Here is a 72,089-nt window from a genome sequence, read left to right as displayed (position 1 = left end):
CCTCAAAGTCCATTCAAAGTAATGTTTTGTCCAAAATATGCACATGTGCTCTTCAACTTAGGCAAAATGTATCAAGTCTGTTCAAATACTTGATTCACTTGTCATCTTTGCTAAATGACATATTTGTGTCGAGGACTATATTGACCAAAAAAAAAAGGCCTTCAGGTCAACAATCGTTGCTCTTTTGTGGTTGAGACAAAAGCTTTGCCATTTCAAGCCCAAAGCTGATATTGCTTACGTGATTGCATTCTGTAATTATTTTCACATGCCGGTTATTCATAGGACAAATCTTTCATAATAAGGAAATCCCCAATCCCTATAACCCCTGACCTTAACCTTAACCCTAAAACATGTATGTAATTCTAACTTCTTACCTACAGACATGACCCTAATAACCTACAATAACCCTAACATCATTTTTTTTGTAGTTAATTTGGATTTGATCTTATATTGAACAATAAAAAAAAAATCAAAAAGGAAGCAAAGAAGGGACAGAAGAAGCAAAATCTTAATCTTGTCCTGCCACGTCTTTCCTTACAATCCGAATCAATACCTATAAACGGTGTTTGTGTATGCAAATCCTTTTTTACCAGTTTTTCACATCACATCTTCTCAGACCAAATTCTCTCAGGAACCTATAAATAATAAATTGCAATTTATAACAACATAAATATAAAATAATTACAAACAAATAAATCACCAAATCTGAACAGAATTAGCTTTCCAGCCCCGCATACATATCCATGGATGATCATTTATAGCTGCGTTTTTATTTAACCTTTACTTAGAGGTAAGACAACTGAGAAAAAATGCTGAGTAATCAAATAAAAAATAGTTAAAAAAAATAAAAAGCACACACACAAATACACAGACAAGAAACAGTATAGTTTGATATAGTTAAATGTTTACATAATAGATTGTGGATATGGTGAGTTTTATCATATGTTGCTGTGTGTGTTCCAGTCTTCCAGTCGTTTGGGGAAAAAAATTTGAAAGAAGATCAAACAAAAATAATTGATCTATAATCTAGGATTGCTAGCACAGAATTAATTTGGCAGAATCAGTTCATGAAGATTTATTGGTCTAGAATGAGCCTAATCTGCTCTTAACCTTAACTTTACTGTAACTCCTACCCACTAACCTTAACCATAACTGTAATGGTAACTCCTCATCCATATCCATAATAGTAACCTTGATCCGAACCCTTCAACATGGCCTCATGACCATTAACTCCTTTACAAACAGTTCCTATCACAAAAAAAATGTGCGTACTGGATATGAAGAGGACTGATCATTACATGGAAATATTTCAAACACTCCTGTGTGGAGCTATAATCATACTATGTCGCACTAAACTCTTTAAAATTTTTGATTTAACAATGTATCCACCTTGGATGTATTTGTGAAACTGGATAGGATCCGATCCAATCCTTCACCAATATCTAGGCATCAGACTGCTAAGACCTCAGACTTCACAATCGGAATAGGCGAAAGCGAAGAGCAGTCTATGGGGTTTTAAAAGGGGGCCTGATTATTTTTCCAACCGGGCATATGGACTCTAGCTTGTGTTTGAGGCACACTTGAGAGCTCCTTAAAAGGTCTGGCTGTGTTTTGACTTCGGAGGTGAATGGGGAGCATCAAGAGGCGTCTGCAGACCCTTCAGAAATCCACAAGCCCTCCTTCTACTTTCTTTCTTCCTCCCTCTGTCTCGACAAAGAATAAAGGAAAAACAGGAAAATTCAATAATGCCTTCGAGAGGAAGGATTACCTGAGGAGACACAAGCCCCTCCTCCTCCTCCTCTTCCTCTTTCTCCCAGCATCCCTCTTCTCAGCTCTTTGCGCTCCCCCAGCTTGGCTAAAGACACACATCAAAACTCCTCTTTGAAGCCACGACAGGCAATTAACCTCCCCGGAGTCCGTCGGTACAGATTGCTTGGGACGTGTGACACATTTCAGTAGGGTGGGGTCGGGACGGGCTTGTTTGTTTGTTAGTTTTTATTTATTGTTGATTTCTTTAATGAAGTGGCAGATCGGAGACAACCCATTTCTGTCAGTGCAGGAGAAGTAAAGTAGGCTAAACCTCAGGAGGAAGGTCCTCGCTTCACCGTAGGAAGCCTTTGCATGGCGTTTGTTGTATTCCGGAGCGTTTGCGATGAACAACGCGGGGAACGAAAGCAGCCCGACGCCTCACCAATGCCAATGAAGTTGTGGGCGCAGCCATGCAATGATAAGGTTCATTTTAAAATATATATACACTTTTGGGGAAAGTGACCAAACTCAACTAGAGTTAAGTCCCAAATTAGACATTCTAACCTAATGGGATTTTTTTTTCACTAGAAATTAAAACGAGTTGTGGAAGAGATTTTGATGTTTGTTTTATTTTACATTTTGCCATAACATAAATGCTTAGAGGGGGCCACAAATTTTACTTGTTACTTGAGCCACATTGGATTATAAAATGTATAACCAAATTTCTATTTTAAATATAGACAAAATATGTACAAAATACGTAATAATTTATAATAAAAAAAAAAATTATAATTTAAAATAATAATTTAATAAATACGTATAATTTCATTTTTGATAATACATTTTTTAATGCATGTATACGAGATTCACTATCCTAACGCAAGAATAAAAGGTTGGAAGCAAGCAACAAAATAACCGTATACAGTAGTTTTATTTGACAGGGTCTTGCATTAAAAAAAAAAAAATCCATTCAAGAATGGTACAAAACTGGTGAACAAGAAACCATTTTAAATATAGACAAAATATGTACAAAATACGTAATAATTTATAAGGATTTTTTTTTTTTTTTTATAATTTAAAATAATAATTTAATAAATACGTATAATTTCATTTTTGATAATACATTTTTTAATGCATGTATACGAGATTCACTATCCAAACGCAAGAACAAAAGGTTGGAAGCAAGCAACAAAATAACCGTATACAGTAGTTTTATTTGACAGGGTCTTGCATTAAAAAAAAAAAAATCCATTCAAGAATGGTACAAAACTGGTGAACAAGAAACCATTTTAAATATAGACAAAATATGTACAAAATACATAATAATTTATAAGGAATTTTTTTTTTTTTTTATCATTTAAAATAATAATTTAATAAATACGTATAATTTAATTTTTGATAATACATTTTTCAATGCATGTATACGAGATTCACTATCCAAACGCAAGAATAAAAGGTTGGAAGCAAGCAACAAAATAACCGTATACAGTAGTTTTATTTGACAGGGTCTTGCATTAAAAAAAAAAAAATCCATTCAAGAATGGTACAAAACTGGTGAACAAGAAACCATTTTAAATATAGACAAAATATGTACAAAATACGTAATAATTTATAAGGAAATTGTATTTTTTTTTTTATAATTTAAAATAATAATTTAATAAATACGTATAATTTCATTTTTGATAATACATTTTTCAATGCATGTATACGAGATTCACTATCCAAACGCAAGAATAAAAGGTTGGAAGCAAGCAACAAAATAACCGTATACAGTAGTTTTATTTGACAGGGTCTTGCATTAAAAAAAAAAAAATCCATTCAAGAATGGTACAAAACTGGTGAACAAGAAACCAACATTAAGTGCAAGAACTCATTATGTACATTTTTTTTTCACAAAAATTTTAATATGATTGAGGCACTTTGTTTGTACTGCATATTATTCCAAATCCGCATAAAATGATTAAGTCTATTCACATTGTAGTATGGGGCCCAGTGTAATTGCAATGAAGCCATATCTGCTTCAAACTACAGTTAACCATTTCGTATTTGCAGTTTGGCAGTTTGGCAGATTCGCAGATTTTATTTTTTATTTTTTTAAATATTTCTTCATATTTTGTATTTTTCACGTTTTTTTGTGTTAATTCCCCCCCCCCCCCATTTCCCTTAGTTTTCGAGGAAAACATATGTGGATTTTTTATCATGTTTTTATCAGTGGCTGTAAAAAAAAAATATAAATATATTTCAACAAAAAAGCTTTTATCTCCCCTAAAAAAGTAAAGAAAGAAAAAAAAAGGGTCCACTCAGGGTGTGATCCAGTTGCCAGCCCATGTGCTAGATGCACAAATTTGAACACGCTAAGTAGTAGCTGAACTGCATTTTGGAGTATTGTTATATTTTCCCCAAATTACATTTAGGCCTGTATTCTTTCTTCAAAATTCAAACAGTTCTCAGATAGCTTTCGTCACAACACCCCAAGAATCAAGAATTTCAACACCCTTTTTTGGGCGATCTTGTCGCACACCAAAAAAGCCACTGCTCGCCCCACACATACTTTGAACTCCGGTTGTCGTGGGTTACCAGGATGAGACTGGTCTGTATTAACAACATGAAAAACAATGGAACATTTTCTTGTGTTTGAGACAAACGCATTTTGTTGGGCAGCGACGATAATAGAAATACAACACAAATCCCTAAGAGCCTGACTTGTGACAGATTTGTACAGAATTATCTTCTTTAGCGCCCCCTCTTGGCTTTCAAGATGACAGCAACGTCACGTCTTACAATGAAAAGAAATCACCCGGCGTGGTCCAATTGCATGAAAGCTTTGAGCTCATTTTCAATTTTAATGACTTTGCCATTACTTCTCTTGTCTTCTCCCCTCCGACAAAATGCATGTGTGTTTTCCAAAAACGTCTCACGCACTTTAGTCAAGCTCGGGGAAGACTGCGCCAGATTGCCTCGGGCCACAACCGACGCACCCGCAACCCACCCTGCCTTGTTACCCTTCCGTGTGCACTCCTCTAAATATGAGGACAAGTGCTTCCTGCCATGGTGCGGCCCTCCCCAGGTAGTGAGGCGATGAGGAGACAGCTGTTCTCTGCTTCAAAGAGGGGAGGCTATAAAAGAAAAGAAAAAAACTACTAGATAAATCATTCAGCTTTTGATCCACTATGCCACAGAGCTGCGATCACAAATCCTTTTTTTTTTTTTTTCCTGGCTCCTTTTGTTTCCCAAAAGTGAAAGTGAGTCTCGATATGACAGTAAATCCGACTTCCTCTGCAGGTTGTGTTTATGCGGCTCCATCACTTGAAGTCGTCAAATAGGAAATGACATCGCTGTCATGCTCCCTTTTAGGCAAGTTTATCTGTGAGAGTGCCCATTGAAGTCAACTGTATGCGGCTTAAGTATACATATATTAAAGATTCTTGACCAAACTGTGGTGTGAGTGGCCTTCATTGGGTGTGCGAGATTAAATGTGCAATGGCGGTTCTGTGACGGATAATCAGGGGTAGGGAACGCCAGTCCTCGAGAGCCGTTTGATATTTTGTCTTGATTGTGTCATTTTTGCATGCCCAAGGTTGATAAGTCCTATTTTTTGCACCGTTGTGGGAGGGAATGCAGCCGACTCCCGGCCAATTGAAGCGGCTCCCCTCATTAATGCATTTAATTTTAGCAAAGGGAGGCGTCCACTCTCAAAGTCCATTTACAGAAAAAGAAACGACAGGATGATCTCCACTTACGGGTGATGTCAAAGTCCATTTACAGAAAAAGAAACGACAGGATGATTTCCACTTACGAGTGATGAGCCGTGCACGTGATGTGGGCAATTGGAGACCGCCTTGCACCCCGGATCGTGTGTCTACTTTAATAATGTGTACACTATTCTATTCATTAAATTTATTTTCATTTCATGAAGTTTTTATAGTGTTGTTCCAAGACCCACAATGCTGCAGGTGTCTGGTTGTTATGCCAACGCTCAGCTTTTAAGAAAGATGTTTGGACTCAAATGACCTTTTTGGCCTATTTTGAAAAAAAAGAAAAATGTGCGCATTGTGTATGCAAATAAAATGGATTTGTGGATATTAGCTTTTCATCAGGCTTTTCTTTTTTGATGGTAGAATTATTGCTATGTTTAATATGCAAGATAACTGTTATGCTGCCTCCTGTTAAGGAAACCATGAATTCAGTGTGATTAATGATAAAAAGCGACAAACTGACAGCTTTCTTTGTTAACGTGTAATGAATTTATTCATTCCACGCTTCTTGTCTCACCCCCTTATACGTCTTTTGGTGCTTAACGCTTTTAAAAGGCACACAATGCACACAGAACAACAACAATGAATTTGAACCTTACTTATTAAATTTGATATTTCGCTAACACATAACTTGGAGATTCTTTGTTTGAGAGGAAGCTTGGCGATAATTGAAAAGCCAATAATTCAATGATTTCGGGTGCAGGCTGGCATTAATAATCTTTTTATTATTTAGTTCTTCATTTCCAGCATAACAATAGCGCGGCGTATAATAAGATCAAAGCGAGCGGGCTAATGATGGGCGAGCCAAGGAGGAGCAGAGAAGGAGGCTTTTACAGTATGTCAGTCAAACGCTTTGAAATATCGTCTAATTCCGTCTCACTCTGCAACACCCCCCCCCCCTTCCCCCACCCCGCATCAATGGCGCCCGGTGCCCCTCCAGCACCCGCCGACAGCACAAAACTGTCTTTAATCTATTCTTCACTCTTAATGTTGAAGTGTTTCATGATTACATCCTCTACCACTTTTAACACTCGCCTTACATTCTCGCTACACGGCTTGATTTGTAAAGACAATTCGCTTTAAACACCTTTGTGTGCCAATACAAACCTTGTCTTTTCTATTTTCTTTTTTTTTTTTTATATAATGAGTCTCAAGACAGATGTGCAATTTGGCATTGGAAGGGCAAACTTTGTGAAGGACAAGTATGTCTTTGGTGTTACTTTGGTCCAATTCTAATAGTAGCCTACGTTCTAGTACCTGGTACCTAATATCTCATACTTAAAGGTACTTACTAGCAGCTGGTACCTACTAATACGTACTAGTTGCTAGTTCTAGAGTACCTACTACTACTGAAGAGGGTCTTCTGCCCAGATTTAGCCATAACTGTTTTAATTTACTTATTTCCTCAGTAGAACTTTTATCTGTGGTTGTATCGCAAGTCAATGTGTACTGAATGATGTCTGTAGGGCCTCCTCTATTTTCACAACAATAGACCATTTGTCTCTGTTTGAAGTCAATGTGTATTGAATGATGTCTGTAAAAGTCTTATCTCATGTCTAGTGAACTCTGGGGGTTGTTTCCTGGGGGCTTGGGGGTTTTGTGGTACCGCCCTTCAAGATAGTATAAGAATGTTGTGATGTGTGTGTCCGCTGTAACTTCGCACTAGTGAGAGGCTGCCGCCATTGTCTGGGACCTCACTTGTGCCCGGAATATTCTGTAGAAATAAAAGCTTCGAAGTGACTGTTCATCGATCTCCAGCCTGCATTCAGATAACCAACATTCTCACTACTCGAAAGAAAACAAACACGCGGAAGAAAAAGATCCTTTTCTTCAACACTACCTAGTTCTTTTACCTACTAGTCCTAATTTTTAGTACCTTTCCCTTTTATTAATACTTTAATTTAAAAAGTTAGATACTGTTCCCATTTGAAAATCAAAGTGTTCCGCTCATTCAATTCCCCTTGGGAACGATTTTCAACATGCCAGACATTTTCACATACCAAAATTTCCCAATGTTTTGCTCTAAAAATTCACATACTAACATTTTCGACATTTTCCCCTTCTTGCTCAACATTTCGTGTGTGATTCCAAACATTCCAGCTTCACAAAATACAAGCCTTCTCATCTATCATTACCATTCGCAATTTCCCCCAAAATTTCCAATTTCCCCCAAAAATGTAAAAGCAAAACGTTTAAAATTTCTTCATATTCGCCACCTTTCAAAAATTTTTGACCCGTTCAAACCATTTCTACTTCAACATGTTAAGCTCATTCTCACTCATTGTAAACCATTCCATGTCATTCAATATGATTCGACATTATTCAATATCATTTCAAGTCATTTCACAATTTTTCATTCAGCCTCTCAGCCTTCACTCGCAATTTCTGTAGTTTATTCATATTATTCACCCTGACGATAAAGAACACCAGCAAATCAGGGTGACGTATTATATACGTTCAAAGAGGTGGGGGTGGGGGGGGATGATTTTTTTTTTCTCCGTATTATACATAGGTGTGTGCTATTCACATGATTTTATGCTAACTGTGCTAAACAGCTAATGTGGCACAAACTGACATTTTGATGGCCATTTGAACCCAATGAACTGATTTCAAAATGTGTTGAAATTCTGTGGATTTGTTGACAGTTTTAACTTCTTAGGTGGCGCTACGCTTGTTTTCCTATGAAATACCAAATGGCATATGTCATGTTTGTCTACCACCGTGCATTTTTTAATTGACTCCTTTTCGTAACAAGGATGGAAGGGAGAAAGTGGAGTCCTGATTTCAGGTCCCGGGAGGCAAGCTGAGACCAGAAGCTCTGGCCACTCGCCAGCACTAACTGTACGGTCGCTCCACTTCCCGCTGAGACGACATCCATCTCCCTCGTCAAGGCCGACACTCCGTTTATTCCCACATTCATTTGTCATGTCCCCAATCAGCCGGATGAATGAAAACGCCTCAGCCATGATGGATGAAGGTTCTAATTAAGATGAAAACAAAAGCTCCAGTCGTCTGTTTATCCAAACTAGGAGGTGTCGCCGTTACTGTCAGTCAGCTGCAGGTCATCTGACAGGAGACGGTAGGATGGGAATGATTTTTTTTTTGTTTTTTCATATTTTTTTGGGGAGGTGGTGATGATGCTTTTGTTTGTTTAAAAACAAAGAGTGCATGGCACTGAGAATCGTATCTGAAGGAAGTCCCCTCGGATATGAGTTATTCAAAGGCATGCAAATGACACGACCATGTGCTGCTTTACAAGGGGGTTGTGTTCATTTTGGATCTGCTTAATTGCTTCATTTCTAAAATAACTCGATGCTTGTTTACTGCCGCCAGCGAACGGAAACACGGAAGCTGCACCGCATTTGATGCATCAAATTTATATATATATATATATTTTCTCCATTATTCTACCGGCTGTCACTCATAAAGCTGCATGGAATGCTATTTAACATTTAAAATCTAGGGACATTTTTTTTAAGCATTCACAGATTGTAACTAGAAGTATTTGGGCCACACTGGAAAAAAAAATTATAATAATAACACATTTCATGATAAACCATTGTAATGAGAATATTTTATTTCTAACAAATAAATATAGCACGATTTTAATAGAATAAAGGTGTATTTTTATGACCAATATAGAAATGTAAATTTTTCGTTAGTGGGGAAGGGGGGAGCTAAACTCACAATAATACCAAAATAATGACAGTATAAAGTAATATCTTAAATACAAATACAGAATTTTATGACAATAAACTTGCAATTTTACTAGGAAATATGTCAGACGAATAAACGTGTGAATAAACTATCAAAACAAAATCACAGTATTTCCAGAATTAAGTCGTAATCCAAAATGAAAAAAAATGCTAGTAATACTGTAATTTATTGCCGTAAAATTGAAAAATTATAAAATTGTCTCTCTTCACTTGATGAGATCTGTATTCTTGTACAACAAAGACCTGTATATGTATCCTGGTAAAATTACTGCTTTGTTCTAATATTGACTTTTTTTTCCCTCGCAAAAATTACAGTAATTTTAACGTGCAACTCAATTATTGTAATATTATATCAGTTATATTTTCTCCTGTTCTATCAGGACTTTATTGAATAAAGTCATACCATTAGAAAAATAAGAATCATTTATTCTCATAATGTAGCATTTTATTCTTATTTATTCTTATTATTATTATTATTTTTCAGTGTAGCTCTAATACTCTTATGTGAATATTACACTGGCTACCCAATGCAAAAATAATACCTAGTTTTTCAAGTCTACTATTAATGTAAGGCAAGCATCTAAACATATACCCAAAAGCTAAGTCTGCATGTGTGTGTACAGAATGTGAGAAGGTGTTGACAAGAATGTTGGAAAAAAAGCAAACGCAGTGAAGGGAGGAGACGCCGGTGGAAGTTAATCAGCTCGGTCAGATGCAGAAAAGCCATATTGAATTACAAAAAAAAAAAAAAAGCATATCAGTGGAGGTGAGCCATGCGTGACATGCCTGTAGTCCCTTTTAAACATGCAGCAATGCCAGCAAGACCTTCAGTGCTTTTTTGAAATCATTGAAAAGAATCAATTATTGTCGATGCAACAGAGGCAGCCAAGCGTGTAACTCACGACATATCAGCGCGTTGCACTTTGCAGACTCGAAAGCCAAATCTTTTGTCACACCGCGTAGCCACAGCGAACATTATTCAAAGTTAATACACGGCGCATGCATCCCTTCATCCACACCGGATACATTAGCAAAAGCTTCTTTGTTAAATAAGTGTATCATATTTACTGGCACGAGGTAGGAAATGAGAAATGGCGGCAGTATTTTCAGCTTTGCTCTAATCACGACCGGAGGAAAGGTTCAATTGAAAGTAATAAATGAATAATTTCAATATTTAAACAGACAAGTAACAGAAAGAAAAAGTAGCGCTGTAGGCAGTTGGATGAATACACAGGGTCTTTACATGTTTGTGACATGTTTTTGGCCTACTTTTTTAACTTTGCTTTTTATGGTACTTTACTTTAAAAAATTGTCAAGTTGACTCGACTTTTATCACAATAACATTGACTTAAAAATTTAAGGTTCACTGTCATGCAACCCATAGTTCGCCCATACCGATAATCGGGCAAAATTTGAACATCCAGCCCACACATCAACCTATTTACTGATGTCTGATGAAAAGAGTTCAGCCAAATTTCTTCTGTTTCCTCAATTCCTCTACCACTACACTTTTATCTTTGTATTTTCCGACAACTAATTAAAGGGGCCAAAGAAAAGGTTTCCAAACATGCACATAAAGACTGAAAACTAAATCATATACAAAAGAAACCAACAGAAGCTCCGCAGTCCAGATGACCATTTGTTCCCCCTGGTCGGAGTCCTAATCTAAGCCTTTCAAAATAACCCCAATATTGCCTAAATATTCTTATTATGTACATCGCATAACCTGCTCTGCTTCTAATCATCCCTGGAGCTGCGCTTGAGCTTCATATCGGTGGGGACACGCGTAATCCCGTGTTCGCCTGAATAACACATCACGAAAAAGAACATGAAAATAAAAAAAAAAAACATCATCCCAAGTCCCCGAGTGGCAAATCTCTTTTTTCGTGTTCTCGCTGAGTGGACAAGCCGTGTTATTTATTTGGGAACAAGGCAGGGAACACGGATCAGAGCTCCAGCTAAGGACTTCCTAAGGACGGAACCGCTGTTTTCGCATCATATCCGGTGTATACACGCTGTAAAGCAACGTTGCTAGGGCCTGAGGCCTTTGTTAACACTTGTTTATTGGGCCTTCTCTCGACCGGACACACTTGCAAATATTGATCGCTACACGTTTTTCAACATTGTCCTTATCGCCAAAACAACAACCTTGGAAAAATGAGCAATATTAAAAGAGGGAGATTGCCAGTTGTCAGTGCTTATTAGGAGTGGGAGACATAGAGTAACTCGTGATATCGTTTTTTCCCCCTAATGCTACTGATAGTACTGTTTAACAATAGAGTGCTTGCGTGATAAATATATTGGAGGGAAAAGGTGTACCACGTTTGATACGTCGCAACAGCTAATGTAACTGAGAAACAGACTAATTCAACAGAAATAAAGAAATTAAATATTTACAAACAGGTAGATGGGTTGTAATCTGCTCACTCCTGCTAGACAAAACAAAAACCAGGAACTAGCCTGCTTGCTGATAAACAAGTAGTCAAGGCAACCGGCTAACAAACCAGGAAGTAGCTTACTAGATAAGCAACAAACCAGGAAGTAGCCTATTAGCTAATGTTGCATTCGAGGAAGGTGGGAAGTCGGATATATCCTACCGGTGCTTGGATTCTCCCAGTTCCGACCTTATACCGTTCGAAGCGAATGTAAACAACAAAAATGGATGATTCTGACAAATTGTTTGTTGTTCTGTTTAACGCTGTCAGTCGAAATCACGTTGTGTTACGTATAGTTACTTTTTCCAAATTACTACATTAATGTTGTAATCAATGAAGAGATACATGTGTTTACAATTGTGTAAATTATGTTTTGACATTCACGGTCTTTGTCTCTATCGAGTTCGCCATTTTTGAGTGACGTCAGATTTAAATTGGTCGGAAAAGTCCGACTTCCCACCTTCATCGAATGCAGCGTAACCAGGAAGTAGCCTACTAGCTAAGTAATAAGCCAGGAAATAAGCTGCCAGATAAACAAATAAACAAGAAAATAGCCAATATAAGAGACAAACCAGGAAGGAACCTGTGAACTGACAATGTAGGAAGGATATTTTTTGATAGTGAACTGACAAATAGTAATAAAGTACTCTGCTAAGAAGACCAAGAAATAGCCTGCTAGCCAATCATTGTGACTTTCCCAGTGTAATAAGTATACTCTATACACAAATCCATAACATATTAAAAAGTTTTTTTTTTTAAATGTGGCACTGAACATCAACAAAATCAATATTTACATAACGTATCATGCGAGACGCATTGACATGCTTCATCATGGTCTTGCTTCCCTGAACTTTATGAGAACTGTTCTGGTTTTAAGGGCTGCTTTGCTGCTTGGTCGTCCATTATTAAGCTCACCTCATCTGTCAAAGCAAACAATGAACAGACCGGACAAAATGGATGACTATATAAAAATGTGTATGAGCAAAATGGTTTAGTCTCAATGTAAGGGTTGCCACCCATGATGGATACGACACCGTATGCCAGATTTATCTTGGGAATGGAGTAATTAATACCCGACTTGTGGTCTGTATTCATCCTGAAAGGAAAATAGGGTAATAAGGGAAAATAGGCAGGCCATGGTGATTGGAAGGTATGTTTTTTTTTTGGTGAAGGTTATGTTACAAAGCTAACTATAGCATCCTTTATCACAAGGTGAGCCCAAGAACCGCTAATAGTGACTAATACAACCAATCGCAATGTGCAGAAATGTAACAACAGCAGTGATCAATGCGCCGCATTACTTCCATCTTTCTTTGTCCCCTGACACGTAATGTTGGAATAATGTAGATTTTAAATCCGACAAAAGTAAAGGACATAAACTCGGTTTCAACAGAGCGACTTTCCATTACACGTTCAAACAGCTTTATAATGGAAAGTGCATCTCTCCACAACATCAAAATTGGATGTTCATTTTTATTTATTTTTTACATCTGACCTAACTTCATGCAGTGACAAACAACCGCCTCCCTTTCCAAAAGGCATGAGTGTTATTTATCCGTTATTTCGGTATCAATTCCTTCACTCGCCACCACCCCTCAGTCTGCACAATGCTCCTCCTGATTTCTTTGTCACACAACGGGCGGCATCCAATTCTACGCATTGACATGCGCCAGTAATGTAAGGCAATATGTATATTTTTCACCCCACAAGCCCAAAGAATTGGCTCCCGTAACACATTAAGAACAGATGGGTATGATTAAATTCATTGATTTTTGATTGTTGATATCAATATGAGTTGTAGGTGAATGACGGATTCTACTATAAATAACAAACCAAATTGTTGCCTGCTATCTACTAAAATGACAAACAAACCAGGAAGTGGCCTACTAACAAACAAACAAGTCATGAAGTAGCCTCCAAGCTAAGAAAGAGACTAGGTTCCCTAGGCTGACAAGATTGACACGGCCATACAGCTAGCTGCCACCCTCAATTTCTCCTCAGTGGCTAGAAACATTTATTATTTTTTTGTCATCGTTACAGTCCATTTGCATTGGGTCCAAATAGGACCCAGTGACCAACCAGATCCAGCCTGGAATAGTGTGGCCTTATGCGTCACAATTTTTTATTTCAGTTACACTTAAGGTATTGTATGAAAAGACTGTTTGTGTAGAATTGTTGAAACAAAATTATTCATTCAGCATTATTCCTAAACTATTGACACCATTGATAATACATGAATAATCTTTTTAAATATCATGGGAATAGCCAACACCGTATAAAAGCAATATATTAAAAGGGTCATGAGATCTCTTAATAGTACACATTAGCTGAATTCTGTTTGCACACTGCGCTACTTTGTGATAATTGCAGTCATTAGCCTATTTTTCTTTTTTTAAATAATACATTCTCTAAGGTTTAGCATAATAATGTTGCTTTCCGGAGGCTGTGCTGCACAGACGCTCCGATAGCAAAATTCCAGGTACTGGAGTGATGAATAGCAAAAAGATCCTATTCATCCGTCTTCCTGTGGTTTTGTGTGCCGGTGCTGCACCGTCGGGGCCTTTGATCAACCCAGCGGAGACAATTCAACACCGCACCCCCAGCCCCTCAACCCCTCACCGGCTTTACCTGCTGCTAAGTCAGGTATCACAGCCAGGGACCTTAAAGAGGCTTTAACCTTCCCGCCTCATCTGGCTGTCATTGATTCACGCCGGAGTCGCGCCGTGGATTTGAGTCCCTGATGCAGCACCCCCCCTTTCATGTCGGGCTGTTTATGAGAATATGGAGATGGCGTTCCCGACCTGGGGCTTCGGGCCTGATCTCTCCCCCACCGCCAAACCGCCCCCACCGCCAAGTCAGACCCAACCTCTCGACGAATCTCATGTAGCACACTTAATACCCGTAAGAACATGGCGCGCGACGCTCCTCATCTTTGGTAACAGAAAGGAATTTGAGAGCAGATTAATATTATGAACAGTAATATTCCCCCCGTGGCATCTGCATGTGTGGTGGATTACAGGGCTCCGGCGCGATTACCGGCAGGGGGAAGAAGGGTTACAAGTCCAAAAAAACTTTTCATCTTTACCCTTGGCACAAGTGCGCACGCATGGAAAGACATATAACAGTATTAGCAATAGCATGTGTGCTCGCTGGCTTTATTAATACGCTACATATTTTTAGACGGGTACAGCACTTTTCACCTTTTGTGATGTTCATTATTCCACCGTGAAAGCCAATATCCTGCATTGTTGCCTTAAGACCAATATATTAGTAACTAAAATACTTGAAATATGCGTGAGTCACCTGCTAAAATCTATCCAATATAGATAGTATTCACATGACGTCATGAGCCCCACATTGTGTGCCGTTCAAGGGTCCATGGAATGTCGAATGGGAACGGATAAACAAGTGTCCGGAATTGCAAAGATAAATCGAAAGGATTTACTACCGACAAAGAATACCAAAGTGTGTTCTGACCATTTTGATTAAGGTACGTGTCATTGTAAGATGGTAAAAATGCTTTTACCATAAAGCGATCGTAATATATGTGAGCCGCTAGCCGTGGCTAGCTCTGGCTAAAAATAGATCTGGTGGTTAAGATGTTTGATTTTGAGATCTCTCAAAATACAAGGTCTTAAGGTCTCTATTTTCCTTTTCCAGCAACCCAAAAGTTGCAATAGTTGTTAAAGTGTAAAAAAAAAAAAAAAAAAAAGGAAAAAAAAGTGATGAATCAACAATGTTGTTGTTGTAACATGTTAGCGCTAGTAGCTAGTGCGGTCGAGAAATTAGCTAGCTTGATTTAAAAATAATTCTTCACCTCAAATTCACAAATGATAAATGCACATAACAACCAAGCCATGTGACTCAGAGAATACGTGATGTTGTCATGTAGTCCGGTCCGGGCAGTAACATCGGCAAATGTTTGTAATCCAACTGATTTCTCTAATCAAACGTTTTAACATGCACTGCAACAAGAAGTGTTGAGCTAAACCTTCCGCATACGTTTTGCTTACACATGTAATGTTAGAGGAAGCTGGATGTGACATTCATCAATAACAAAAGAACATATTGTGTACTGTAAACACAATAGAAACACAGCTGAGTCCCACCGACTCGCGATCCCGTAACGTCAACGAATAGCCTACTATCTATAGGTCAAGATTTTTTAAACAAAAACACAAAACAAAATCACAGCCAAAAAAACTTGAAAACAATTTAATAAGTAGCTGACCTGGTTGCAATGATAATATACCTAACATTGTGCTAGTACTATTCACGTAATAGCATGCTAGATTTTTTTTCTTCCCATGGCCACTCACAGCAAAGTAGTTCCTAATGTCACAGACCCGTCAGTGTATGTACAAACGTTGAGTAAACTATTTTATGACCTTTGCTCTGTGTTTTTCTCTGATGTGTGCTTATGATTAGCCTATCAGAAAAAAGGAAGCATACACCGCTAATCTCCCATAGGACTGCATTAGGGATCCCTCAGGGCTGGGTGTCCGGCCCACTCTGGATATTAGTTTTCAGCGAGGCGCAAGGAGGACCCGCCAGGTTTTTGTTAGTCGGCTCGTCTTAAGCCTCATTATACCTCTTTGCCACCAGGCTGACGCCAAGCCACGCGTGCAAAGCGGGTCGAGGAAATCCCCCTCGGGAGTTGTCTTTTTGACACGAGACTCGGCAATTTCCTCAGCACCTTTCGTGTGTGGATAACACTCGGCCCACTGTGGGCCATGTGCGAGCAATAAGTCAGGCCTAATGAATGCCAGGCGGTGAGGGCGAAAGAGGGCAAGAGGGAGCCTTAGAGCGGGGCCTCTCGTGTCTGAAATTATCCGCAGGGAAACGCTCTGACACGCTGTTCTGCTGCGTGAAAAGAAAAGAAACAACACTGTTTCCATTTAGAGTTAAGTCGGAATCACTGCGCGCCAGAGATCGCACACGTTTGTGACAGATAAGCGGCGGGGCATTTCCCGTCTTTAGCCAACCGTGTTGACTTTGTAGATTCCTGCTCGGTCTGTAGGATCGAGCGGAGGAAGAAAGGCAAAGAGGCAATGCTGTGTGCCACCACGCAGAGTCTGAGCTCGTCAGAAGCTCATAAGCCTCCAGTTCAAAGAGCAATCTGATAGGAAAGCTGCCTTGGCAGTGGTTTCCTCCCATGTGGCTGCCAGGAGACGGCTTCTGTCGGACGGCGCCCAGTAGGCATCAATTAGAACGCTGAAGGGTGCCATCCACTCACTTACAAACACATGCGGCATTTGGATGGATGGGAAGTTGGTGAAAAACAATCACGCAGGGCTGTGCAGTAAAAGCTCTTACTCACATGCAGACTTAAAAAAACAAACCACACACTTGAAAAAAAAAATCCTTTATTTATAATTATGCATAAAATATCATGTGTATAGCATTCAATATGAATTTGAAACAGCATAAATCAAAGAGTTAATTTAGTGTGCCTAAAATGAAATAATTCAAAACACATAGTTTTATAAACTATCATATATCATTTGTTTAGTTTAGTTTTTTCAGGAAAAGCAAAACATAATTTGGAGCTACTGTAGGTCTTCAGCAACATTAAGAAATTGCCTTGTGTTTGTAGGTTGTGTCCTCAAGTGGTCAGCAAAAAGAATTGCAAGGTTATGAAATTTCTGGAAATTTAATTTTATGCATAACGTGCCAGGTCATGGGGTGTTTTTTCGGTGTGCTGTTTTAATATCACCCCGTAAAAGTCACATTAACATTAGGAACAAAGAATTGCAAGAGCATCTTTCTTGTCAACAATTTTTTTCTGAATTTGAATATTTTTAATCTAATCAGGATAGCGGCGAAAAGCAATCCACTTAAAATGTAGAATTTGAAGACGTATGTTTTTTTTCTTGGTAGACGGAAAATTAAACCACTAAAATTTTCATTAATGTTTGTTTGATACATGAATAATATATTGTGGATGTTTTCCATCAACGGTGGCTCATCACGAATCAAATAAAAACAGCTAAACAGAAAATAAATTATTTTTCTTTAAATGATGTTTGAGAGGACAGCCAATCACTATTCCAAAATGGAATGAAGGATACATTGTCATTTCCACCCCTCCCATGTGGCCGGCGTTATGATGCATCAATCTCAGCTGCTTTGGCATTGACAGGATTAGCATTTAGGACACATGATAGAAAAACCATCTGTTACAGCTCTAAACCCTTTTAAATCCCCTGATCTGCCATTGACAAGTTTTAGAACTGCAATGAGATATACAGATTTCAAACAAAAGCATTTGAAAAAAAAAGTCAACAAATAAGCATTTTTTGTTATTTTATTGGAATTGACAAGCAGAAAAACATTGCATGCCTTCATTAGGAGGACATAGAGACGACTAGACTATTAATACGAGTTCTGGGAATGGAGTAGAAGAATGTGGCAGAAATCAATACTTTATTCCATTTGCATGTCTTTGATGGCACAGTGGAAGAGCCACAGATTAAGATTACTACTGACGGGTTGATCGTTAACACTCGTTCGTGAGCCGCCAGCACTCCCGCTCGTCTAACGCCTTAGGAAAGACAAGTGTTCTACATTGGCCTATTTAGGAGGGCAACGTTGTAAGAGCGTGTTAGCAAAAGGATGAACAATGTGCAAGATGATGCAAAAGTCAAAAAGTAAAAAGGAAGGAGAAAAGAATGATGTAGTACACGCATCCCATTGGATTATATTTGGAGTCTCTCAGGGTTTACTGCCCAGACCATAAAATATTGTTGACATGATTTTCAAAAAATGCGTTTTACCATTTATTACCACAATGGTAATGCCTATCATAGCAGGACACATGAAAAAGTCTAAAGGAAACAAACCCGGATGTATGGGTTGGAAATATGTCTTTGTTTTCGTCCATTTATGTAATAGCATATTGTGTCCAGCAGGGGGGCTGTTCATCTTGGTTACTCAGTTCAGTTAGTGTTGTTGATCTGTGAACAGAGACACACAGTGCTCTTACCGTGTCTGTAGGTTTTATTTTTTTTCTGTTAATGATTTAAGCACTTGTTTCAAACCATGAACTGAACTCAAGTGGATTGCTAACAACCAGGATAAATTACAGTAGACACATGTAAGCAATAACTCGCAGAAAGTTGCTCTCACATTTTTAAGAGAACGTTTATACTGACTGGCGCATTGGAATTAAAAATATATTTTGGACCCCATAATTTAGAGTAGAAGAAAAGGAGTTGGACCGACATTACAAGAGGGACTAGTATTTTGCTGTGACGCTAACAACAGCTAGCAAGTGGAAAGGCTTTCATCTTCATCATAAAGACTGATAAAGATAAAACTGCCGTGGAACCTACAGAGGAAGGTATGGAAGCTATGTTGGATTACGAACTATAAAGGATAATTGGTTTAACTAAAGCTAAGCTAGTCACAATAACTGGGAAAAGAACGAAATACTTGATTTGATAAGTTGGCTGTTGAGTTTGAGGCGCTATTAGGAACGTTTTACCAGCTGATTGTCTGTTATACTGTCGCAGCAAATAAGGTCAGAAGAGGACACAACCAGTAAATTTGAACCAAAGGCTAACTTGTTCGGAGACTTTATTGAATGAGTTAATGCTTGGATAAATGTATATAGATGCATGGAAGAAGCAAAAAAGTCAATAAAAGTCTTTCTTTCCGATAGCATATCAGTGGAAACATCTAAGAAGTCTCAAAAGCCAAAGGAAAGTTCTAGCTATTCTTCAAACTTGTCAGCGTCCTCTGCTGTATATACATGCTTGAAAACAGAATTGGAAAAGGCTGCGCTGAAACAGGACGCTAAGTTAAGCAGCATTGGAACAGGGAGCTGTAGCACTGGAAAGGGAAGCTAAGATTGAAGCAGTTAAAGCAGCTACAATGGAACAGGACGCAAATCTTGAAGCCGAAGCACTGGAATGGGAAGCTAAGATTGAAGCGGCAGCACTGGAATGGGAAGCTAAGATTGAAGCAGCTAAAGCAGCAGCAACGGAACAGGAAGCTAAGTTTGAAGCTGCAACACTGGAATGGGAAGCTATGCTTGAAGCAGCTAAAGAAGCAGCACTGGAACAGAAAGCTAAGCTTAAAGCAGCAGCATTAGAAGTGTTAGCACTGGAACAGGAAGCTAAGCTTAAAGCAGAGAAGGAAAAGCTTGATTTGCAGACCGCTTTTTTAGCTGCTGCTGACACAAGGCTCAAAGTGTTGCATATTCATGGTGAATCCAACACTTCACAAATGGCTGACAAAGGTTTTGTTGAGAATGTGGAGAATCCTGGAGCAGCAGTCCCATCATTTGCAATCCAAAACAACGATAATAAGACTCAAGAATGTGCAAACACTGAACAGCCAAACTGCTCAGTAACACATGAAGCAGGAAGTCACGTTACATCAGTGAGTTTGTGTACAATCGTGCAACAGCAAAATGATAATACAGAGTTGCTCTCCATTTTGCCAACAACTAATATTCCTGTCTTCAAAGGAGATCCCTTGGACTATAGACCCTTTATGATGGCATTGGAGTATGGCGTGGAGAGAGAAACTGAAAGCAACAAGGACCGCCTGTACTATATGATGCAATACACAGACGGTCGGCCCAGAGAGGTCATAAACAGTTGCCTAAACATGGGACCTGACCAAGGATACCATGCAGCAAAAACACTTTTGAAGGAACATTTTGGTAAAGCTCACACTATCTCTGCAGCATACATCAATAAAGCTTTGAACTGGTCTTCAATCAAGGAAGAAGATGGCGAAGCTCTGGTGTCACTTGCCTTGTTTCTCACCACGTGTTTGAGCGCAATAGCAGAGTTGGATTACATGAAGGAGTTGGATATTGCCACTAACATTCGAACCATCGTATATAAACTTCCTTACGAAATGAGAGAAAAGTGGCGGACGTTTGCAGATGATATTAAGCGTAAACAAGGTAGAATAGCCAAGTTTAAGGATCTCGTTGAGTTCGTCCATACAGAGACTAAAATCATGATAGATCCTGAATATGGTGACCTCGATTTCAAGGGAGAATCCAAGCTTTCAGTAAGCCTCATGTCAGAACAGAGGCAAGATAAGACCATTTTCACCAAAACTACCACACCCAGTGCTTTCACCGAACCCTGTCTCTTCTGTCAAGGTGAACACATCATGGAACAATGTAGGAAAATAAAGAAATCCCAGCATTAGGATAAAATTGAATTTCTCCTGAGGAAGGAACTCTGCTTCAGCTGCTTGCAACAAAGGACACATGAGCAAGTTCTGCCAGGAGAAACTGATGTGCGAAGTTTGTTCATTCACTCATCCAAGCCTGTTGCATATAAATAGAAAGGATAAAGCTACGTCTGAGGAAGAATCGGAAGAGGACAGTGAAAGGTGCGGTGCTCAACGACTTTGTGGAAACAAAAAATGAAAGCTGTGGTGAGAATGGGGCCGGCGACACGGACAGGATCCTTGACATTGCCCCATATGCTTTCCTGGGTCCAGACTGTACGAAAAAAGCTTATGGATAAGATCAGTCTGCGCGGGAGAAAAATAGACAACAACCATGGTTGGACCTCAAATCAAAGCAGAAATAGATCTGTTGATTGGGACAAATGTGCCGAAAGCATTGGAACTGGAAGAGGTTGTCAGGAGTGTGATGCTTGAAGAGGGTCTTCTGCCCAGATTTAGTTATAAATAAAGTTTTAATTTACTTATTTCCTCAGTAGAACTTATATCTGTGGATGTGTCTTTGTAAGTGCTGTCGCAATTTCTGCTCGTGTCTTCATGTCTGAAGGACCTCGTCTGTTTCCACATCAATGGGCCAGCGTCTGTGGTTGAAGTCAATGTATATTGGATGATATGCTGTAAAAGTCTTATCTACTTCCGGCTGTCGTCATGTGTATTGAACTCAGGGCTGGGGGCTGAGGATTTGGGAGTTTTATGATACTGCTTTTCAAGATAGTATAAGAATGCTGTGAGTCCGCTGTAACTACACACTTGCGAGAGGACTGCAGCCATTTGTCTGTAAACTTGCTTGTGTCCGGAATATTCTGTAAAATAAATCCTTCGAAGGACCTGTTCACCAATCTTCAGTCTGTATTCAGAAAATCAACATTCTCTCTACCCGATCAACAATGAACACGCGGAAGACAAAGATAGTCTTCTAACATGCTGTAAAAGCAAACCTTGAATGGGTAGTATGTATGGCAAGTGTTATGTCAAACTGAATATCCTTTGCCAGACTGGATGGACTATGGAATCAACAATTTAAATGTGACTTTTTCTGAAGTTAGTCAGAAAGAACATCTGGGGATGGAAAGAGTGTGTTCAGTTAGTTCATGGTGTGTGTGTCGGAGTGTGTCTTACTGTAAGCTATTTTTTTCAGTTAACAATAAAGCAGTTTTTTCAAAGCATGGACAGGCTCAGTAGATGTGCATAAGCCATGACTAGCAACAGGAAGTCGGCCATTTTAGCTGAAGGCAAATTCCCGACATCGTACTTCTCTTTTGGGGGAATTCCTAGATTTGCTTGTATCAAAAACCAGCTAATTGGTATTTGTAACACTCTGAATTTTGATGCCCATGTCAGTGGGTTTTGGTGTCAATCTGGCAATGTGAGTACTTGCCATGAACAAGGGGGTCTGAGTGCCCATCCATCGCTGCCAATGTTATTGTTAGCAGAAATGAAGGTTTACTACGGCGAGTTTTTACTTACATACAATATAGGGGATAAATCATGAATGGAGTAAAATGGGAACCTCACTTCATTTAGCCGGAGAAATAATCATAGGCTTTGTGTAAGGGCAGGATTGATGGAATTTGGGTCATTGGTGAGCATGTATGGGGGGGGGGCAACCTTTGCCCTTGATTTAGCACATTGACCCTCTTGGATACAAAAGGCCACACTGTACAATGTTATTCAGTGTTTTAAGCATGACCTCACACACGCACACACACGTTTGCTCCTTGCCTCACCTCTAACCCATTACATTAAATTTCATTTTATGTGGAAGAATTACTTTAAGAACAACTGGATTAAATCCTACCATGACCCGTCATGAACAGTCAGCCTTTATTATACTGTGTATTATACTGTATTATACTGAGTGAGGAACCATTCGCCTCATAAGCAGCAGACTTCCTAACCAGAAGTCCACAAGTTTACTTTTTTTCAATCAGCAATCTTAGCTACTCTGATTTAGAAAGTTGTAAAACTCAAGACTAATTTAAAAAGACCACTTAAATGGATCTTCAAAGATTAAACATAATTTTGAGGAATTCACTCATTGTTAAATAGAATGAAAGAAAAGTATCTCATGTCAATATATAATGAATTATTGTTAAATCGATAAGTAATTTTAATTGATTTTGAAAAATGAACACCCTGTATGCAGTTAAAATTTTGAATTCATTATTTCACGGTGGTGTTATTCATCACTTTTCTATACTTCATTAGGGTTGTGGGTGAATTTGAGTCTTTCAGCTGATTAATAAGAGCAAAGGGCAGAAATAGTATAGTGATAGATGAAGATGAAAAAAAAATGAAATTACAAGTTATCACATCAAATTGCGTCATTTTATTAGCCTAAAAAAAATAAAGCACACAATAGTGCCATAGCATTTGCGGTTCCTCACGATTCACAAACAAGTCCACCCGGATATTTTTAATTGTTGTTTCTCCATGATGTACCTTTGGAGCTGTTCTGGTTTACATTTCTACAATGTTTTGTTACATTTGGTTTGTCATGTATAATATCATTACTTGTTTATGTAAGTTTTTGCTTGCTGTTACCTCATGATTCAAAACGAAAAATGCCTTAATTGATCTAAAATTTATGCTGTGACATTAGAGAAATGTAAAAATCACAATATTTTTACATCAACATTGGCGGGAACAGTTTTAAACTTTTTTTTTAATAACGGCTATAAACGTCAAAAATTAATTTGAACTATTTCTATTTTCCACTTTTGTTAACAATAATATGAAAACCTAGAATTTTTTTATTGTACATTTAGAACAGATATGAAATTTGTGATTAATCGCAAGTTAACTAGTAAAGTCATGAGATTAATTACGATTGAAAACGCCTGACGCCCCAAATTTTTTTATAATATTTTCTTTCCTTTTTTTTAAATTCATTTACTGCCGTTGACGGCTATAAACGTCAAAAAATAATTTTAACTATTTCTATTAGTTTTAACATTTTGTTTCCACTTTTGTTAACAAGAGTATAAAAACCTAGAATTTTTTTTGTTGTACATTTTGAACAGAGATAACATTTGTGATTAATCATGAGTTAACTCGTGAAGTCATGTGATTAATAACAATAAAGAAAGATAACCGCCTCTTGCCCCTAATTTTTAATTATCTTTTTTTTTAAATGAATTTATGGAAGTGAATGAGTTAATAAACTGTAAGTACAAACAAACCAACAAAGGCAGGAGCAAAACAAGCGCGCGCACACATGCACACAGAGATAATGAAATCAGGTCTGATTGTGCCCCAGATACTGAGGAATATCTCAAATATAATAATCATATGTTGGATTACGGCTCCATATCAGCTCTTGTGTGTTCAAGGGAAGCACCCGCCCTTGATATCAACAGGATCAGTGGATTAATCACAGTGAGACACACAGATGGTCAGACAGGCAAAATTAGAAAAATATGCAATATGAATACATTTGTCCCACGTAATACCAAGTGTGATTCATCTATCATGGGGATGTAATGGCTTGATACATTGGTGTACTTAGCAGAGAGACAAAGTTAATTTCTTTATAGGCCAAACATTCTCACTGATATTGCGCTCCGCAGTATAAACGATTCTTCTGGGAATATTACGTGAATTAAATGAAAGCCATCTATCTAGTGAGCAAAACAGCCGTGTGCATTAATTCATTTGTGCGCGGCGCTCGGGGAGTGCCTGACACGTTATATATCGTTTCATACAGGAATACGTACCGTACGTTTGCATTAGCGCAAAGTCAAGAACGGGACCTTGCATCAATTGATTTCGCAGTGTTTTTATGAATTACTTGAGCGGTGAGAGGCCCTTACCCCTGAGAGAGAAAAAATAAAAAGATCAAATAAACCTTTAATTTTCATCTAAACTGTACTTAAATGTTCTGTACTGGATTTAATGTTGAAGCCACTGTAACGTTATGTATAGTTTAAAACTTGTACCCCACCTCTCGTCCAAGGTCCCTAATTAGGGGGCAAGCCCAATAGAAAATGGATCTATCACCAGTCTGTGTTATTTTACCCGACAGAGCCCTCTGCTGTATCTAGTGGGGCACTTCCCCTCCTTGCCCATATTGCGCAATCAACCCAAGGAGTCCTTTGCATTTCGTGTCATCGTCAGACTTCAGTAAAGAGGAAAGGTGAAATTGTAATCTACGCCACAGGTATTCCCCATTGGCCAGTGGGGGGCCCCTGTTTCCTGCGAAATGTCCACGGGTGCGCCATCTGGCACAATAACAGATGACAGGTAGCGGCAATAGGAGGAAGCAGGATTGCTTTCACACTAACACACAACAGCGTTATTGACACGCAATTGGCTTTATGTTTCAACAAGAGACGACTATTAACAGGAACGGGCGCTGGAAAAGGAGGGAAGGAAATGTGTGTACGTGTGTTTTGTGTGTGCACTACATAGCTGTACACCTTTTTACAAGGGTTTTTCAGCATTTTCATAAAGTTCTCAGGACATATCCCTTGCGCTAAAAACGCAGCTGATCCTGATTCATATATGCCACTTCTGTATTACCTTTAAATGGGAAGTTGTTTTGTGGAAAACACTACTTCACTTTTATATTTTTATGCAGGATCATGAGTGATCAGCGGTAACAATGAATACGCAGAGACTGATATACTGTGCTAGAACAAATGTGCCTTTTATTCCCCGCAAACAGCAATCAACACACTTCAACGCTAAACAGCATAATCTGATCATCATCAGCGCTTACCTTGGCACTAGACCGGAGAGCCGACGGTCCGGGTAGAACGAGCTGCTTAACGGCTGGGCGATCGTACGTATCCCACAGCTGACTCTACCCACACCGTGCGCCGCTCCGTCTTTTATTCGTTAACAAAAAGTTGTGAGCGTGAGAAACCGGGCTGGCCAAGCCCTCTCCCAGGCACCCTCGAAAACATGTTTCCGAAGCAGGGAGGACTATAGTATAAACAAGGAAGAGTTCCCAGGTTGATTTCGCCCTTTATTCACAAATTGTTGGGCACCTGGATTCGTACAACAGTTCAGGACAACAACATATCCTTATATAAGAGGTTACATGAGGACATATCAAACCATGGTTATTTTCCCTTCAGAAGTCAAAACCCGAAAAAATTTGCTTGTAATATGATGTATGCACCCCAAGAATAAACACGGCATTTTGCTTAACATTGCGTTTTTGAAGGCGGCCATTTTGCCACTTGCTGGCGACTGAAAATGACATCACAGTTGCTCATGGGCTCAGGTAATGACCAATTATGGCATCAGCGAAAATTTTTTATTTTGCATCGACTAACTGTCTAGAAGAAACAATTATGACTGGTATTTATTTGGATAAAGTTTGTTCAAAAATTCGCCAAAAATTGCTGTTTTAAAACTAAAACCGCAAACTCCACAATGATTTTTTGTGCATCCTGTTATGATCAATAATTTTCGAGCATGTTGATGCTGCACTCGAGCATGGTTAGAAGTCGAATATATCCGAGTTGGTTTTTCCCAGTTCCGACCTGAAAGCGTTCGAGGCGAAAATAAATAACCAATATGGCGGATGGTGATAAATTGTTTTTTAATTTTGGTCCTCAAAACTCATGTTGACCTCCAGCACTTACCGTCTCGCAATATTGCTTCATTTATTGTTTTTATCTTATTTCATAAGCAGTCGTTCACCGTATAAATTCATGCAGGGAGATAGTAGTTACGTGAAGTTATGTTGAATATTTATGAATTAAAAAAAAACATGTACGTTGTGTTACGTGAAGTTATGTCGAATATTTATCGAGTTTTATACTCCAGTAAATTGTGTTTTACCATTCACGGTCTGTGTTTCCAAAGGAGTCGCCATTGTAGAGTGACATCACTTGTAGTCCGTCGGGGAAGTCAGGAGTTCAAAGGGACGTTCCCGTACACACTTCCTGGTTTGAACTCGGAAAAGTCAAAATTCCGACCATCCTCGAATGCAGCATGAGGCCCACGGTATAAGCTATTCATTTGTCCTTCAAAAAATTATTTGTTTCAATTTTTTATTGAATCAGAGACAACACAAAACTTGTTGATATGAAAAGGGAAATTCCCTCATTTGTTCAAACGTGCTTTCTAAGCTGTATCGTTCGAAAGCATCATTTTTATCTTCATGAAAGTTTGTTAAGCTTTCCATAAAACTGGGAAAAGGACAACAAAGCGATTCCAATTTTTGTTGTCTAGGAAGTTGAAGACTATCGCTCAGAAAGATTTTCAAAGCCCCGCGATGCTTGGAAAATATTCGTCTTTAATGAGTGACAGGAAAACGATTTCCCCCGCGGATGAATGGGTATCATTTCGGAAATGTCTCTTCCATCCATCCATCTATGTATGCCCCCCCCCCCCCCCCCAAAAAAAAAACATTTCCTCAATTAAGAATTAACAAAGCACAACTATTAAAGCTTCACAACAACAAACAGAAGCTCCCCGTCAAATAGGACGCCAGCCCATTTTTTTCAGTGCCTTGCGTCACATCGCGTTCCATTTCCATCCCGGTCGAAGCATTGCTCGTGAATACCAAATTGAATTACTCACAAAAATTCATCCGAGGCATCCGGTGAAAAAGAAATGCTGAAACATTTTGAATATTTCACAATTACTAAAAGCAATCCCAGGTAGTCATTCATATTTCATGCCGGCGTCCTCACCACCTTGGTGTATCTCCGAGGCTAATTTGTCTCTGATGTGAGTAAGACATCAATATTTAAATTTCTTTAAAGATTGCACAGGCAAAGCCCATGATGTCTCCCCCAGGGAAGTCACATACAAACAGAATGTTTGCTTGTCTTCGACAGGGACGGACGTCTTTTTACACAGCAAACAATTCTTGTAAGGTGACAATGAAAGTGAAGTATAACAGGAAGTAGTTAAGCAGAATCAAACCAGATTTTGGACCAGGGGTATCAAACTCATTTGTGGGTCACTTATGTTCAACTCATTCACTCGCAGCCATTTTCACTAAAGCAACCCTCTTCGCTCCCGACTGTTTTTACTGGATTTTGACAGATTTTGCAAGGATATTGTGTTCTATTGCTATAAAAACCATGGAACATACCAAAAGAAAGATTAGTCTCTTCTTTTATCAGAAAAAAAAAGTATATTTCTGTTTCTGTTTTACAGCAGTTAGCATTAGAAAATAGCTAAGTTTAAAACAGTGGGGGAAAGAACTTTTTGTAACATGGCCCTGATTGATCTCTTATACTCTGCTGCCACCTGCCGGCCGTTTTTGTAATAACTACCATTGTTTCATGCATTATCTTCAGTTCAGAGGCTGCATCAAAGCCACCTGTATGCTCTAGCATTAAAAAAAAAGTCATTAAAAAAAAACTATAAATATGTCTTTGCTTGGTAATATTTAAAATGAAACGTATTTATACGTTTTTGGGAGCAAATTAGTTAATGGTCTCACTGTATTATTACATATACACAACAAATTGATTGGTTACTAGTTTTGAAATAGGTTGACATACATTATTTACTTTGGCGAGCCACATAAAATAAGTCGGGTCGGATCTGACCCCCGGACCTTGATTTTTTTTTTTCAATATTGGCTTTTGCTCAAAGAAAATGGGATTACAGTGGACCCCCTTTCGGCAATCACGGATTTACCTATTCAGATTTTTTTTCCTTTTTTTTCTTTTCTTTTTTTTACTGTGTTTTGAGAAAAACACTTTCTGACTGAATATACTTGCTTTTTGAAAGATTTTTTGGGGTTGGAAAAAAAAAATCATATGCTTGCCCCGGTCCCTATTCCAGACAAATAGTGATCGGAATTAAAAAGCAGTATGGCCAATAAGCGGGTAGCTCATTTGCCACACAGTTCTGAGGTTCTGGGTTTGAATCTCTCTTCCAGCTTTCGTGTGTGATTCACTGAAAACTCAAATTGTCCGTAGGTGTGAATGGGAGCGTGACTGTTTATATGTAACTAGACCACTCATACTCAGATCGGCGGGATTACTGCAATCTCAGTCTTCTATAAACTTGAGATTCTGAAAAAGTTGATCTCCTCGACTTGCTGGCAATGAGTGCAGGCCTACCCCCGTGTCCTACAAACACACACAAATCATTTACACGCTGTACTCATCAAAGGCAACTTTCCCTCTTCCCCCCCGCTGAGGCCTGACGTAGAGCTTCCAAATCAACATCCCTTTTCGACGAATCTCCGCCGGTGCCAAGGATGCGATGCATTTTTTAAATACAGCTGTTGACCTATTATCGCGGTACCACCAGAGACCCCCGGTACCCCCTCTCTTCTGTAGAATGGAGTGCGTTAGATGCATCAGTGTTTACAAGGCACGCTTGAGGGGAAACAGAATGCTTGCCGTTAAACGAGGCAATCGGGCTAATGTCGCTACGGGCCTGGCGCGCCAAAAAAACAAATTGTCAGTCAAATGGCGCCATTCTTTGATTCGGTGACACAACGCGCAACAATGATTACCCCGCAGTGTTAAACTCCTCCTGTGTCTTGCCGGCATCATAAATAAAATATGCTTGAGATAATGGATTTATACTCAATAATTCATCATCCAGTGATATAGTGTGCGTCGCCGGGTTCTGTAACACAGCGCTTAGCCAAATTAAGTTATCATGAAACAGATTTATTGACAGCTCGTTGCAGAGTTCATTTACTCAGCAGCCATTGCTTAATTACTCCCGCGAACGCAGAAACAAACAATGGCGAGTGCCGACAGACTGATTCGAAACCACTCACTGTCAAGAGACCCAAGAAAACTCTGCATTTTTCCAGCTTTTTTCAATGTCTTCATTCAGTATTATTGCCATCGACACGGATTGAGGGATGAATTTGACCTGGAATTTTTCCATTTTGCTTTTCTATGTAAAAGACATTTGCACGAAATACGGGATTGGTCAAGTCAACCTGACAATTATACATTATTATACAACAGTTCTCCACAGGCCCTAAGCATAGGCGAACTAGGCGGTCGCCTAGGGCGCCATCTAGTGGAAGGGGGGCGCCAAATAGCAAAAAAAAAAAAGACGGCTATAGACTATTTCTATTAGTTAAACATTTTTTTCCACTTTTGTTAACAAGAGTGTGAAAACCTAGAATTATTTTTATTGTACATTTAGAACAGATATAAAATTTGTGATTAATCGTGAGTTAACTAGTGAAGTCATGCGATTATTTACAAATTAAAAAATTTTAATCGCCTGACGCCCCTAATTTTTTATAATCTTTTCTTTTTAAATCACATCAGGTGAATAAATATTTTCATTGTAATTAATCACATGACTTCAATAATTAACTCACGATTAATCGCACATTTTCTAGCTGTTCTAAATGTAAAAAAAAATTTTTTTAGGTTTTCATACTTTTATTAACAAAAGTGGAAAAAGTGGAAAACTAATAAAAATAGTTCAAATTATTTTTTTACGTCTATGGCAGTGAATGAGTTGACAATGAAATATTTTAAACGTTAGCTTACAAAGACAACTGAGAACGACTGAACACAAATGCACAGGCTACAAGCTGCAATTAGTGAAACTTCATTGTGTCCAAATGTTATAACTTACCTTCCAAGATGACATAATGTCTGTTTTAGGTCAAGTAGTTTGGAAAATAAATTACCCACAAAAAAATGCGACTTATACTCCCGTGTGACATATGTATATTTTTTCTACCTAATTATGCATTTTTGGCATAGTGCGACTTATACTCAGGAGCAACTTATTATCTGGAAAATATGGTACTGCAACTTGAACTGCCCGACATGGAATGTGGAGGGCTGCCCTGTCCTGTCCTGTCCTGTCCTGTCCGATGAGTGTATGATGCCATATGCTCATTCAGGGTCATCCAGCACATCAACAACTCACGTCATTAATAATGAGGGAGGGGCTGCTTCTTCCAGGAATGCCAACAGGGTGCAAGCCGCTCGTGACCATGAATTGGACAAACTGGAAGTAATGCCGGGTCAAATCATTGGGCTCCAGCTGGCTCGGTATCTTCAGGCTCGCTTGTTTGACCCCCGTCCAGCTGAACAGACCTCAGGCCTGGGTGTCAGACTGACACCCCCCCTATCCTTGTCCCTGGCTCATCACTGCGGTCCTTTGGCTTCTGCCAGGACTGGGACATATTCTTTGATGGACCATCAAACCAGTGCTGATCAGTCCATATGGCGGATTAACAAATATGGCAAAAATGTCTCCCAAACAGTCTTGTTTGTGCAAGAAATAACTCGGGGGTTGGCAAACTTTTGTGCTCAAAGGCCACATTTGGTTAAAGCTTCGCAGCACATGCATTTAAAAGTTAATTTAAATAAGAAAATAACTCAATTTTTTTTTTATTGTATTATTTATACTTACATCAGTTACAATTTTGCTGTCACGACTCCGAAACCTCATTCAGTGTCGGTAGGTTAGGTAGCATTCATACAGAACAGTGACGTGACATAATGGCTACCTGGGACTGTGTATTAGGTGTTAACATTAAATATAGATCAGCTCCACTTGAGTTTAAAGTGTGCCGTCTGAGCAGCAAAATGAAATTCAACATCTAAATACATGTATGCAAAATAAATAAATAAATAAAGCAAGAGTTGATCAAAACATACAGATGGTGGGTTCGAACCTGAAGAAAACAATTTACATGCAAATCAAAATCTTATTGTCTCGCCTTTTGTCTGCGGAATTGCACTCATACGCACAAAGGCATTCAATTGCAGTTGGGCCCAACTTCTCTCACAGGTGTTATTAGAAAAGGCATGCGTGCATTTAATAGGCGGCCGTTCTGACATTCCGGGTTCTGCGAGGAATAAAGTGCCACTTAAAGGAGACGGCACACATGGAATAAGTGACAGGCTGTATGTTGTCCGTTTAACAAACGCTTCACTCCACAAAATTAACTACGTAACCCGGTTTAAGGGAAAAGAGATTGCTTTGTATGATACATCACCAAATCCTGTTTGGGGAAAGCATCTGTCAAAAGTGCTTCAGCTCGCTCTATTAGAAAATCCGAGCTTGCTGTTGTGCGTTTGCACTAATCTGCCGCAAGAGCGGAAACAAAGGGATGTCAAACGGAGATGGACTTAATTCGAAATCTATGGCGGGGATCTCAAATTCAATGGAAGAGACGCTCCGGGGGCCTTGATTTAGAGGTGCAAGGCACACTTTGACCACCAGAGGGCAGTGAAGTCACATTAAAAAAAATGCTTCACAGGAAATCGCCTTGATATCTACTTTCAGTTTTTTCACTACTTCCGAAATTCCGGCATTACAATGATCACACATAATGTGTATTTTAATAACTTGATATTATTTATCAATAGGGAATCTCATAACGTGGCACTGATTCCAAGATGCGCTCTATTCTGATGTCAATCTTGTTGAACTCAGAACAGTCAAATCATTTTGTTTCATGTTTAAGATTTACATCAAACAGTACTCTACCAGTTAAAACAAATTTTGAAACACTTTCTCTAAACTTGTAGCAGTGTTCAAACGTTTTATTGGTAATATAGATATTGATTATATGGATTTGTTTTAATATAACAATTACATGTATTTACGTTGAGATTCAAAAGTAGAGTAAGTACTATATTATTATTATTATTATTATTATTGTTATTACTTGTCAGTGGATAGCTCAAGACTAGGGTTTTTAATTTTGACTTCTCCCACTCTCTACCACCAGATGTCCCTATTTGAGCATTTTACATAGTTGCTCGTCTTCAACGCCAGATGTCGCTGTTGATTTAAAAACAAAAAAAACGTGGCGCTGATATTGGGGTTTAAACAAAAGCATCAACACAACTTTTAAGACGCTTAACGTTAAGAAAAGGGGGCGGGAGGGGGGTGTGTTTTAGTAGACGATTTGATAAAGCTGCAAATTATTTTTTTTACTCAAGGACTATAATAAAACATTTACTTAGAAAATGGAGATACTCATAATGACAAATACTGTTGTAATGCTACATGGTCATATTTTTTTTTTACGAGTGCTGTTACTATTATTAGTTGTACTTTCCCTTTGAGAGCAGCTTTGAATTCTAATTGGACGGTACTGCCTTGTTTGTCTGCAATGAGAGATGAGTAAAAACACTGAATGCAAAAAGTGCAATACAAATATATGTTGCATGGTTCAATCCTTATTATGTGCATCATACATAAGAGCCTGGTTTCACAACCAGCTTGTTACGTGCTTAAGAATGGTGCAAAATCCTTCTGTAATGCAATGCATTTTGTTACATTATTGTTTGGAAGGCATTACAATTCTAAGTAATGAATAAATAATAGTATAAAAAAAATACAAGCAATGCAGCATTTTTAAATTAGAATAATTCTAAGACTCTGGATAAAATGCTTATGGGCTGGATCAAGGAACTTTGTCCGCCCCTTAGATCATCATGCCTCCCACTTTCAGCTCAGCTTTCTTCGAGGCTTCAAGGCTGCGCAGAAAGGAGGAGGGGAAAAAAGTGCCTGTGTAAGCAAAAAATGAGAAAGTTGTGAGAGCTTGAGGTGAAAGGAAAAAGGAAAAACTGCAAAAGAGCAGAAGCGACACACACGGGGAGACCTTTGAGAAACTTGGAGCAACTTTTTTTTAAAGGCTTTCAAAATGGGTTTAGTGTCCATTTTTGTGAGTGTGTTTTTGCTTCATTTCATCAACTTTGAATCGACATTTGCTGCCCCTTCTCCTATCATCAAATTTCCCGGAGATGACACTCCCAGGACAGACAAAGAAGTTGCACTGGTAAGCTTTTTTTTTTATCTTCTTTCACAATAAAAGTCATTTTATTTTTGCAAATTTGAATCAAATGTCCACATACTTTCTCCCACTTTTTTTTTAGCGCTACCTGAACAAGTTCTATGGGTGTCCGCAAGACAGATGCAACCTGATGGTGCTCAAGGACACCTTGAAGAAAATGCAAAAGTTCTTCTCCCTGCAAGAGACTGGCGAGATTGACCCCAAGACTGTGGAGATCATGAAGAAGCCCCGCTGCGGCGTGCCAGATGTGGCCAACTACAACTTCTTCCACAGGAAGCCATTGTGGCAGAAGAAAGACATCTCCTACAGGTCAGACCGTGGACTTTTGTTCCTTTATTAACATCTTTGAATGTTGAACGTGGAACCTAAAAATATTCAAAGGGATTATAGTATTAACATGATGAGAAATGTTCCAATTCTAAAATACTAATGGTTTCTAAGCTAAAACTGGACACATTACAGCAACTTTGTCATTTTTGTTCTTTTCTCTTCAAAGTTAACCTAATCAATTAACTCCATAAATGTTCTAAGATGAAGGCTAAAATGTTGTATAGCAAAACTTGACAAAAACAATGACAAAATGTCTGAAATAACAACTACGATCATCTCACTCATTACCTTTGAGTGCAAAGACAAGCAGAAATAAAAACCAAGATTGCTAAACTTGATGATCTGTAATCTGTCATTTAAGATAAAACAGCATTGAATTTGAAAAAAACAAAAACGTCCTCAAGGCTAGTAGTTAGCATGGTTGGAGCACAATTTCAGCAATCAAATTTTTTTTTTTTACGTGCAGCTAATGTAAATACGTTTAATATAATACAACCGCAACAATCAAGGATATCCAACAAAAGAAATATTTTTGAAATCTGTGTTACTTAAGAGTAGTAAACTAAAATGTAATCATTGTAACATGGGTTTACCAGCGTCGCTAAATCAAAAGCAAGTCTAAAGCGAGATAGCAACTTGAGCAACAAAAGCACTTAACTAAGAAATATATTTTCCTATATTCAGGGACTATTCATAATGACAAAATGATCAAATGCTAACACTAAAGCCGTTGATATGCTAACATGTAGCAAGATGGTAACTACAAAACGTCCAAAAAGGCCGCTCGCATGTCGCACTCATTCTTTAACACAAAAAAAGCCTGATCTAGAATTTGTTCACATATTCAAGCGGACCTCAGCTTGGCCCTGTTTGAACCTACACCCCTCACCCCAGTTTAACAGCCCCTCCCTCAACATTCCCAACCCCCCCCCTGACCATCCACTGGGCCATGACACTGTTTTTCTTACTTGAACCAGCATTCTTATGCAGTACTGTCAGGTCTTGTTTTTGGAGGTTTACAAAATGGTCACTTGGTTTATCCAGATGTGCTTACGTCCCAAATCATCTGCTGCCTGCTGCAGTTTACGCCGCATGAATGATTCACACCCATGTTATTAGTCAGCAAACCCCCCCCCCCCTCCAGCCAAATTCTTCCACAATCTATGTTGTTTTGACGTTGTCATTGCTTCTTTCTGAAACGACTTCCCGCGCCACAGAATCCTTGGTCACTCTCCAGATCTGGACGAGGAAGTCATCAACGACGCATTCTTCAGAGCCTTCAAAGTGTGGAGTGACGTCACGCCGCTCTCGTTCACTCGCCTTATGGACGGAGAGGCAGACATTATGATCAATTTTGGCCGTAATGGTATGTCAACAACAAATGCAAGTACAGTGGTTTCACAGTTGTTACCATTTTTAAAAAGGAACTAATAAATGCATTCATTGTTAATTCTACATTCATTTTCAAGGCAGATTTTTGGGAAAAAATAGACAAACATAAAATTCATCTTTTTTTTTGGTTATGTATTAAAATTTCCATTACTCAGTGCCAGTAGCGCTTAAGCAAATTCTAGCTATTAGGGAGAAAAATTCTAAGTGTTATCTTTAACTCATTCACTGCCATTGACGGCTAATTTGAACTATTTCTATTAGTTTCACATTTTTTTCTACTTTTGTTAACAAGAGTATGAAAACCTATAAAAAAATGTACTGTACATCTAGAACAGATATAAAATTTGTGATTAATCTTGAGTTAACTAGTGAAGTCATCCCTAATACAAAAAAGAAAAGGAAAGATTAATAATTAAAAAAATAATAATTGTAATTAATTGCATGACTTCAATAGTTAACTCACGATTAATCACAAATTTTATATCCGTTCTAAATGTACAATAAAAAAATTCTAAGTTGTCACACACAAAAAAATGTGAAACTAATAGAAATAGTTCAAATGAATGTTTGACGTCTATAGCCGTCAATGGCAGCGAATGAGCTAAAAAGAGACCAAAACTATGCTAATACTCCAAAAAGGTTAAAGAACAGCTTAAAATTTACTTTGGGGGTACCTTTTTTAGGCGTTTTTGGTATAAAAAAAATTGCAGGAATTATATAAATACAAGTATTGAAAAGCGGGTATTCATTACAACTATTACAACTAGGAGAGTTGGTTAGCCGAAAACATTTATCGTACCCGATTTCCCTTCTATGCCTGAATACCACTATTAACTCATTCACTACCATTGACGGCTATAAACGTCAAAAATTCATTTTAACTATTTCTATTAGTTTAACATTTTTTCCACTTTTGTTATCAATAGTATGAAAACCTAGAACATTTTTTATTGTACATTTAGAACATATGAAATTTGTGATTAATCACGAGTTAACTAGTGAAGTCCTGCGATTAATTACGATTAAAAACTTTAATCGCCTGACGCCCCGAATTATTCATAATCTTTTCTTTTTTTTTATTCATTCACTGCAATTGACGGCTATAAACATCAAAAATTTATTTTAACTAATTCTATTTGGTCAACATTTTTTTCCCCACTTTTGTTAACAAGAGTATGAAAACCTAGAATTTTTTATTGTACATTTAGAACAGATGTAAAATTGTGATTAATCGTGAGTTAACTAGTGAAGTCATGCAATTAATTACAATAAAAAAATGTAATTGTCTCTTCGCTTTAATATTTAATAATCTTTTTTTTAATGAATTTATGGCAGTAAATTAGTTAATGCCTTAACTCTAATAGATGCTTGATACTTGTCGCAGTTGCTAATCAATGCATTAGTGACTCTCGCTTTAATTGATACTGCGCCCTAATTAATTTATTGCGTGAAATTAAAATATTAATGCCTTACCTCAAATAGATGCCTCATCCACAACTCCCCTAACACAGACTGTGCAGCGCAGTGAACATGGCACCCGTGAAGCTAAATTTTACCGCGGAGTTTAATCATTAGTCATGCAATCAATTCAATTTAGGAGTCCAGAAAAAAAAGTGACTCAATCTTACAAACCATCAACAATGCATTACATACAGTGTTAAGCAAATGAGTCATTTTTGTATAATGTTTGTAATGTCAACCACCATCAATAGGCCAACGTTCCAATCCTGATGTATTGCATTATAAACTGTGTCATCAACAGAACACGGCGATGGTTATCCATTTGATGGCAAAGACGGCCTCTTGGCTCACGCCTTTGCCCCCGGACCAGGAATAGGCGGCGACTCCCATTTTGACGACGACGAGCAGTGGACGCTGGGAGACGGCCAAGGTAAAACTTTGCCAACTTTGCCAATTTGCGGCAAAGTACAACTGACATGCACATTATAACGGCATCCATTCGACGCCAACAAATGTAATTGTATGAACTTTCTGGCACCGCTGCACGGACAAATCCTTCGCCAATATGGAAAGTGAACCCCAGAGTTGACCCAGATGTGTTTGAAACCTGTTGGTTTTCTTTCCAACAGTGGTGAAGGTGAAGTTCGGCAACGCGGATGGAGAGTTCTGCAAATTCCCCTTCTCGTTCCAGGGGACCGAATACAACAGCTGCACGTCTCAGGGCCGCGACGACGGCTTCTTGTGGTGCTCTACCACTTACAACTTTGACGACGATGGCAAATATGGCTTCTGTCCTCATGAACGTAAGTGCTGACACAAAGTAGGCTGAGAGGTTTTGCCAGGAAAAAAATGTTTTTTCTGGTGGAATCCTTGTGGATTTCTTTCCAAACTTTTTGCCCCACTTAAGGAAATTGCGCTTTGTCAAGCATGTCATTTATCTGTGTTGTTGGTTTGAATTTACCTATCACTCTTAACTCATTCAAACCCAAAAACTTGTAAACACGTTTTTTAATACTTTGTCCTTCACTCCCAAAAACGTATTTACACGTTTTTTATGGGGGGGTTCTTTTTCTATGCAAGAGCAAACAGAAGGCTTTAAAGCAGCCTCTGACTTAAAGCAATGGTAGTTTTTACAAAAGAACGGCCAGCAGGTGGCAGTAGAATATAAGAGATCAGCCAAGGCCATGTTGCAACAAGCTCTTTTTGTCAAGTGTTTTCACCAGGAATGTGAATATTGATGAAACTCAGCTATATTTTCATGCTAATTGCTGAAAGCTGGAAATAGATGCAAAATAGATCAACAAGGGCCATGTTGAAAAAAGCTAATTTACTCACATTTCTAAATAGATTTGTGAATAATGATGAAACTTAGCTATATTCTAATGCTAATTGCTGAAAAACATAAACAGATAGAAATATACATTTTTTCCTGATGAAAGAAGAGACTCTAATCTTTCTTTTGGTAGGTTCCATGTTTTTATAGCAATAGAACAGAATATTCTGTGGGCCTTGCAAAATCAGTCAAAATCCAGTAAAACAGCCGGGAGCGAAGGGGGTTGCTTCAGTGAAAATGACTCGGAGGGAATTCGTTAATACACCACAGGACAATCTTTCAGGATAATTTCATGTCTAAGAAATGGGCTTTTTGCTGACTATGGGAAAATGCTCAAATGTGTCCTGATTTTTGATCTGTATGTTATGTACCCATTTTAATGTTCAATTTGTCTCGACCTCTGCATTGCAGTGCTCTTCACCCTGGGTGGAAACGCCGAGGGCGCCGCATGTAAATTCCCCTTCACCTTCCAGGGTGACAAATATGACGGCTGCACCACCACGGGCAGAGACGACGGCTATCGCTGGTGTGCCACAACCGAGAACTATGACCAAGATAAAACCTACGGCTTCTGTCCAGAAACCGGTTAGTGGTGCCTTCCTCATGTGGATTTGATCAGCTTTGTTTACAGGACTGTGAAGAGTAGACCGCCCCTGCTGGGTGTTATCCTCTCCAGGGAAGTTTCATTTGGGGTTTTCCGGTGTTGGTCATGGTCTGCCAAAAGCATGTGAAAGTATTTTAATGGTCTTATTTTCCGTTCGGTCAAGTAGGCCTGGTTTTAAGGTTGTGAGAGAATCTAGGTGATAGACAGAGAAGTATGACCACTGGGGTTCCCGTGTGGTTAGCACTTTTGCTTCATAACGAAAAGCTTCGTCCAGCTTTTATGTTACGTTCACTGAAGACTCTGAATTGTCCTTAATTGAAGGCAATTGTGTATGTATGTGTCCGTTGTGTGATTCTGGGTTTCGTTTGCATGTTCTCCTGCTTGTGTGGGTTATTTGCGTTGGTCCTTCCGTGTTTTTCCTACAGCAATTTTATGGCATTTTTTCAACTTTAACTCATTCACTGCCATTGACGGGTATAGACGTCAAAAATTCATTTTAACTATTTTTTTGTTCAACATTAGTTCCCAATTTTGTTTGATTGTTTGAAAACCTAGATTTTTTTTATTGTATTAAAACAGATATAAAAATTGGGATTAATCGTGAGTTAACTAGTGAAGTCATGCGATTAATTTACGATTAAAAATTGTAATCGCCTGACTGCCCCTCATTTTTAATAGTTTATTTAATAAAAAAAAAAATAAATAATTTATTTAAAAAAATTAAAGAAAAGATTATTAAAAATTTGTAATCGTAATTAATCGCATGACTTCACTAGTTAACTCACGATTAATCACAAATTTTACATCGGTTCTAAATGTACAAAAAAAATCTAGGTTTTCATACTCTTGTTAACAAAAATGGGGGGAAAAATATTAAATAGAACTAGTTCAAATGAATTTTTGACGTCTATAGCCGTCAATGGCAGCGAATGAGTTAAAGTGTCACAACACATAAGTTTAGGGTTTACCTTCTGGCTCTCATTCAAATAGTCCTTCTTTTACAGCCATGACAACCGTGGGAGGTAACAGTGAAGGCAGCCCCTGTGTCTTCCCCTTCACCTTCTTGGGAGACACCTACGAAGCCTGCACCTCGTCTGGGCGCAGTGATGGCAAGATGTGGTGCGGTACGACCAAGAGTTACGATGATGACCGCAAGTGGGGTTTCTGCCCAGATCAAGGTAGTGACCAATAAATTCATATCCTATCACCGATTCCGATCTGCAAAGGCAAAACAACATATGTCATCACACGGATTATATTCAGGCTACAGTTTATTCCTGGTGGCTGCTCACGAGTTTGGCCATGCGCTTGGCTTGGAGCACTCAGAAGACCCCGGCGCACTGATGGCCCCTATCTACACCTTCACCAAGGACTTCAGACTCTCTAGTGATGATATTACGGGCATCCAGGAGCTCTACGGTGGGAACGAAATCCAATGCCATCACAGATTGGTTCGATAACAGCCCAGGGAATGACAACGGATCCTTGTATTTACAGGTGTTCCCACAGACAAGCCTTTACCTCCAACCCAGGGACCCGTTACTCCCATGGACATCTGTAAAGTGCCTGTTACTTTTGATGCTATTGCCCAAATTAGAGGAGAGACCTTCTTCTTTAAGGACAGGTAAATGAACAAAAGGTCCAATTGGACCAATTCATTCCAATAACCAGTGACCACACATATCCCAGGATTGGTTCCATTAAAGTAGAAGTCAACCTTAAACTTTTCTTGACAATAATATGTTATATGTGACCTCACTAGTCTAAACATGACATTCTGTTGAATATATTTGTGGAATAAGAGTTATGAAGCAAAATCAAGCCATTTTTATCCAGCACAGGGGGGCGGCCATTTTGCCACTTGCTGTCCACTGCAGATGACATCAGTGTTGCTCAGGGCTCAGGTAACAACCAATCACAGCAAACAATCACAGTGGCAAAATGGCCGCCACCCTGTGCTGGATAAAAATGGCTGGATTTTGCTGCTGAACTCATTTGCTTGCAAAAACGTATAAATATGTTCTAGTTAAATGTTTTTAAGTATCCCAAAGACGTATTTTTATGTTTTTATATATTTTTTATTTAATGCTAGAGCATACAGAAGGCCTTGAAGTGATTGAATGATTTGAACTAATGGGGGCTGAACTAATATGTCATTTTTGCATCAGCTCATCAAAATTTCCGAATGTCAATGAAGTGGTGCACCCTCAAATTGAAAAAATTTGCAATAATAATTTAAGGAAAAACTGCCATTTCTGTTCTGTTCTTATGGGCCAAATTGAACCCCCTGACGGACCGGCTCTGGCCCGCGGACTGTACGTTTTACATCACTGTCTTACTGTATATTATTATTCTTGTCTACTCCAACTTTCCTTTCTGTTGCTTTAAAAAAAATGGGAATACTAACACTTTATTTGTTTCTATTCCTTCTTTACGAGAACTGGAATGTCCGACCACATGAAGCTGGTGGTTGGCTTACAAGTTTGAACTGAAAACAACCTACCATACAAATAGCTATTAGCCGTAAATGCTGTGTACATTGCTTCACACTCACCGGTGTGTAAGAAATTGCTCATGCATCAGTTCAATGCTGTGTTTGTCAAAATTGTGCAAGCGGTTGTGCATTTTGCTGACGAGGATTTTTTTGAGAATGCAAAAGTAAATATAAACTTTGACGCTTCCATTTCTGGAGTCGTGTATCCAAAGGAAATAGGACAGCCTGACCAAGGAATTCAATGTTTCTCCTGGACAAGCTCGAGTTTGAATCAAACCAAAATCCAACTTATGCAAAATATGCTTTTATTTGACTAGATTTGCAGGGATCCGATTCTTTCTCGGCCTCAAAAACTTTGGCTCGTTGTTTGGAAATCAAGCTGTGCTGCAACATGATTCCCTGTGACTCATCATGCTCGAGGAGTCCAAGCAGATATTTAAAGTTGAACAGTCTTGAAAGCCCAACCATATTTTTTGGTCTATCCTGTTAACGCATGTTAAATTTTCTCTCATACCAAGTGTCAATGGCAGTCAGTAGACGTATGAAGAATGTATCTATTGCAGTTTTCAACTTGTTTATTTTTCAGAGTGCAGTGAACTGATTTTTAGCCAGTTTACACATTCTTCGGTGTAACTCCGCCTCTCGTTTTATGGTCATTCCTTACGCTTAGTGGGGTAATTTGTACTTGTTTCCTGAGGGTATTTGAAATCATTGCTGTGTTTTTGTTTTGGGTTTTAAAGGTCTGGAAAGTATTACCTTGCCACCACACTGAAAACAAACCAAAACGTATACTACACTCTAAAAAGAGAATTGTTGAACCAATTTAAGATTTCAAATTGAATTGTTGACCAACTTTAAAAAATGATTCAATTGGTAACACACGATTGAATTAAATTAATCCAAAGTGAATATATTAAGTTTAATTAATTATGAGTTCATTGTTCTTAACTCATTCACTGCCATTGACGGCTATAGACGTCAAAAATTCATTTGAACTATTTCTATTAGTTTCACATTTTTTCCACTTTTGTTAACAAGAGTATAAAAACCAAGATTTTTTTTTGTATCGTACATTTAGAACAGACATAAAATGTGTGATTAATCGTGAGTTAACTAGTGAAGTCATGCGATTAATTACAATTAAAAAAATTAATCGCCTGTCGTGATTTAAAAAAAAGATTATCAAAATTTAGGAGCATCAGACGATTAAAATTTGTAATTGTAATTAATGACTTGACTAGCTAACTAACTCACAATTAATCCCAATTATATCTGTTCTAAATGTACAATAAATAAATAAAAATCTAGTTTTTCATACTTGTTAACAAAAGTGGAAAAAATGTTAAACTAATAGAAATAGTTCAAATTAATTTATAGCAGTGAATGAGTCAATATATTCACTTGAATTAAATTAATCCAAAAGTAATCCAAGGTGACTATTAGTGTTGTTCCGATACCGGTATCGGGAGGGGTCCCGATACTGCATTAAAACAGCAGTATCGGCATCGACAAGTACTAACAAGTAACATGCCGATACCATTATTTCCAACGCTAATATATAGGACTTTGGATTCAGCATCTTGTGTCTTGCTTGTGCACAACATTCAATGATGTGTGATTTGTTCACTGCATGCCGAGCGAAGATATCCTATTGGACCTTGAATGCTCTGAACCAATGGCAGGGCAGCTGTTTCATGTTGGAAAAAACTAGGTATCGGTACGGTATCGGCCTCAGCTTGCAAAACTGGGTATCGGAAAAGGTGGCCAAAAAACTGTATATTAGTGACTATATTAAGTTTAATGAACTCATAATTCATTCAAATTAATATATTCACTTTGCATTAACTTAATTTAATTGTGTGTTACCAATTGAAGCAATTTTTTTTAAGTCGGTCAAAAATTAAATTTGTAATCTTGAATTGGTTCAATAATTCTCTTTTTAGAGTGTATTATGTAGAAGACAAAAGTACTGTATAAGAATGAAGTTTAAATATTAGAATATAACATAACCACTACTATCTTACTACACTTTGATGTCATCACTTGAAATCCCACCCCCAAAAAATCATAATATCGAGCAAAAAATTCAAGCGGAATGCCGAGTTCTGCCTTTGTTTTTTACTGGATCTCAGTGTAAAAGAAGCTTACATTTGGGAAAGGCCACTTGATGTAAATGCAATTGAGATCTTTAGGAACTCGCTGATGGATTCATAAACAAAATTTGATTCGAACTGATGCAAGCATACGGTTGTATTTCTTAGTTTGGTTTGACACGATTCTTGCTCTACTTTAAAACTGACATATCATTTGCCTTTCGAAAACTGGGTCAGTGGAAAAGCGTTTGGGAAGCAGCCGTCGCAGTCGTCGATGTTATTGCGTAGCTGTGTTGCGAATCCGGGCAAGAAGGGTCTTGTTCCACTGGCACAGCCTCGGGTCTTAACGAGAACCATATGCTCATGAATCACGCCTTTGTGGGCTGACTCGGCCAGTGGAGAAGTCGAACCGGCCACCCAACCCCCACCTCAACTCCATAATCTAAAACACTTAGCCCGCCTCCTTTTTTTTTACCTCTCTTCTGTCTTTGTGCCAGGTTCCTGTTCAGGTCAGTAAACTTCAGAAGCAAGCCCAGTGGACCCATGCTGGTGGCCACCTACTGGCCTGACCTGCCCAGCAAGATAGACGCCGTCTACGAGAACCCAGTGGAGGAGAAAACAGTCTTCTTTGCAGGTTAGATGAATAAACATGCTGATTGCTGTTTTTTTTATGCATCTGAAACAAATAGTTGTCTTTACTTTTAACGGTCAGCCATTTTCATTTTCTGGAAATTGTTGGTGGGGATATCCTGTATCCCACTTACAGTATTAGTGGTTCTTCAAACATTCTTTGGGCTTGACTAAATGAAAATAATAATGATGTTCCTGGACTAGGATGAGCTTTACATAATATGTGTCAGCTGTAAAAACATGCCTAGTTTGGCTATAGGTAACAATCAAATAACACATAAATAAATGGTTAGTTTTGTGTTAATATTATAGGCTACATGAGATCTTAACTCATTCACTGCCGTTGACGGCTATAGACGTCAAAAATTCATTTGAACTATTTATATTAGTTTAACATTTTTTCCACTTTTGTTAATAAGAGTATGAAAACCTAGAAAAAAAATATCGTACATTTAGAACAGATATAAAATTTGTGATTAATCGTGAGTTAACTATTGAAATCATGCAATTAATTACAATTGAAAAATGTAATCGCCTGATGCGATAAAAAAAAAGAAATAAAAAAGATTATTAAACATTAGGGGAGTCAGGCGATTAAATATTTTAATCATAGTAATCGCATGACTTCACTAGTTAACTCACGATTAATCACAAATTTTATATCTGTTCTAAATGTACAATAAAAAAAATCTAGGTTTTCATACTCTTGTTAAAGTAAAAAAAAAAAAAGTTAAACTAATAGAAATAGTTCAAATGAATGTTTGACGTCTATAACCGTCAATGGCAGTGAATTAGTTAACTAGGGATGGACTTTTTACTAAAATTCTTTGGTCAACAATGTTCATTCTTCTTTTTTTGATGGTTGAATCTCCCCATAGAGAACCGGACGTTGACGTCACGCGTCCCAAGATGGTCGTTAGCGCAGCCATTTTGGCAGCAAAGAAAACACCACGAGTAAAAGAAAAATGCTACACTTTAACAAAGATTGACAGCTGTTGTGGACCAGCTGCCACAACGAGAAGAGGCCCAAAAAAAGGATGGAGCATGCTCCAGGGTACCAAAAGAGGAACCAATGCGTAGCTAATGTTGCACTTTGTACATGGTGGCTGAATCAGCTGATGCTAACTGTTACCACACGCAAAATGTGTGTGTGTGGGGGGGGGATCCACAAAGCCGCATGGGGGGCGTGTTCAGAGCATAGTCACGTGACGTCCGGATCTCTATTGGGCCTAACGTACGGAAACGTGTAACCGCCAATGTGGAGTTTTGATTTTTTCAAACATACTTCTAACGTTCAAACATACTTGTAGGCTAAATGCTACAAATATAGCATCTAGCATATTTCCCCATAATGCAACAGGGTATTTATTATTTGCGCTTTTTTTTTAAGCATTTGGCCCACATAATGTTGAATATGAAATTTAAAAAGCATTGTTTACTTTTATGATTTATTAATGACGTATTCGGCATTTTTTCCATTGGTATGCTATGTTTGTAGCATTTAGCCAACAACTACATGTGAGTACAGTATGTTCAAATGCGTTTGCGACTATGTTCGAGCATATTTGCGAGTATGTTCGAACGTGCTTGCGAGTATGTTATGAGTATTGTTTACTCATAACTTTTATGATGTATTAATTACGTATTTGGATTTTTTTTCTATTGGTAAAATATGCTATGTTTATAGCATTTAGCGTACAACTACATGTGAGTACATTTCAGCGACTATGTTTGAGCGTATTTGAAAGTATGTTTGAACGCATAAGAACATGGAGGTTGCTTTTAGATGTGATTGTGTTTATGTCATACAGGCAATGAGATGTGGGTGTACAAGGCCGACGAGTTAGAGAGAGGCTACCCCAAGAGACTTGACAGCCTGGGCCTGCCAAACGACCTGGAACAGATTGACGCCGCTTTCAGTTTTAGGAAGAACAGGAAGACTTACCTCTTTGCAGGGGAGCAATTCTGGAGGTGATGAGCAATGTTTTTATATGTCAAATTACCTGGATTGTTCCTTTTTTTTTTTTCGGAATTAACTTCTGTTTACGTGACTTGCAGATATGATGAAAATACAAAGACGATGGACAGCGGTTTCCCCAAAGTCATTGCTGAAGCCTGGAATGGCATCCCAGATGGTGTTGATGCTGCCTTCAGTCTCAGTGGAATTGGTAATTTTCCATTTTGGGTGAACATTAGGTAGTCGTTGACACTCTTAACGAGATCCAGAACAAGAGCTGTGAATGGTAGTGCTGACTAGTCCAGGCCGGTGTACACCGCCCAAAGTCAACTGTGATAGGCTGAAGCCTAATGAGGACTATAATAGAAGTAGAAGTACTATAGAAAATGAGTGGTTGGCGCTACTATATCAAACATACTGCTTTTCCAGATCCTGTAATTCAGTGGCTTTAAACTAAAATAGACATTTCCTGGTCAATTTGTTCCATGGGTCCTCAAGACTTTTTTTTTTTTTTGAGTGACCTGATAAACGTGTCCACCAATTTTTGTGTTGATCAGAGAAACTACAAGTGTGGGGGCTTTTTTTTTTCAACTTTCCAGGCAGGGGCTATACTGAATGAGTATAATCCATCCATCCATTTTCTTAACCGCTTTTCCTCACAAGGATCACAGGGGGCGCTGGAGCCTATCCCAGCTGGCTTCGGGCAGTATGAGTATAATTTAATTTGATTTAAATTAACAATAAGAAATAGTAAATACATTTAAAAATGAATTGATTTACATTTATTTGAGAGTTTAATAATGTGCTTTGTGGGGCTTTTCTAAAATTTCAAGCCCCCCAAAAAGACCAAAATTTTGATTTTGTGTCACCGATCTAATATTCCTGCTTTTAGTTGGGCTCATTTTGGGTTAATTATCTTGCACAGGCCCTTTAATTCAGTCGCTTCAAACCAAAATAGACAATTTCCTGTTCATATTGTTCTGTGGGTCCTCAAGACATTTTTGAGTGACCTAATAAATATCCACCAAATTCTGTGTTGATCGGAGAAACTGCAATAATGTTAGGCGCAATTTTTTTCTCTCTAACTTTCCTTGTGGGCGCTACTGAATGAGTTTTGAGGTGATTGTTTTTGTTACCCCTCCCAACCCCTTCAAGAGTGATGTTGAGCTTATGTTAGTTTTGTTAAATTAAATAAAGTGATGCAATGAAAAAAATACACGATTGGCTGGGATTGCTATAGACAGACTCTAGGAAATGTATGGTGGCCATATGGTGACAAAACAAATGATGAGAATGCTAATATAGTAACAGTAATACGATTGTGACTTTTTATGACCAACCAATCACATTGATGTACTGAGTCAAGTTATTTGTGTCTATGACGATGTGGGTTCATTTGGGTCTGCTAAACTAATGTAATACTAACTTTGCTCTGGACAGAACAAAAGAACAGTACAGGCAGGGTGAATTTCAGGAATGCACATCAGTGAAAACCACCATCGGTTTCCTTGTGAATATTTTGCCAGTGGCTTGTGACCAAGGTTTTTTTTTCCATCGCGGCTCTGCTAACATGCACGGCAGCTTCAACATCTCCAAGTGGTCGTCTTTATATAAAGCGAGTCTGTGTAGCTAGACAGACGAGCCTCTCTTTGCGACATTCAGAGAAGCCTGAACTAGTGTGACGAGTGACAACTATGCATGAGATCCAAAGGCGTAATTTACTTTTTTTTTTTCTGGAGAGCTCAGTATTGTTCATTCGGTAATTTTACCGATTTGACATGTCATCATCATTGCTCTTTTTTTTTTTTTTTTACATTTAATACAGAGTTCTTTCTGAACTAATGTGACAAGCCTGCCTCCGTTTATTATTATTATTATTATTATTATTATTATATTTTTATGTATCAATTTTTTTTGTAATTTCCTCAAATATTTTACCCGTTTTGTGCTCTCGTCTTTACCAGACTACAGCTACTTCTTCAAAGGCAGCCACTATTTCAAACTGGATGACAGCAGCTTGAAGATCGTCAAGTTGGGTGAAATCACAAAGGACTGGCTCGGCTGCTGAGCACTTCAGGCTATTTCCTACGACGAGGACAATGCCGCACACTATCACACTCGACCCAAGGCCGCTGCGGCGCACGCTAGGTTTTAATCCTGCATTGGAAGCCTCCATTGGACTTTGTAGACGGTGAAACACAGCTTTGTTCATGTGTGACATTTCAAGTGTCATGCCCATGCACATTTATAATATCATGTACGCTTTCATTTTGTATTGTTGGTTTTACTCTAGTTGTTAACAGAGACATCAGGAATGTCCACACTGCATTGAACGCAGTGCTTTTAGCGCGCTGTGAGACGAGCTTGTGAATCGTCGTATGAGGATTCCATGTTTGGCTTTGATGAAGCCAAAATGTGTAAAGTAGTTTTTATTCGAAATGTATCTGTTTTGCTTATGGTTGTGCAATACATTTGAAAAACAAATGACTTTTGCACAATCTCTGTGACCGAATATGGTGCTTCAGAAACTTTCTTAAGAAAATGCACACAATGGAGTGTCCAACTAAAGGAAAGGCTTGCATAAATGTAGTTGTGATCTTTTAATTGGACACTCATTTGTACATACATGCATTTTTATATTCTGTGTAATGTCTGACGTGAGGGAATTTCCAGGAGTAATATGTTTAGGCACACATTATTTTCCTCTTGGTTAGCACTTTGTAGGAGCTTTTTGTTTTTGTTTTAGTTTGGTATGGAGGGATACAAGGCACGGGTTGCCTCTTTAGGTCGTGTAGGTTTGCTGCATGATGAAATCATGGCAAGAGTACCGCAGTAGTATTGCTAAAAATCTTTTTGTTTTGTTTTTTTACCCTTAACTTGTCAATATAGTTTTTTTGTGTTGGTTGCCATGCTTGTGCACTTTGTTATTGTCAACAATAAAAATGGTCATAATAAGGTAATAATGTGAGATGAGTGTGATTTATGTATTAATTTTACCCAATAGTAAATAACAGTGATATGAAGAATAGGTTACTGCTCCAGCCGGTCCAGAAAGTAAAAACCTGTCCCGATACTTTTGACCAGACTATTATGAATCCGCACCCCTTCTCAGTTAAATACAGTACAGTATATGTAAAACTGCGCCACCTCGTGGAAATTCTAAAAATACAGTAAACACTGTACTGTCATCAGGTAGCTGTGTTGGGAATCTTATTTGAATTGTATGAGTGTGATGTTGGAAAACAAAAAATGCAATACAACTCATTTAAGAGAAAGGGCTTAACATCCATAAAACACCAAATATTGTATAATTATTTTCAATGTAATCTCGTTCCAAAATCCAAACTCTGTCTCTCATTTTGTTTCATTTTTCTTATTTTATTTTTTTGTTTCCATGGAAATTTTCAGTAAACTGACATCGTTCTGACGTTGACGTCATCAAGTGCATGCATAAAAAAAAGAAGAAAAAAAAGTTCCAGAATTTGATAAAAGCTCACAAGAAATATGTCTTTGAGGGGGATTTATATATATATATTTTTTATTTTATTTTACAGCAGACATAATTTTTAAGTTCAGGACTATCAATTTAAGTGCCATGCAATGACATTTGCCCGTTGCATGGGCCCTTTTATCTTTCCCAAACTTTACTTAACAAGCTGTCAAACTTTTAACGTTTAATCTACTTTTTTTTTTTTTAATGGGCGGGCAAGCATACATAAACAACAAAGAATAAATCAGCAAAAACAAAATAAATGTATGTAGTATTTTATCTACACCATATGACACCCAAAGCGCTTTACAAAGCCGAACATTCAAAACATTCCAGGGGTCATTAGTAAAAGATAAACTGAATAACATTGAAGACATTGAAATGGGAGAACAATTTCAAGGTTTTGGTAGCTTTCTTCTTTTTCTTCTTTTAAAGTTCCAGTTTAAAAAGACATGTGAATATGAAACTTCGCAAGAAAAATAATGATATTAATTAGATTGTGTTGTTTTTCAAGTCAGATGGCACACTTTAAAATGTCACAAAGTTCAGCCTGCAACGTTACACAATAAATGTACCCAAAATAAATCTACATATGTACGGCTACAAATTACAGGAATGTGTACATTTCAAAATCAGGTCTAACAATCTGGCAAAACTCACAATAATAATTAAAAGTACTGAAATCACGCCAACGCAAAGCAAGGGAGGCGGAGCTTGAATTGGATCACTTCCGGGATGGCTTCTGCAGTCTATTTTGCTAGCATGAACGCTGTGGTTTGCAGTGTGAATTAGGCAAAAGGAGAAGAAAAAAGAAAGGGGTAGATTAGCGCTTCCGACGCGGAAGTGAAATGATAACATGAAGCTGCTCCTGTAATTGTGTCCTGCGTCGTTTTCCTGCCTGACGATGCCGTCCCAACGCGTCTTCGCCCTGCCGAGGCAGCAATCGCTGCTCCTGCCTGCAGTCATCAACCCGTTCGTGCAGGACACCGAACTCTCCAAGGCCACCATAATCAAAGTGAGTTGGCAATGGCGCGTTAATATCAATGCATAGAAGGAATATATGCGCGTCGACATGCGTGCGATTAGCTGCACGTCGCCTGGGCCTCTGTAGTATATCTAATCAGCTTTGCAATGTTGTTGTGTACTGCAAGAACAATAAGAGCCCTTATGTGCTGCTGCCTACTGATCTGGATTTGACACATGGAATGTAAACATGGAATGTGTGTTTAGTTTACTGACAAAACTATTACTATGTGCGTGTGCGCAGTGTGTCCTCCAGGGTATCATCCTGGTTCCTCTTCGAGCCATCCTCATCTCATTGGTCCTCATGGTGACCTGGCCAGTGGCTGTCATCATCACCTTCAAGCATCCTCTGAAGGGAGCAGTGGCACCAATGACAGGATGGAGAAGGTAAGCTGTTTAATTGCTGATACACGGAGGAGGGGGGGGGGGGGGGCAGATGCGATGCAGTGTGACTTTTACTTGCAAGTGAATTTTTTTGACCAAGCTGCTAACTCAATTTACTTATTCAGCAAATCAATATCCACCGTTGAAATTTAATTCATGTTTTTTTCTATACCCTGGAGAACCCACAGGGTAAAATTTGGCCCCTATATAAATTCTGCTACTCAAATAACAAAGACCTTTTTTTTTTTTTTTTTTTACAAATTTAATTTCAAAAGTCCAGAGTGCCACTTCTGACCCCTGCATGGGGCCATCTAGTGGATGAATATTGCACTTACATGAGCCAGAGTGGTGGTGACAAGATGGCTGGCAACATGGTGTTTTGTTGAGCTGGAAATAAATCCAAACAAAACCATCTTCTCAGCAAACCATCAGATGGTAAAATTGTGTTTTTTTTTGTTAATCTATTTCATATCATGTTGCAGAATGCCTAGGAGTATGTTTTATATATATTTTTTGATAAATTAGCAACTCTGAGCTAGTTCAAAAAACAAGGGTTAAAATTGAAAAAACATATATTTTGGTGTTCAGTGAATTTATAGCAATAATTTAATGTATAATTCATAATTTTCCAAAGAAGAAAAGGGTTCTTGGGTTCTCCAGGGTTAAAGAAGGAAAAATAGCACTAAAATGTCATTGATTTCAACATTATTGCGGGGGGTCCTCGAACGTATCCCCTATGTTGAACAGATCCATACTGTACATTTATCATTATATAAAATCAATTACTTTACAGAGGGAAATTAAGATTATGCCAGTAGACAGATAACATCCAGTATAGAAAATGTTGAGGGTTATGGGAAGCTGGAGCCTAACCCAGCTGACTTTGAGAAAAGGCAGACAACCTTTCGCCCTCACATTCACACCGTCACTGAGGGGAAGTCAGCGGAGTGATCCATTACACCATCTGTGACCGCAAAAATTATTACAGAAATGGATGAACTCTTGTACTTTTTTTTTTTTAACTTGACATTTTTGTGTAGTGAAACACTCTTAAAGGAGACATTATGTTTTTGTTGTTTTAAACAATGTACATTTCATTTGGTTCTCCAGTTGTTGAGTTAATCCTTAACTCATTCACTGCCATTGACGCCTATAAACGTCAAAAATTCATTTGAACTATTTCTATTAGTTTTACATTTTTTTCCCCACTTTTGTTAACAAGAGTATGAAAACCTAGACATTTTTTTAATAATCTTTTTTTCTTTTCTTTTTTTAGATTATTAAAATTTAGGGGCGTCAGGCGATTAAAATTGATAGCATGACTTCAATAGTATATATCACAAATTTAATATCTGTTCTAAATGTCCAATAATTTTTTTCTAGGTTTTCATACTCTTGTTAGCAAAAGTGGTAAAAAAAATGTTAAATTCTTTTGAACTATTTCTATTAGTTTTTGACGTTTATAGCCGTCAATGGCAGTCAATGAGTTAAATGCACGGTAATTGTCTTTCTTATAGGGGGATTTGAAAGGGTCTTTCTATAAAATGTCCTAGTCATACTGGCAATAATAGTAATATAGTCATGTAAAACTTTGGTAAAAAAAATAAAAAATGCAGTGCTGCAATCACATAATGCTGTGAGTGTGGCTCTGTTACAGCATGTTCTCGAATTTGCGATCCACGCCAAAAATGCCCGTCAGCCCAAGCAGCGTATCGTCAAAACAAATAGATATTGACATTGTTTGTATTAAGTGCTTTTTTTTTTTAGATCATATCTGCACTAGCAGCGCTTCCCAGAACACAGACAGCGAGTGCCATAAACTGTTTGAGTTCTTTCACTTGATTGAATTCCTGCATTATCTGATGATCTGATTGCTGTATTCAAACTGAACGTCTGATGTCGGAATAGTTGTGGAAGCGTACAACTTCAGCAATGAGGAAGTGAATGGCGGAAGTCGAAAGTGGTTGCAGGCTAAAGTTGAAGTACAATGTTTTGCAATTCTCAAGACAAGTGACATGATAAAGGCGTTTGAATGAACCTCAAAGCACCATAACTTCTGTTTTCGTTTCATCGAAGTTCAAGAAATTCAGTACCGTCCAGGTCTTAATTTACTCCACAAATGACAATAGTGGCTTGAAGGAGAAAGCATCCCTTTTGCTCATCCACATAGTAAAAGGAAATGCCATGCTGAAGCAAATAGGATGAAAACAACAGGGGCCCCAAACTTGAACCTTGTGGAACGCCATACAAACTTGGGGCAGAGCAACCAAAGCTAATACAAAAAGCGCTACCAGAAATTTTCGAAAAATCTCGCTCAGATCTGAAATTTTGTCTCTCAGCACAAAGCAAAAACTTAACTGAGCGACAAAAAAAAACAAAAAAAAAAACGTTAACATCTGTAACTACACCTTGTGCCATCCCCAGGCTCATGTGCCAGAGTGTGATGGCTGCGCTGGGAAGAGCCTACTACTTCTGCATGGGATTCCGGGTGGTGGTCAAGGGCAAACAGGTGGGCAGTGGCGAGGCCCCCATCCTGGCCGTGGCCCCCCACTCCACCTTCTTCGACGGCATCGTGTGCATCATGGCGGGCCTGCCGTCCACCGTGTCCCGTGTGGAGAACCTGGCCACGCCCATATTTGGCAGTGAGACACTTTTTTTTTTTTTCCTTTTCTGTTCACATGGTCATTGGAGCACTTTATGGAAAATAGTTCACTGTACGGTATGAAGAAATATATTTACACGTGTACGTTTGTATTTGACACGTGTTTGTATTACGTATTTATACGTCCATTTATTTATACTTGCATATAATGAATGTGATTAGATACAACGTCATAATTGTGTTAAATTAAATATGAAAGTTTTGTGTAGCACTATTAACTCATTCACTGCCATTGACAGCTATAGACGTCAAAAATTAATTTTAATTATTTCTATTAGTTTATCATATTTTTCCATTTTTTTTTAACCAGAGTATGAAAACCTAGAATTTTTTTTGTACATTTAGAACAGATATAACATTTGTGATTAATCGTGAGTTAACTAGTGAAGTCATGCATTTATGATTTCATATTTTAATTGCCTAATGCCCCTATTTTTTAATAATCTTTTCTTTTTCTTATATATATTTTTTTATTTTTAATAATCTTTTTTTTATAAGGAAAAGATGATTAAAAATTAGGGGCGTCAGGCGATTCCAATTTTTTATCGTAATTAATCGCATGACTTTACTAGTTAACTCACAATTAATCACAGATTTTATATCTGTTCTAATACAATAAAAAAATCTAGGTTTTCATACTCTTGTTAACAAAAGTGGGAAAAAATGTTAAACTCATAGAAATAGTTCAAATGAATTTTTCACGTCTATAGCCGTCAATGGCAGTGAACGAGTTAATAAGCCGTAATGGTTAAGACAGGGAAGTGTGTATGAACACGTGTCACACACATAATCTCCTTAATCTTCTTTCCGTCATAGCTGCACAATTTCACACCCACCATATGCAGTGGAGTAGCCCTTGTCAAATGTGACCTTCGGAGATTCTTTTTTGACAACATTAACAGTAAAGGGCCCTGCGGTAAGGTGTCCTTTGTTGTCATGGAAACGGGTGTGACCTATTGTTAGCGTATTCATTATGAGTGTACTTGTCCACCTTTGTGACAAGTTTGTTACATTAGTATTTCACATCAAATAGCCAATTCAGAGTAATATTGTCAGTATGTTTACATGGAGAGAGAGAGAGATGTCTGCTGTTGCAGTGACAACCACAGTATACTCACTCAACTCATTCACACCCAGTTATTTTCACTGAAGCAACCCCCTTCACTCCTGGCTGTTTTACTGGATTTTGACAGATTTTGCAAGGCCTACAGAATATTGTGTTCTATTACTATAAAAACATGGACCTGCCAAAAAAAAAAAGATTAGAGTCTCTTCTTTCATCAGGAAAAACAAGTATATTTCTATCTGTTTCCGTTTTGCAGCAATTAGCATTAGAATAAAGCTAAGTTCCATCATTGTTCACAAATCTGTTTAGAACTGTGGGTAAATTCGGGGGTTTTTTTTTTCAACATGGCCCTGGTTGATCTCTTTTGCTCTGCTTCCACCTGCTGGCCGTTTTTGTAATAACTACCATTTCTTCAACCGTTCTCTGCAGTTAAGAGGCTGCATCAAAGCCTTCTGTATGCTCTAGCGTAAAAAAATTATGAATACATCTTTAGGACACTTAAAACATTTAAAATAGAACGTATTTATACGTTTTGGGGAGCAAATGAGTTAAGGAATATAAAATGTCGGTGGACCAGCCAGGGCACCTCTCATGCTTTGTTGTGTGTTTTAACACTGACAACTTATGTTTACTATAAATTTAAATTGACTTTTTTTTATACATGAGTTTTCTGTAGATTCCCCTTTACAGCTGTAATGCAAATCCGAGAGTAAAAAAAATAATAATAATAAAAAAAAAAATTTAAATGTCAAGTTGCAGTTCTAGACTCTTTAGTTTCAATATGCATGCTGCAAGTTGCAAATATAGCCATCGTGGGGACTTTATAAAGGTTATATATTTTTTAAAATCTTATTTTAAAGATAATTCCTGTAATGAATCTACTGTGTTTTTTTTTTTTAAATGTTTGTTTATATTTTTTTCCCACAGGGTTCGTACGCTGCCTCCAGCCAGTGCTGGTGTCCAGAAAAGACCCCGACTCAAGGAAGAACACCATCCAAGAGATCGTTGGAAGAGCCAAGTCAGGGGGCCGCTGGCCGCAGGTACGAAAGAGGAAAATGCACCAATAAACCACCGCTTGTTACTAAAGAAGAGTTTCAGAGTTGATTTTGAAGCTACTTGCATCACTTCCTTTGAATGCAATTCTCTTGCTAAGTAGCCGTTTTTTTTTTTACATTTATTTTTGCTGATTTGATCTTCAGGTTTTGATATTTCCTGAGGGGACGTGCACAAATCGCTCGTGTCTCATCACATTCAAACAAGGTAAAATGTTACCGGTAAAACCCATCCATCCTTTTACTTGTCTTTATTGGACTGGACCGCAAGTGTTAGATATTATAACATTTTTAATACTTCATTTTATTTTATTAGCCATTGTTACACATTATTAACATTCCAATTCTTTATATTAACCTTGTCGAGATGTTTTGTGTCCTTAGCAGAGCAGATGGTGTTGATCTCGGTATGGTCTGACCTTAGGCTGGTACACACTGATTGGTCCAAAATTCCTTGTTTTATTTTGTACACGCACATTTCGGTCTTGAAAACAAAATTTGCTTTGAAATAACACACACACACTCTTTACTTTCTTCATCAGTCACGGCCACCGTAAATTTGATTCAACTTGTTTGTGAGATTTTGTTATGGGGAAAAATAGAACCTTCAACTATATAACATATTCAGTCCTGAACACGCACCCAAATCTGACCTTGTTTACGCCACTGCTCACGGAAAAGTACCAGAGAGTATGTTTAGTCTATAAATGAAAAGGAGGAGGTCTTTTTAACTATAAGAAGCTATTGTACACGTAGAAGAGTACATTTGACGCTCTGAATCCCACGATGTTTAAGTGATGATAGAGGCTGTTATTTGTCCAGAGATTCTCTGTTTTTTATTAAATCATTTTTGCAAAAGGTGTATTTTTCTTACATTAAATCTATCTTCATTTTTGGAACACGCAAAGAGGACAAAATTCCTTAATTCCTTCACAAGCCAAGAGCAGAGCAGGACGCATGTAGACAAACAAGCATTCACGCTAATTCATATCCACGCCTTTTAACGTGCATGTTGTTGGAATTTGGTAGGAAGCTGGAGTAGCATACAGGAAGGCCGGATCCAGGATTAGGAAAAATTGTGAAAATCTGCGAGTAATTGACCTAAAAAGGTTTTAATTGCCTATAAATACGATGGCAGCAAAGCACTACATGAAACTACCCAAATTGCTTCAACATAGTTCATTGCATGGCACTTAAATTGATAGTCCTGAACTTAAAAATTATGTCTGCTGTAAAATAAAATAAAAATATATAAAAATCCCCCCCAAAGACTCAGTATTAATTTTAGGCATATTTCTCGTGAGCTTTTATAAAATTCTGGAACATTTTTAGTTAATTTATTTATTCATTTTTTAAATGCATGCACCTGGTGACGTCAACGTCAGAACGATGCCAGCTTACTGATAATTTCCATGGAAACAAAGGAAAATAATGCAAAAAATGAAACATGTTCACATAGTAGATGTTGAAGTTAGTGAATGGGAATTCTTTCAGACAAACCCACTTTTATTTGGCTAAGGTGTCATTTAGTACCTTTATTTTCACTTTAAGCGAGGAGAAGTCGGACTTTCCCGGCTATCTTTTCCATGTTAATTTCGGCGACTTTTTCTCTTCATTTTTTTATAAATCATACGTTTTCAACCTGCTCTAAATTTGGTCATTTTTCATCCGATTAAAAAAAAAAAAAATGAGAACATGCTCGCGTTCCCCAAACCCTTGACTTTTTTTTTCATTCTTTCCTATAGGTGCCTTTATTCCAGGCGTACCTGTGCAGCCTGTGATTCTGAGATATCCTAATAAAATAGTAAGTATTTACAATAAATGCACAGGATGAGATCTTTCTATTGTACTCTGCATGCGTACCCTTTTTTTTTTTTTCTGGAGAGCCCAGTATTGTTCATTCGGTTGACATGACATCATCATTGCTCTCTTTTTTTTCAAAAAAATTTTTTGCATGCGTACCTAATGATGTGGCTACCGAACATACACGGCCTTTCCATGTGCATAAGATTTGTATTTTTCCATTTCCTTCCATCCAGGATACAGTAACATGGACCTGGCAGGGTTTCAGCTCGTAAGTTTACTCCCTACAATAATGTGTCTTTCCTTCACAGATAACAACCATACACACAAACAACTCCCTTATTTTGCTTGCTACAAAACTCGCTGCCATTGTAATACATTTTATGTAACCAACTGTTCTGATTAAATTGTTTGTAGGAGGACTCTGTTACTCCTGACGCTGTGTCAGCTGTACACCACTGTGGAGATTGAGGTGACTTTGGCCTTACACATTTTTTTTTTATTCTCAATGTTGCCTTTGTGATGGTTTGAAAAGTAGCTTAAGTGCTTTATAATGTTTAAAATTCAATAAGTCATGCATGCTAGCGATAGAGACGGGAGATGTTTACAAACGTTATACTGTGTTGTTCATAAAAAAAAATAGTTTGTAGCAGGGGTTAGCAAACATTTGTGCTAATGAGTCACATTTGTTGTCTAAAATTGACAAATGAGCCACTGGGGGGGGGGGGGGGCAATCAGATAACGTATTTTAATAATGAAGTAATATTTCATTCTCATGCATCCTTAATTTTAATGTAATAAACAATTGTTTATTATATAAAAATGTTTTTAGTAATTAAAAAAAATAATTAACCAACTATTTAATGAGATAAATGAACAAAAATATATATTTATTTTGGATTTAGGGGGCTGAAAAAAATGGCTGCCTGATATTGCATCTCCATGTATCTGGTCAGGAGGGTCAGAGAGACACAAAACTCATCCTCAATACTCTTACTAGTCCTCTCGTTGCCTACTGAAAAGCATATGAGGATTGGACAAACTGAAATGGATTTAAGGGGGGGGGGGGGGCTGCAATCTCAGGCAGGCTGAAAAAATAGCTGCCTGAGATTGCATCCATGCCCCATGCATCTCTGGTCAGGAGGTTCATAGAGCTAGAGAACTCACCCTGAATACTCTTACTAGTACCACCCGTATATGATGAAAAGCATGTGAGGATTAGACAAACAGAAATTAATTTGGAGGGGGGTGCAATCTCAGGCAGGCTGGGAAAAAAACGACTGCCTGAGATTGTATCCCCATTTATCTCTGGTCAGGAGGCTCAGAGAGCCACAAAACTCATCCTCAATACTCTTGCTAGTTCCCTCGTCGTCCACCGAAAGGCATGTGAGGATTGGACAATCTGAAATGGATTTCGGGGGGATCTCAGGCAAACTGAAAAAAAATGGCTGCCTGAGATTGCAATTGCATCAGCATGTATCTCTGGTCAGGAGGGTCATAGAGCTACAAAATTCACCCTGAATACTCTTACTAGTACCACCCGTATATGATGAAAAGCATGTGAGGATTGGGCTGAACGGTTGCAATCTCAGGCAGGCTGGAAAAAATGGCTGCCTGAGATTGTATCCCCATTTATCTCTGGTCAGGATGGTCAGAGAGCCACAAAACTAACCCTGAATACTCTTACTAGTTCCCCCGTCGTCCACCGAAAGGCATGTGAGGATTGGACAAACTGATTTTGGGAGGGGGGTGTAACCTCAGGCAATCGAGAAAAAAATGGCTGCCTGAGATTGCAATTGCATCCCCATATATCTCTGGTCAGGAGGGTCAGAGAGCCACAAAACCTACGATGAAAAGCACCTGAGGATTTTCTCATTTTATTGAACCAAATTCATGAAAATAAATAACAAATATGACATGAGAGAGTCATGTCATATTTGTTATCAATTTATCTGCTGAATGTTCCTCATGTGACCTTCCCCATGTTGTGTTCTTCAGTTTCTGCCACCTCACATCCCCACAGAGGAGGAGAAAAAAAGTCCCGCTTTGCTCGCCAGCAAAGTGAGAGACATCATGGCCAAGTGAGGAAAGAAACGCATGCAAAGAGAAAACCTGCCTTTTTTGTGTTTACTAAATATGCTCCACCACACCTGCAGGGCTTTGGGCGTTCCCGTGACGGACCACACGTACGAAGACTGCCGTCTGATGATCTCCGCCGGCGAGTTGACACTGCCAATGGAGGCCGGCCTGGTTGAATTCACCAAAATCAGTCGCAAACTCAAGTAGGACGAGTAACGACTTTGCTTTGAGCTGACGCTATATGAACCCGATGTCTCCTGTTTAGTATCAAATGGGACAACGTGAGGAAACAGTTGGACAGTTTTGCCGCCATGGCCACTTCCTGTAAAGGCGGGCGCATCACCATCAAGGAGTTTGCCGGCTTCCTAAAGCTTCCTGTCAATCCTGCCCTGGAGGAACTCTTTGCACTCTTTGATCGGGTATGACACTTCACATCTTTAATTCTCTACTCGTACTTGCGACAGACGGCCAATTCTTGTATGGGCTGTTCTTTTGTGACCGTTTTGTTAGCTAATGCTAATCTTTTCTTACACCGCAGCTCTGCTTACCTTACCTTTGCAGTAACTTTAAGGAAAGAGGCAGCTACAAAAAACAGAGAAAAAAGACTGCACTTTAAGACTGTAATAGCATGAATGGTATTTTCACCCGTAGTGGCAGCACTTCATCATCAAGTTGCCAAACTACTAGAGGTGGGAATCTTTGTGTCTCACGATTCGATTCCGATTTTTGGGTCTGCGATTCGATTCAGAATCGTTTTCGATTAAGAACGATTTTTTTATTCAAAATGATTTGCTTGACAATAATTTTTGCTTCAATCTATAGATGTGCAAGGAATTGTAATGATCTACTCCAGTCTGACTCGCTAATGCTAATTAGCGCGGCACTTTTATCACTCAAAGGAACGGCTCCACGCTGAAAAAAAAAACTTTTTCCTTCTACTCTCTAATGTGGCTACAACTTAACAGTGTATTAGACCGCGTGGAACCACACTGCCCCGCAGTGGCCAAACCGGGTACAACATGAACAGTGCTTCAAATAAAGGCACACACAGACAAAGGCAAGACAGTATAAGATAATTTAAATAAAATCGATTTTGGGACATTAAAAATCGATTCTGAATCGTATTAAATGAGAATCGCGATTCTTATGAGAATCGATTATTTTGGCAGACCCCTACAAACTACGCTTGTACATTAGTATTCATACACATCACGAAACACAGATATCCCTTAACCTTGACATTGACAACTTTGCAGAGCACAAGTGCGACTTACTAAAATCTAACGCTTATACTGCAGCTCTGCTTACTTTTTCGCTTTGAAAAAAAAAATGGCAGATCTTCACACAGCCTAGCTCCCAAGTCATAATGGAGAAACTCTGTGTGGGGTCGTATTGTTTAAATTTGCCAAATTGTGACCTATAATTATCAAAATTCAAAACAGCTTGCTCGCAGGAAATAGACAGATTTGATTAATTTCATAGCAGCTGGGTAAACAGGAACTCCAGATACCCAAATATAGGTACAATATGCTAGCAATTTAAAAGTCAAGTTTGAATGTATGCCTTTAAGTAACATTTTAGCAGTGCTGATTGTCATGTAAGCGTTAAAATAAGTTACTTACTTGCTTCGTTCCCAGAATGGCGACGGCACCATCGATTTCAGAGAGTACGTCATCGGCGTGACCATCTTGTGTCGACCTGCCAACACTGAGGAAGTGCTGCGGATGGCTTTCCGGGTATGCTAACATTCTACAATAACACCATTCCACTTATGTTAGAGGAGCATAAGTAAAGCTTATTGAATACTTGCTTTGTTTGCTTTGAATAATAACTGAACATGAAAGCTGAGCGCGTGGCTCTGCTGTGAAATGGAAGCAGACAGCAGCATTCAGAGACATTTGGATCATGTCACGGTAATAATCTTTGTCTGCTGCCGAGCGCCGTGGGAGTCCTGGAGTCAGTCTCGCAGTCAATTTACCCCAACCAGGACAACAAATGCGGTTTTGGACAAGGACTGAAAGAAACAAAAGAAAAACAAATCCTATTAGAAAGTTTCTGTACGAGAGGAGAAATGGTTATGGTCACCAAATACAGGCGTGTCAGTCAAATATTTCTTCTTGTTTTAGCTTTTCGACATGGATGAGGATGAGAAAATCACCCGAGAGGAGTTCACGGCGCTGCTGCGCTCCGCTTTGGGCGTCTCCGATCTCAACATGGCCAAACTTTTCAAGGAAATTGACGCCGACAGCTCGGGTTTTATCACGTTCAGTGAGTATCAACACTTATATGGTCTTTTCTTGTCTCGCGGATGTACAGTGGTGCATTGACATACGAGTTTAATTCGACCGTGACCACGCATGTGACTCAAATCGCATATAGCTCAAATCATAGTTCACCAATACAGCAATGAATACTGTTATCGCTTTGGCGTGAGCACAAAAATACAGTGAATAGGCAAATAACGGAGTACAAGTTACAAAAAAATTTAAATGCAGAAGCATGACTGTGTGTGGGTTCAGTGTACAGACTTTTTGTTGCACAAGTGTATATATATATATATATATTTATATATATATATTAGGGGTGTTAGAAAAAATCGATTCGACAATATATCGCAATATTACAGCGCGCAATTCTCGACTCAATTCGATATGCGGCCGAATCGATTTTTAAACATAAATTTTTTATGGACATATTCAACAAAACGTCCCTACTTAGGGTTAGTATTTACACATTAAGCATGGAAGAATGTTATATTAATGGAACATTAAGCCTTAATATTTTATTTCAGTGCTGTTCAAACATGAAACCGACTGCAACCTCTTTGTTAAATGCAGTTATAAGCCTGGATTTTCAGATAAAAAAAAATAATTTTCATACAAATCTTACAGGGTACATGTACAAGTTTAGTGATTAGTATTTTCTAAATTTGAGTAAAAAAAAAAATATTGCAATAATCAATTTATAGATTCGTATCGGAATTAATCGGTATCGAATCGTGACCTATGAATCGTGATACGAATCGAATGGCCAGGTACTAGGCAATTCACACCCCTAATATATATATATATATATATATATATATATATATTTTTTTATATATATATATATTTTTTTATATATATTTATATATTTTTTTTATATGTATATTTATATTTATATATATGATTGTATATATGATTTATATTTATATATATGATTGTCCAAATAAACCATCTTTCATCTACTATAGTTTAAAAATTATAATTATTTATTGCAAACACTTGAATCTGTAGATAAAAAAAAAAAAAAGTTTAAAAAAATTCCAGTCTTTAATCAAACTTCAACTTGGCACAGAGCTTCCCCTAACAAATGCGCATTTGAAAATATTCTGTGTGTTGGGGATCCCTCAGTTGAGTTTCAAGCCTTTGCCACAACCCACCCGGAGTACGCCAAGCTCTTCACCACCTATCTGGAGCTGCAGCGGTATCAGGCCATCCAGGAGGCCACGCCCGGGGATCTGGAGCTGAGCGGTTCGGGGCAAAATCAGGAAGACAGCACCTCGGACAAGAAGGACGACTAACCCAATCCGTCATGGTCCACACTCCCTTTGGTCATGACAACCATGTCGTAGGTCATGTTGCTTGCCTTTTTTATGGACATTTTAAAAATATATATATTTTCAGTCTTAGTAGTGCCTTATGGGGCAGACACTAATTCCATATATTTTGGAGCACCTGTTTACGGTTTGGTCACAACTTTCCTCTTTTTTTTTTTCTTCCCCCTTGATGACTTTCTTATGGCAACAGCCATTTGGCATAATAAGATTTTGTTGCTATCTCTACCTGTGAGTGAACAGACAGAAAAATCTCAATAACATATGCCCGAAATTCTAGTTTGAAGCGGCCATTTTTAAACTCGTCCCACATTTTTATTTCCAGATCACTACCCCAAATTGTGCTGTTTTTAGAACGTCAATCTCTAAACCAGCTTCTCTTGGCAACATGAAACCTTTGCAATGGAGTTTTTGTGCAACTTTTGAGTTTTGTGTTTCGATTAATTTAGGCAGCCATGTAAATATAGCAGAAAATTTGATTTGAATAATTTACGCAAAATATTGCGACGTATGGTGGAATGAATAACCGATAAACGGAAATTTAAATAAAAATGAAAAATATTAAATAAAATGATTTTTTTTATGCGCAGTCGTGTTCACGCCCAAAAAAATAAATAAAAATTAAATGTGGTGTTTTTAACTATGAATTATTGTGCTTTGACTTGCTGTGTGCATTATTCCTCGTGTGCTTTCCACCTTGTGTGACTTCCTGTGAGTTTACCGCGCCAACACCTTCCTTTGTTTTACACACAGGCAAAGGGTTTGAGTGTGCCAGCGTAATTAGTTTACAGTAAGCTTTATTAGGATTGCGAGCAAGCAGATGTTGCATGTGCGTACTCAGGGAGACACGGGCCTTTGTAAGACAGCTGTATAATTAGCCGGAGCTTTTTGCTTTTGCATGTTCTATCTATTTGCATCCCCGCTCGACATGCTGACGCGGCGCTAAGTCGACTCCAGCGCAAATAAAATAGGGCAATTTGTGAGCAAAAAGACACGCAGTGTATTCCAGGGGGCGTTCACACCAACAAGCAGTTTTGTTTTGTTTTGTTTGTTGTTTTGTCAACTCGGCACATTTTGAAAGAAAAACAACAATATGTGTTTAATGAATCTTGTTTTGCACTGAAAAAGCGTGTTTATTTCATAATGAGGCAAGCGTTGACTTAATGGAACACCACTGTGTTATTCACTGAGCCGCCACCGGGTGGCAGCAGTCATCTGGCCATGTTTTTATCTCCCCTCCTCGAGCTTGTTATTAACTGTACTGCACTCTGAACGACAAGACTCCCATGAACTTTGTTTCATTATTGTTACTGCAAATGTTTATACAGTGAACACATGAAAATGTGCAATTGTGACGTTGTTGTGATTGAACTAAAAATAAAACGGCAACCATGAGTCATGAATTATTGGTTGGTATTTTTTCTTGTTTGCATTTCATTAGCTTAAAATGTTTTGTAGAACACTCCATGGTACTGTATATCTATATATTCAAAAATTTATCAATATGTAAATATAATGAATGAATAAATGAACACTTTTTGAGCTCCTCCTTTTCACCATAAATTTATTAAGATGGAAAATAAATGCATCCCTCTTATAGACCCCTTTCTGTTTCCAAAGCTCTGTTCAAATCAGCACACACCTGCCACCATTTAAGGTGTCTTTTGACTAACCCAGGAAAATAAAACATCTCACATTTTGATATGTTTGAGCAATAAGGGCAGGGTGGCAAGAGCTTACCTTTTTACAAGGAAAAAAAAAATCCTATATGAACTATATTTTGCAAAAACACGCAAAAAATCTCCCAAATACACGTAGGAAAATGTTTTGCGGTCTGATGAAACCATGTTCCGATTTTTGGCCCAATTTCCAAAAAGGTATTGCCGGGGCAAACACAACATCGAGTGAAATTATGTGCAGTTTTGAAAATAAAAGTCAGGAAAAGCCTACTAGAACATCTGAACTTGGTTTGGGGTTAATCAGAGCAACTTTGCTGACTCACATGTCCACTGTTGTTGTTTTTTTTTTCCTCTCTCTAAAATTTTTGGTTTAAATGAGTTGTGCAGGTTTTACATATTGTTAAAAAGTTTTGAAAACATTGATTTTGGTCTCATTTTTTTAGATTGTAAAAACCTGGCATTTGAGAAGGGGTGTGTAGACTTTTTTCCTGTTGACCACTTAGCCCATTTGACCTTTTTGGTACCCAAAACAGCAGCACCAAAATGCATATAGTCTCCAAGCTAAACATTGTAGACTTGCCACATATTGGAATTGTTGAAGTGTATTTTTTTTCTCTTTTTTTTCCTGGAGAGCTCAGTATTGTTCATTCGGTAATTTGTATAATCATTTTATAAATGATAAATGTTGAAGTGTATTTTAATGTTATGTGGACATCGTGTCTTAACCCCATTTGCGTAATCGCAAACTCTGACAGGTGGTTGCGCCACAATTTTGATAGTTTACTGCTATTTATTCATAATAATAAAAACAAATTATTTTTATTTCATTTAAAACTTCAGTTTCTCTTGATATAGTGTACTTTATATTGTAACCAAGCTAATTTATTTGATGCCTTCACCATCTGCAGTTTATTAAACCTTCCATATCATGCTCCCTTTAATGCACTAAATGTATTTCTGTGTGCGGTTTAAATTTAATGATCCAATGTATTATGTTGGGCCTGTGCATAAATCAGGCCCAGCCCACTTTTAACTGTGCACTCATGTCCTTTGCACGTGCACCAGCGAGGTGGAGATAAACGATTTTGGGGCCGGTGGCTTTATTAAAAGCCCCACCGCTAAAACAAACTTGTGAATTCCACCTTTCAATTGGATTTAACCTTTTGGAAGCGTCTCATTTCATTTGGATCCAAGCTGATGAGATCAACGGGGGCACGTGCCTCTTGTCCCTTTTAAAGACTTCTTCCCGTGTGCTTCCCACCAACCCCCATCACTAGCGCACACGCACGCGCACATGCGCACACACTCAGCCGTCCTCCCTTTTACATTGTATATTGCTGTATCCATTTCAGCAGCGCCCGGGGGCTGATCCTGTCGCAGCAGATTGTGGGAGATATGCACCCGCTAATGTGATTTGGTGGCAGGACCTGGCTGAGCGAGCGTGCAGTCAAAGTCGCGCACGGCCATCGAACGCACGGTGAAGACTACGGGCCGGCTCAGGGAGGAAAGGTCAGAAGGGATGTGAGGTCCACATGCTAACCGCTAGGCCCACCGTACTGATTGAATATCCAGTGGAATCTCAAAAGCATTTTAGAATTCAACCAAAATGTGGCAAAATCTACCCATTTGTATCCATCTAAGGGGGCGGCCATTTTGCCAACTGCTGTTGACTGAAAATGACATCACAGTTGCTCAGGTAACGACCAATCATGGTTCACCTGTTTTCTGAAGCCATAGTAACTATAGTAAAACTTTAATGCGGGGTTTAGATGACGAAACTTCTCATCTTTTTAGAACAAATTTTCTTTTTTTAAGTGTGTGTTGGGAAAGTGATGCAACAAATTGGTCGTTGAAGGGTGTGCCTGCCTTAAAGAAATGTTTACACCATTTTTTGCATTATTTAATCATTACTAAAAACGTCAACGATTGAGCTATTAAATGTTCATTCGCTTTGCAATACTTTCTATTGGAATTCAAACAAGGACATGTTCCTTTTTGGAGGTTTAACTGTATTATGATTCAAAATCAGGATATCGTCCTGAAAACATTGCATTCCACCAGGGTGGGTATTTTCTAGGAACGTTGCAGAAGAGGAACAAACTGTTACTATTTGTGCTTTATGTTCCTGTGATGGATCGTTCCTGTTTATGACAGCAGGATGCAGTCTCAAACATACACACACGCACATGCACACACTTGTATATACAAAATAGTCAGAGTAAATTCATAAATAAATAAAAAAGTGCATTAACTGAGCATCTCTTGTCCATATAGAGCTCAAGGTCTTCCTATGTAATATATACAGTAGAGGAACATACTGATTATAGGGATAATGTTTTATGCAAGCCATCTGGTAATCTACATTAAGTCAGGGGTGAGGAACTTTTTCCTACCATTTCAGCTATTCTAAAGTCCTCCAAGGGCCAAACTAACGATTGGACAGATGTTAATTTAAAAAATTTAGGCAGTTGCTTGTAGCTTTTCTGATTTGAATTGTCAGTCTGGTTGTGTTTCGTGGGTCTTTAAAGTCAACTAAAAGTTCAAATTAACTGTCACATGATTCGTGTTTTAAGCAACAATAGGCAAAAATCGCTACTAGCCTGTTAGCTAACAGGTAAAACTCATTCGCCACTTCATCTTGTATTCACAGGTCATATTGTCTGTGTTGATTCAGATTTCTTTTCTCTCTTTTTTTATCTTGTAAATTGCATCGATAGATTTCTCAGCATTTCACGCTTATGGGCTAGCAGCTTGTTAGCTTTAGCTTGCTTTCCTAGGCAACAGGCAAATACAGTGGTTTTGTAGGCTGACCAAACATCCTCTTTTGGAAGGCCTTGTCTACTTTTTTGGCAGTGGGTTATAAATTCACGAAAATGTTTCTATTGCCCGACAATCAAATGTAGAAGTTTCTGTAACTGTGGTACACAACATAGTGCTCTGTTAGCAGGTTAAGATCAGTGCTAGCGAGTGACTTAGCATACCTCATTAGCTTACTTTGCTGTACGTAACCAGCATATGATTTACAAATACAGCAGTTTCTAGGTTCCATACCACCTATAAAGGTACAGTAAAGTGAAGTTCAGCATTGTGTCAACTTTGGTGACATGTCCCCTTTGTCAATAAATTTCCATGACTTCCAGGGATCATCCCTCCCTGGAATTAATGCCAGTTTAATTTTGTTGTCCCCGAAGACAAAAGCCAGATGTTAGTGTGCCGTTTTTCTTGTTTTATTTTTTATTTTGTGTGTGTCCGATTTGGAACACAGGCCTCATGAAAATCCCCTTGACTCCTGAGGGCTTGGTCTCTGGCAAGCTGTCTGGTTGGGCTCATGAGGGAGTTCCTCCAGACCTCATTGTTAAATTTCCTTATCACGCCAGATGACACCTTGTTGATTCTCTCCCTACATTATTCTTGTAGAGAAGTGATTGTTCCCTATTTCCTGCGTGATGGCTTGTCCAAACAGTGAAGGTCCTGGTCAGGGCAGGTCTGCATGAAACGTCAGTGGCGTGACGGTGCTATCTGCACAACAGGTTTATTTTCTCGGCCGTGTGCTTTGGGTGGATCAGATGGTGTTCTTTGGAACGAAGGGCAGTAACTGACTGAGCAGTCAGTGGCAAGCATTTTGAAATATATTGTATGTTTTAATTTTTTATTTTTTTTTAAGGAGCACAAATTCAGTCGAGTCAAAGAAAACTAGCGACATTTGCTGCATTATTTCAAGGCCACACTAAACATAATTTTGACAACTGATGCCCCCACATTTTTTTTCGAATAAAAACTCTACATTACTTGAAATGATGAACCAACCTTCCTTGACCTTTCCTCACTCCTGCTGCCCAGGTAAGCCGGTCTTCCTGCTGCTTGACACCCTTTTTTTGTACCTCGCCCTAATTACAACCTACCATTCAACTCTTTGACTGCCAAAAACGTTAAATAACGTTTAGTAAAATCCTATGGAGGAGTGCCAAAGACGTTAAAAGACGTTTGTTTCAAAACAGAGGTGAAACCATTTTCTATTGTTGATTACTGAAAAACGGAATAAGGTAGAAACAAACTTTTTTTTCTGATGAAAGATGAGAGTCCAATCTTTCATTTGGTAGTATGTGTGTTTCCATAGTCCAAACACAACATTTTCTGTGGACCTTGAAAGATCAGTCAAAATGCTTAAATCGGCTGGCACTGGGGACAACCCATTTTTGAAAACGTCTGGCAGTCAAAGAGTTAAACAAACCAGCTCGGGTTCTCCCCGCTATTGTGCTTTTTCAGCCAAGAGTCTGAGAAGCTAGACTTTTCGAGATGACATTTTCACACACTTGCTTTGTCTTTGCAGATGTGCAATGTTGTGCTTCTCTGCGAACACCGTCCTGAATCATGTTATTTTCACCCCACGCAACGTATGGAATAAGAGTTAACATTACTAAAGCACTTACACGTTTGCAGATACTATAATAGGAGAAGCTTAACTCCAATTGTAGGTTTTCAACACAGCGAGCCTTGGATATTGTTGGGAAAAATAAACACACTTACTGCTAATTCCATTACCCTTATTATTACTTTGTGGCTTAAGTACTTTGAATAGCTTGTTCGTATTAGCTACATAAAGCTTCATGTTTGCTGCTGTTTACAGTCATTACTTGAACCGTGATTGTTTGTTGTTGCTCGATGCATTGGAGCTATTTATATAGTATTGTGTAAAGGTTTTATAATGACCATATATAACTAGAATGACCTCACAAGCGCAAAATACCTTTCCCATGGCCAAACTGATATAACATAAGTTAGTTATCAGGCTCATGGAAGGTTGGTACCTTTGGGATTCTGGTAGGTTGGAACCTTTCATTGACGTCAAAGTGATGCACATGCTGAAATTAAATTCCTGTATCTACAGCTTTATCCTAATGCTCATCTTCAACTACCAGGAAGAATTTCAGTTGCCTTTAGCTGAACTATTGTGGATCACCAAGATCTGGACCTGGGCCCGTATTCCTAAAGATCCTGAGAAAATACGCTCAGAGAGTTCCAAACTTAACATGAAAATTCCTAGGATGGAGTCTTAGCTTTGGCGTCATTCCAGAACATTTTCAGAGAGCTCTAAGAAAGGAATGGTCAGAAACTCTTGTCTTAGTGAGCAGGTGTTGACACTCGTTGCTAAGTATGAATCATCATTTCAAAAGCTATGATTAATGGTTGATCCAAAAAGCTAGCTATAAAGAATTTTTAAAAATCACTTTTGTCGCTAATGGGTGAAGGATAGACCCTCAAATCGATAAACTTGACTGTAGAATCTGATTTTAGGGAGACTGCAAATGGAAATATTTCACATTAAAAAAAATATTGCCAGAGGTAGGCTCGTAGACGAATTTTGAGCATCCATCAATCGTCAACAGTTAGGACACCCTTCGGTCATCGTCAGTCCGCCTATATTTCAAGCTGAACCGGATTGTAATCGCCAATCCGTAATTCGTCATTCCTTAGTGAAATGGCCGTCCGTCAGTGTTTCTGTAATTCGTCAGCAAAGTCTGCATCTTGCCATTGACTGATTAACGATTACATTGACAGATTGACAATTACAGTGACGGACGGACAAAAACCCACATTCGGCAAAGCTTTGTCCGTCAATTTTTCCAAGTTTCCTGTCATTCAGCAATCGTCAACAAAATGGCCGTCCGTGATTGACGGATTAATGGAGTTGACGTCCATATTGATGGAATGCCCACCCCTGGTGATAGTAGCATTTATTTGCTTAGCTATATTAATTGGTATGCTGGTAATTTTTGTACTTTTGACATTTCAACTGAATTTTGGGATCAACAAGGGTAAAATGGCTCATTTCATTAATGCTCTGTCATCCAGTGTTTGGAGAATATCTTTCTGGCCTCTTCTGTCCGCCATTTTGTCCTCTGGTTAGGAAATCCCTAAGCCACTCAAAAGTCATCTTTCCTCGTATTAATATATCTCACCTTTGCATCTCTTCTAAGAGTTGGATTCTTTAGAAATAGCTTTGAGCTCTACTATGGACTACTCTAGTAAATTCGAAGAAAACATCATGATTCTTTGCGCTAAGAATCTTTTGGAACACAGCCCTTGATCTTCACAGATTTCCCGAAGAATCCTAAGATTGGTTTGGTGTACAATTTGGGTCAAGACACACAAAAACACAATATTCCAATCTATCAAGGATTGGGGTCAACCTCTTTGTTCCCTCTCAATCTTCATCTTTTACTTAATCAAGGAATTGTGGACAATTTTACCCTCAGAACTTGACACAGTGACCTCACAAATGTTCTTCTACATGTATGGATTATAAAAGACTCTCCAAATTCTTCTTGTGTGCGCAAGCCCGGATGATACTCACGCATGTGGGTCAATAAGGTAAAAGGTCGAAGGTTGTGACTGCAGCTGGATGCTCCAGAGGTTCATGGTGCGACTGCTGAGAGAAAACGTCTTGTTTTATTATTTTCTCATCCTGAAGGTCAGAGCGACTAAACATGAAGAACGGGACAGAGAGGGGAGTGCGATCAAGGTAAGGAAGAATTGAAGTCAACATGACTTTTAAAGCAGCAATGGTACAAGTGCAAATGTTACGGGTTCAGTCAACGCAGTGTACGCCCCTACTAGTCTGATTTGCACCTGGTTCCTGGTGCCTGATAAGGCAGATGCACAATATAGCAAACAAACAGAAGTCATTCATCGGGGAAAAAAACAACAGTAATATAATCTTTTCTTGTTACCTGCTCCCTTCACTGCAGTTAATCAATCTCCACACAACACAACAACCGAGCCTATTAGGCTTTTATAAAACAAACCCCCGAAGAGCAAAGAGGACAGTCATTGACTTTAATGGGATGAACTGATCAACCATATCTAATAGAAATCATTCCCCCTGGCAAAAGCTGATGTGCAATTGAATTACGTGTGGAACACAAAGCTTTTACTGCTTCTTAGAAAAACCCTAATTTGATCACTTTAGTGCAGAGAAGAAACAGATAAAGTCCATAATGTAAACATTATTTTTGCAAGTTTAGTTGCATGAAAATTTTGAGGCTAAATTACAACTCAAACTCAATAAGAATGATTACACAATCAAATCACTTGCAAACGCTGGATATTTGTGTTTGAATCCCTAACTGCACTGCATAATTAATACATAATGATTTGTGCATCATCAAGCAGACATACAACTTATGGGGACTCATGTTTGCTGTGACAAAGTTGAGAGAGTGTGGAAATTTTGTAAATTTGCCAAATACTAGATGTTGAAGGGGTGCGTGACTTGAAAAGTTTTGGAAAGACTAATTGTGATTTTTAGGTCTTGAGGAGTAAATATGTACTTACTACGAACAGGTGAAGGCATTCAAAAAACGTTA

At 38.4% G+C, this 72,089-nt stretch overlaps 3 protein-coding genes across 4 annotated transcripts; all 3 read left to right on the top strand.

Annotated features, from left to right (window-relative positions):
- The first annotated feature begins 18,606 nt into the window (after positions 1-18,606).
- On the top strand, positions 18,607-22,037 carry LOC144049940 (uncharacterized). Of its 2 annotated transcripts, XM_077562684.1 has the most exons (3): positions 18,607-18,751; positions 18,854-18,997; positions 19,319-22,037. In XM_077562684.1, exon 3 carries the CDS (start codon positions 19,531-19,533, stop codon positions 20,827-20,829), a length of 1,299 nt encoding a protein of 432 aa, XP_077418810.1. In that variant the 5' UTR covers positions 18,607-18,751; positions 18,854-18,997; positions 19,319-19,530; the 3' UTR covers positions 20,830-22,037. The 2 variants fall into 2 exon arrangements, with proteins under 2 accessions (XP_077418810.1, XP_077418809.1); XM_077562683.1 differs by having other exon boundaries at positions 18,607-18,997.
- A 9,257-nt stretch (positions 22,038-31,294) lies between these two features.
- Positions 31,295-48,852, top strand: mmp2 (matrix metallopeptidase 2). Its single transcript, XM_077564243.1, has 13 exons — positions 31,295-33,580; positions 33,678-33,904; positions 35,143-35,291; positions 37,080-37,208; positions 37,408-37,581; positions 38,523-38,696; positions 39,720-39,893; positions 39,979-40,134; positions 40,213-40,339; positions 43,800-43,936; positions 45,744-45,903; positions 45,991-46,100; positions 47,854-48,852. The coding sequence occupies exons 1-13, from the start codon at positions 33,446-33,448 to the stop codon at positions 47,955-47,957; spliced, it is 1,956 nt and encodes a 651-aa protein (XP_077420369.1). The 5' UTR covers positions 31,295-33,445; the 3' UTR covers positions 47,958-48,852.
- Positions 48,853-50,092: 1,240 nt separating this feature from the next.
- lpcat2 (lysophosphatidylcholine acyltransferase 2) lies at positions 50,093-64,446 on the top strand. The gene is made up of 14 exons (XM_077564417.1): positions 50,093-50,394; positions 50,647-50,789; positions 53,211-53,428; positions 55,442-55,554; positions 55,714-55,774; positions 57,312-57,370; positions 57,606-57,640; positions 57,787-57,841; positions 59,368-59,450; positions 59,526-59,651; positions 59,714-59,867; positions 61,086-61,184; positions 61,575-61,716; positions 62,841-64,446. The coding sequence occupies exons 1-14, from the start codon at positions 50,284-50,286 to the stop codon at positions 63,008-63,010; spliced, it is 1,569 nt and encodes a 522-aa protein (XP_077420543.1). The 5' UTR covers positions 50,093-50,283; the 3' UTR covers positions 63,011-64,446.
- The last annotated feature ends 7,643 nt before the right edge of the window (positions 64,447-72,089 follow it).

This window comes from Vanacampus margaritifer, chromosome 4 (assembly GCF_051991255.1).
Source record: "Vanacampus margaritifer isolate UIUO_Vmar chromosome 4, RoL_Vmar_1.0, whole genome shotgun sequence".
Classification (NCBI taxonomy): domain Eukaryota; kingdom Metazoa; phylum Chordata; class Actinopteri; order Syngnathiformes; family Syngnathidae; genus Vanacampus; species Vanacampus margaritifer.
Note: the sequence above shows the minus strand (reverse complement) of the source record. Positions and strands in the feature narration are given on the sequence as shown.

Bases quoted from the DNA above. Each gene is read 5' to 3' on its own strand.
- LOC144049940 (XM_077562684.1), top strand. From the start codon at position 19,531: ATGGAACAGGACGCAAATCTTGAAGCCGAAGCACTGGAATGGGAAGCT.
- mmp2 (XM_077564243.1), top strand. From the start codon at position 33,446: ATGGGTTTAGTGTCCATTTTTGTGAGTGTGTTTTTGCTTCATTTCATC. The intron at 33,581-33,677 runs GTAAGCTTTTTT...CTTTTTTTTTAG, and splicing joins CAGACAAAGAAGTTGCACTG to CGCTACCTGAACAAGTTCTA. The intron at 40,340-43,799 runs GTAAATGAACAA...TCTTTGTGCCAG, and splicing joins ACCTTCTTCTTTAAGGACAG to GTTCCTGTTCAGGTCAGTAA.
- lpcat2 (XM_077564417.1), top strand. From the start codon at position 50,284: ATGCCGTCCCAACGCGTCTTCGCCCTGCCGAGGCAGCAATCGCTGCTC. The intron at 50,790-53,210 runs GTAAGCTGTTTA...TGCCATCCCCAG, and splicing joins CCAATGACAGGATGGAGAAG to GCTCATGTGCCAGAGTGTGA. The intron at 53,429-55,441 runs GTGAGACACTTT...TTTTTCCCACAG, and splicing joins GGCCACGCCCATATTTGGCA to GGTTCGTACGCTGCCTCCAG.